At 33.3% G+C, this 60,948-nt stretch overlaps 7 protein-coding genes across 9 annotated transcripts; 4 read left to right on the plus strand and 3 right to left on the minus strand.

Annotated features, from left to right (window-relative positions):
• Positions 1–16,772: 16,772 nt before the first annotated feature.
• LOC123698056 lies at positions 16,773–25,634 on the minus strand. Its single transcript, XM_045644648.1, has 8 exons — positions 25,504–25,634; positions 25,019–25,183; positions 24,483–24,716; positions 23,958–24,047; positions 23,582–23,669; positions 22,659–22,792; positions 22,153–22,248; positions 16,773–17,043 (listed from the first exon to the last, which is right to left on the minus strand). Exons 1-8 carry the CDS (start codon positions 25,632–25,634, stop codon positions 16,971–16,973), a joined length of 1,011 nt encoding a protein of 336 aa, XP_045500604.1. The 3' UTR covers positions 16,773–16,970.
• Positions 25,635–28,312: 2,678 nt separating this feature from the next.
• Positions 28,313–31,319, plus strand: LOC123698155. Its single transcript, XM_045644755.1, has 4 exons — positions 28,313–28,533; positions 28,712–29,329; positions 29,454–29,618; positions 30,795–31,319. Exons 1-4 carry the CDS (start codon positions 28,500–28,502, stop codon positions 30,953–30,955), a joined length of 978 nt encoding a protein of 325 aa, XP_045500711.1. The 5' UTR covers positions 28,313–28,499; the 3' UTR covers positions 30,956–31,319.
• A 1,057-nt stretch (positions 31,320–32,376) lies between these two features.
• On the minus strand, positions 32,377–34,089 carry LOC123697955 (nucleoside diphosphate kinase 6-like). Its single transcript, XM_045644532.1, has 3 exons — positions 33,778–34,089; positions 33,360–33,520; positions 32,377–32,599 (listed from the first exon to the last, which is right to left on the minus strand). Exons 1-3 carry the CDS (start codon positions 34,002–34,004, stop codon positions 32,454–32,456), a joined length of 534 nt encoding a protein of 177 aa, XP_045500488.1. The 5' UTR covers positions 34,005–34,089; the 3' UTR covers positions 32,377–32,453.
• A 2,306-nt stretch (positions 34,090–36,395) lies between these two features.
• On the plus strand, positions 36,396–38,153 carry LOC123698168 (nucleoporin-like protein amo1). The gene is made up of 3 exons (XM_045644765.1): positions 36,396–36,665; positions 36,797–37,026; positions 37,258–38,153. The coding sequence occupies exons 1-3, from the start codon at positions 36,572–36,574 to the stop codon at positions 38,116–38,118; spliced, it is 1,185 nt and encodes a 394-aa protein (XP_045500721.1). The 5' UTR covers positions 36,396–36,571; the 3' UTR covers positions 38,119–38,153.
• Positions 38,154–38,849: 696 nt separating this feature from the next.
• Positions 38,850–42,284, minus strand: LOC123697887 (U5 small nuclear ribonucleoprotein 40 kDa protein). Its single transcript, XM_045644453.1, has 6 exons — positions 42,082–42,284; positions 41,817–41,943; positions 41,288–41,491; positions 40,102–40,344; positions 39,689–39,867; positions 38,850–39,049 (listed from the first exon to the last, which is right to left on the minus strand). Exons 1-6 carry the CDS (start codon positions 42,196–42,198, stop codon positions 38,870–38,872), a joined length of 1,050 nt encoding a protein of 349 aa, XP_045500409.1. The 5' UTR covers positions 42,199–42,284; the 3' UTR covers positions 38,850–38,869.
• Positions 42,285–43,044: 760 nt separating this feature from the next.
• Positions 43,045–52,898, plus strand: LOC123697970 (stimulator of interferon genes protein-like). 3 transcript variants are annotated; one of them, XR_006752324.1, is made up of 8 exons: positions 43,045–43,173; positions 43,841–43,891; positions 44,157–44,395; positions 44,731–44,991; positions 50,120–50,285; positions 51,357–51,470; positions 51,860–52,026; positions 52,066–52,898. XR_006752324.1 is itself a non-coding variant. In XM_045644544.1 (7 exons), exons 1-7 carry the CDS (start codon positions 43,104–43,106, stop codon positions 51,955–51,957), a joined length of 999 nt encoding a protein of 332 aa, XP_045500500.1. In that variant the 5' UTR covers positions 43,045–43,103; the 3' UTR covers positions 51,958–52,898. The 3 variants fall into 3 exon arrangements, 2 of the variants coding, with proteins under 2 accessions (XP_045500500.1, XP_045500501.1); XM_045644544.1 differs by having other exon boundaries at positions 51,860–52,898; XM_045644545.1 differs by lacking the exon at positions 43,841–43,891 and having other exon boundaries at positions 51,860–52,898.
• A 729-nt stretch (positions 52,899–53,627) lies between these two features.
• LOC123697915 lies at positions 53,628–60,371 on the plus strand. The gene is made up of 3 exons (XM_045644487.1): positions 53,628–53,911; positions 54,402–59,115; positions 59,344–60,371. The coding sequence occupies exons 1-3, from the start codon at positions 53,698–53,700 to the stop codon at positions 60,329–60,331; spliced, it is 5,916 nt and encodes a 1,971-aa protein (XP_045500443.1). The 5' UTR covers positions 53,628–53,697; the 3' UTR covers positions 60,332–60,371.
• The last annotated feature ends 577 nt before the right edge of the window (positions 60,372–60,948 follow it).

Consider the following 60,948-nt stretch of genomic DNA (forward strand, 5'->3'; position numbering starts at 1 on the left):
ACCGTAATTACACATGGACGTCTGTGTGGGCGGTTAAGTTATGACCGGGACACGTGGCCGCGACCCACGGGTACAGTCGAGTAGAGACACGGTTATTGGTTATTATTACTATATCTATACTAATATTATAAAGCTGAAGAGTTTGTTTGTTTGAACGTGCTAATCTCGGAAACTACTGTTACAGTTATTACTGTTAGATAGCCCATTTATTGAGGTAAAAAAAACATACAAACCCACATTAAACAATTATTCGTAAACTTACCACACAGCTAACTTTTGACTATTTCATTATTAATTAGAATTTATTCCCGATAATATTAAAATTTAAAATGATATTGACTCTTTTGACATAAATTCTATCAAGACTTTACCTTACAAAGAATTGATATAGAATAGTGTAGTTCAGTGGGTACAACATAATTTTTTATATTATAACTAAAAATTGTAGTATTACAAGATAAATTAAAAATCCAATTTCCTTAGCAAATCGATTCACCTATTTATATCGATTATAATATTTGAAATAACAGTTTTACCCGACGATACAAAACCGAGTTGGTCGGACGTGTCTATGAAAGTTTTTATAAAATATAAGATAAAATAAATAAGTCATACGTGATTTCGTCGGCTCCGGTCACGGTTTACGAAATAGCCGATTTATTTTCTACACACTTAACGTTGCATTGGTTTAACTGATGGTAATACAATAATAGCTGAGCTAATATTTTCAAGCTACAGACATATTGCATGTACTATCCATGCTTTTACGACATTTTTCGTTGATGTTATGGTTTTGGTCGAACTCAAAGAAACACAACAATAGACAAACATTTACTTATTCAACTACTCTTATATGTAGGGTTTTGAAAATTTTAAACTATTTATAATTATTGAATTATTTACGGTCGTAGCGTGTATATTAAGTCAGGTGAATATGTTACATTTCAAATTGAACTCTTCATTTACGCTTACAGATTTATCTCAACTGAAACAATATGTAAATTATTGTATTTTTCGAAAATTCTTACGTAATTTAAGTAGAAAAATAATTCCTCAGTGACCTATTATAGTAGAGGTATATTATTTGTAATACACAAGAACAAAATCACTAATTCTAATAAAGAAACGTTGGGATCAGAAACCATGTAATCTTACTAATGTCAAACCCAAAAATTACTTCAATAACAATATTGTTCGTTCAGAAAAGTTGTTGCTTACAAGCTAGGTAGTCCTAGTACATTTCCACTGAATTTAAACTTCAAATCGCCGAATATCTTGGCCCAATTGCGATCATTTCATGATCTAACTCAACGCTGTAAACAACTTTGCAAACATCTATTCTACTCGTATTAAGATAACAATCCATCAATACAAAGCACGAATGTGGCAACTATCCTTTGATCTTCAATGTTTACGAAATAACTAATACATAAAGAATTTTTTATTTACGCTCGGGAAAATATTTAGGCAAAGAAAATGAGAGCAGGTAGAAATTGGCCGAAAGTATTGGGGAAAATCGCTTTATATTTTTGTTTTTGGAGTGAAGTCCCGTTTGCATTACTGGAACGATATATTGATATAGTAGTTTAATATATTTTTTGAAGTTATACTTCTTTTGGCGCGATGGAGAAAAATGATGAGAGTGAATTTTTACGATGCGCGCGCACACCTAAATTTAACAGCATGAAGTTAGTTCTAGGTGGTATGAAAATTGATAACAATGTTCAAGTTGTATATTCTAGTATATTTTTTCCATACGCCAAAGAAGTATAACTTCTAACGCGTGTACATAAGTACACACACTCTTTTTTTATTAATATAGATTTTGAACAGCTTAAATACGTAGTATCTACTCGGATAAAAGCTCTACATTTTTTGTGCAGACTGTGTTTTAGTTCAGTGCCAAAATTTATTCATCGATTTTCGAATACATTCTACAACACTACAAACATGGATAGTTCACAAACATAATGTTAAAATATATTGGCTTTAAAGAGAAAACTAACAATTGTCAGCTTGTTAGTTTTTACTTTGTTACACAGGTAGTCATAACTTACTACAATTTTCACAAATTATTCATACTTGATAGTTGGTTAAGGTCCTAGGATATACTAGCGCCAGTACTATCCCAACACAAACACGCCTAATGAGGGGCTAGCAGGATAAAAGGGATGATTGGGGAAGTTTCCCCTTAAACTTTTTTGTCCTAAGTAATTTATATCGCGTTTTAACACTCGGGCCAGCTCACTAAATCATCTAAAGGATCTTAGTATTACAGTAACAAACTTTTTAATGGCAAAAAGATAATGTGCTCTTACCTTTTTATATATCTCTTTTCCAGTTCACTAGGTTTAAAATAATTTATTTATAAGATTTAATATATTTATAATATTCATCCTTTTTATTCTTCTGACTCGGCAAACGCTGTTCTACCAGGACACCCTTTTCACTTCGGGGTATAAAAATAGTTTACGACATATTCTGCGACCTACCAACACACAAAATAATTCATATAAATCAGCAAATCCGTTTCAAAGAAGTTATTTACAAACACACATAGGTATTTTATAATAACAACTTTGCTATCTCAAGTCCCATTTTATAGAAAATAGAGAAACATTTGAATTTATTGAAATGTCTGATCCTTTTAAGCAGCATTTACGTAATATAAATGTATATAATATTATAAAACAAAGTAGCTTTCCCTTCTTTGCCTATGTATGCTTAGATCTTTAAAACTACGCAACGGATTTTGATGCGGGTTTTGTAATAAATAAAGTGTTTAAATAGGAATGTTTATATGTATAGGGTTTCTAGTACCTACCGTACATTTTCAAAACATTAAAATTGCGAAAATATGATCTCTACAATAATCTCCATCATAGCCGCACCCAAAAAAATGACCAGTTTAATAAAATCGAATCTATTCGCAGTCAGTCAGCAAGATAAGTGCTTATTATAAGTGTCGACTTTCTTGGCGCCATCATTAGAAAGGCCGGCTGCTGGCTCCATTACTGCTGTATGTTATCTAAATGGACTCACTAGTTGTTACGCGTGGCTGCGTCCGAATTTTGATTATAAGTTTATGTGAATAGGTTTGCACACAACATTTATATGCAAACATGTGTAATAATATTGTATGTATAATGTGTTTATTAAACTTATTATATGCCTAATTTAATATTAAGTTTTATAGCATTCATATCCCTCCTAAAAATTCATTAGGTATATCAAGATGAAAATCTATCTGTGTACTTGGTATATTTTCATGGACGATTTCGATGAAATATGTATGTCAAACATAAGTTACCTAAATCATTTATTCAAAAATGATATCTTGAAAAGTTGAAATACGCATTACAATGACATGATAAAATTAAAAATAACGCCGTAGGTAAACGCATTATATAAGACGCAGTATAAATTATAAGGTAGGTATAGTAATTTCCTCTAATGGTATCAACCTTCTAAATTACATGGCGTGTGATGGAAAGCGTTTCAAATGAAAGTGGAGTTCACTTGTATTTACCCGAATAATACAATATGTATTAATACTAAGATTTGAATGCATTGTATGAAATGTAGAGCTGAAAATAACATATTGTGTCTAAGTTTCAGAAAAAAAGAACTATTCTGTTTGTATTCTGCATAGTTTTTATAACATAACTAGCTGCGCTCCGCGGCTTCACTCGCGTAGCTCCGCTCCTGTTGGTTTTAGCGTGATGATATATAGCCTATAGCCTTCCTCGATGAATGGGCTATCTTACAACGAAATAATTTTTCAAATCGGACCAGTAGTTGCTGAGATTGGCACGTTCAAACAAACAAACTCTTCAGCTTTATAATATTAGTATAGATATGTTTCAATGCGATATGTGCTGTTTCCTTTCATAATAAGAATAACTAACGGGTCTTATGTAGAAAAAAGCCAGTCAAGTCACGACCACACCTACAAATAAGGGATGTTCTAAATCAGCTTACACGCTAAGTTGGCGCGGAAGCCGCAGGAGAGTGCCCTTGAATAATACATCAACCCTTCCTTATCTTACCCCACAAGCACAACACCCTGTATAATCTGGGAACTTTGTAAATTCACTTGGACAATGTTTCGGCACACCCTGTTAATTGTGAAGCGAACGGTGTTTGCGCAACTCAATTTTGAATATAAAACGTTATTATACGTGTCAAAGTTTGGGTGTTGTTTTGTAAATTGCGCAAACAGCTGGGCGGGTGGAAAATTTTGTATTAAAGAGACTTTTTATTTTGACTCTTAGCAACGTGCGAAGTTGTTTGTATACTGAAAAACAGCTTAACTTAATACGTCCAATATATAACAATAAATAAATAAGTAAAATACAAGAAAGTCATGCAGTATAATAGAGAAATAGTATGTTATAGGTACTCAAAAAGAAAATTCTTATTTAATCACGGAAAAGCGTAACTTTTTAGACAATATTAAAAAAAAATACCTACTCTATATCACTTAATAGCATTTAAATGCGATATCATCTATACTTTATTAGTTTAAACGATAAAAGCATGATAATGTGTAAATTCACAACAAGTTTCTTCGATACAACAACAGTTATAATATATTTATGAGCAATTTAAATGGCGCCTTTTAAATAAAGGAGCAATGTTTACGTTCTCATCATTTGCATTAATATATTATATTACAGTTATATTAAATTTCCGGAATGGACAAATTTTGTATCGTCTCTAGAAAAGAATATTTCACAATTTTGATATACTTCTGATTATTCGTTACTTTAATAAATAAGTACTTTGATTATGTACAATTCTCCACATATATTTAAATACTCGTAACTATAATTTTTTTTCAAAAGGTTTAAAAAAGCTTTACGCTAATAACGTTGAACTGAAATATTATGTAAAGACTTCTTTCAAAAGAATCGTTTAAGGTACAAGTCCGAGACGGGCCGCAGACCGCAAACTGCAACAGCAAACTGCAAGCGACACCACTTGTTTCTATGAACATCAGCTATGAAATTGATTCCAAGCGCGGCAACACTGCTGCCTGCAGACGCAACGCGCAGCGTGCGGCCGCGGCGCGCAGCGACCGTAGACTGCAGTATGCAAATGCCAATTATTGCCATGGCAACTATTTGTTTATTTATATTTTAATTGGTGAATTCTTATGACTTTTGCGTTCTGTGCATTGTGCAGCCACGGCATGCAGCCGCAGTTGGAATAGCGACCGCAGGCAGCATTGCGGTAACCGCAGCCGGTAGCCACAGTGTCGCCTGCGGTTGCGGTCTGCGGCCCGTCTCGGACTTGTACCTTCAATTAAACTATATAGTAACGCATGAAAGTATTTTCATCAGAGGTTTTTCAAAACGGCTCAAAATTCAAGCATTTTATTTTATTTTTTAAACAGAATCAGTAAACTCATTTAGGGATTTTGCTCCAATGAAGCGAATAGTGGAAATAATTGAATTAACTTCGTCCGAGCACCGAATTTCCTCCCCTGTAAATGAACTATTCAGAATCTAGACCAATGCGCTTTCAAAACTAAATTGTGAATTTTTACTCTATTTTCTACTTGCTACCCTTGGTTGAATAAAATACGGAATACCTATTGGTTTATTTTTATTTATTGATACACAGCAAATGATCGTAGTTTATATAATTCACATTTATATACCTCTAAGTAGGTAGTCATAATTTTTCAAGTCTTTATATGAGGTACTAGCTTTCCGCCTGCAGCTTCGCCCGCGTTTTCAAAGAAAAACCCGCATAGTTCCCGTTCCCGTGGGATTTCCGGGATTAAACCTAGCCTATGTTACTCGTGGATAATGTAGCTTTCGAATGGTGAAAGAATTTTTAAAATCGGTCCAGTAGTTTATGAGCCTATTCATTACAATCAAACAAACAAACAAACAAACAAAGTTTTCCTCTTTATAATATTAGTGTAGATAAAAATAAACGAGTAATATTTAAATCAAACACAATATTTTTATATTCGGGAAACCACTTTTCATTCGACGGTTACAATACTTTCATCATCCGATATCTAGCAAATTGCTGAACCGATTTTGATGAAACATATCTACAGACCATTACCAGAAAACTAATTATCAAATAAAAAATTCACTCGTTTTAGAGTTACGATATTACACACATACAAACAGATCCAACTAAATTTACCATGCCACTCGTATTACAATTTAAAAGCCAAATTGTTTCATTATTACATAAGCGAAAGCTTTCCATCCCGTGACGTCACAGCGCGCAGCTTAGCAGTAACTAATCCCTCCCTTTCATTACTAAAGAAGAACACTTTTTGTATCAACGACAATATGAGACGACTTGACTCGCTGGGGATAAAAACTTGTAGAACAAAGGCGGAGCGGGCGAAGCGTGTTTCAACAAAAATGTGGTTCCGTATAGTTTCGTTATAATATATTTTATGTTATGTATGTAAAAGTAGACACTTTTACTTTTTTAGTGTCAAAGTGTCTTTTAAAACGATAACAGATTTTATCTGTAGACCAGTTTCGTGCGGTTTTTTTTATAAATTCAACTAGCTGTTGCCCGCAGCTCCGTCTGCGTGGAAAAGATAAATTTTCATGGTACAAACTTTCAAACCCCCATACAATATTATTAAATCAATTCTTAAATAATATTGTATGGGGGTTTGAAAGTTTGTACCATGAAAATGGGGATACCTAAGAATTTATTAAAATCCTTTCTTAGCGAATGCCTACGTCCTAACAACTACCTGCGTGCCAAATTTCAGCCCGATCCGTTCTGTTGTTTGGGCTGTGCATTGATAGATCACTATGTCAGTCAGTCGACTTATTTAGATATATGTATTTAGATAAACAAACATGCAGCTGTAAAAAAATTATATGCAAATTAAAATTAATTCATGAAATTAAAGGAAAATTCGATAATTATTATATGCCTTTATTTATTTCATTATTTCATTAATTAAATTACCATTCTTCCTTAAAGATTTCTCATCTTTTACCTGTACGTATCAAAATATTTTACATCAACACAATAAAAAATCACATATTTAATAACTTTACACATTACATTACTGACTTTTCCAAACAGCAGTCCTAAAAAAAATATCCTAGTCCAAAACTTACAAAGACATACGGAACTCTAGGCCAGTAAAAGCTTTATTACTTGGAAGCTCATTTGCGCCGGGAGCTTTCTTAGCGTCTATTTATTCCTGTACAAATAATATTAAAACTCCGAGCCGTTGTACCAAGTTTTTCTTTTTGAGATATTCGCGTTGTTTTAAAATTTGTTTAAGAGTTCCGAGTCGAGTTTATCGGATGAAATTCATGTTCTTTTTTAATGAAATTGGCTGAGATATTTTATTATGAGTTTCAAGGGCTCTTGGTTGTAACTACATGTCCAATATACTGAAATTTTTTAATCAGTATTTTGTGTAGATACTATGGTATTTGGTCTAACTGGAGGGTGCATAGTTTTAAGTTCTATTAAAGCAAATTAAGTAAAGATATGTAGGTAATAAATTAATTAATCAGGTTGTATTTTTCAATTTTATTACTCGATGGGTTGTAATAAGTTTTCGGAGCTTTCTTTTGAGTCTCAAAATAATAATTACATATCACATCTAAACATATAAAAATGAAACCCGTTTCGCGTTGTCACGGCAACACGTGTGAACGGGTGGACCGATTTCTATAATTCTTTTTTTATTATATTCCTTGAATTTTTACGTTTTCTCTTCATAAGAGCCATCCTCGTATGGCTCTTATGAAGAGAAAACGTAAAAATTTACGACGGGTGAAGCCGGGGCGGACCGCTAGTTTATTATAACACCTGAAATGAAAATTATGTATTACTTTCACCACAACATGTAATTTTGCGTGGCATCGTATAACGTAAATGAGTTTTATATACCGTTACAAAACTTCCGCCATAAAATTATATCTAAAGGAACAACAACGAACCCCAAAACATGAATTATTAATGACAATTTGTTTTGATGGAATATTTATAGGTAAATAATTAAAAATATAGATGGTCGAGTAACCGTGAAATTGATCTGACGTTTTCCTTTGCACATAAATCAAGTGGTTCGGGGTTCCGTGGGGAAATGAGCTTCTTGTAGATGTAGTCATTAAATATTATATTAAAGATATATATTTTACAGTATTTTCTTGTGATTGATGAGAGTCAGGAGTTTTTTGGTAGAAAGTGCAGCCTTGCTGACGAAGTTTCAATATATTATTTTATGCATAAAAGGTGTATTTTATTTATGTGAAAAGCGTTGAATGAATAAAGTTTATAACATGATATACCTGGCCATAGATTCCAGCTGCACCTCCAAAATCACGTACAAACGTAGACAATCAAATATACGATCTACAATAGATATCGAAATTGCCAGCCAAATCAAAACATAAGTAGTTTTAGTATGCACTATATCTATAGTGAAAGAATTCACTAACACAATCCCTCAAAAAATTCCTCCCATATTTCAGCAAATGTCTCGTAAAAAATACAATTTTAAGCAAAAGAACGTTCTTCATACGGAACCCTTATCTTTAAGTATTCTTCACCCTTATTGAGCACGGAAAACGTATTTATCTTACGTAAAACTGTTTTCACAAAGGGTGATACGATGTTGTTATAATATTCGGATGAGTTTTATAAAAACAGGCAAGAGACTCGTTAAAACGGATTAAAACGGAAGATGGAAAGATTTAAAATTTTGACCCACTTCAAGGCTGAGTATGGTTTCCATGGATATTATGGATTTAGTTGTTATACAGCGTGTCCCACTATCGGTATACTTAGCGCGAAGGGACGTGTAGTTTAGCATACACTGATCACGTAAAAAGTACTAAAACAAAAAAATTACGTCAAATTGTTTCCTTCTCTAGCTTCGCGCAGCCGGCATACCGCTTCGCTAATGTGAGCATTTTGTCTATGAAAACATAATATTAAACGATAGCTCACGTGCTAGGGGCAAAGTTGAGCGGAGCTTGTTAGGTGTGTACACATAGAGTTTTAAGAATTTATCTATTTGAAAAAAAATGCGTCTGGAATTTTATAAATATTTTTTACGTACTCAGCGTATGCATAACTATAACCTCCTTTGAGCTTAGTATACCAACGGTGGGACACCCTGTATTTAATACCCCTTTAGACGGAGTATAACAGGGAATAATCTTTCATTTGAGTTTTTAATGGATACTTCAGACTTGTTTTAGCAAATTAAACCGTACATCTATGTATGTATGTAAACACTACATCTATTATAAAAGTTATATACCTAATTCAAATTGTTGTCCTAAAAACAATAATACATTTATTTCACTAGTTTCTTTGTAATACCTAATTTCACATATTGTTAGAATTTAATACCTAGCAAGTTGTAGATACAATTCAATAAATTTAAATCAAGACTCTACAATTAGTTATAAACGCAAAAGTTAAATATAACATAACATAAAACGCTTTTTTGGAATTAATTTGTGTTGTTGTTAAATAATTAGGTAATGAATTAAAATCCTACTAATATTATAAATGCGAAAGTTTGTAAGGATGTGTGTGTGTGTTTGTTACTCTTTCGCACAAATACTATTGAACCGATTACAATGATATTTAGCATACATTTAGAGGGTAACTTGGATTAACCCATAGGATAGGTTTTATCCCGGAAATCCCACGGGAACGGGTTTGCGGGTTTTTCTTTGAAAACGCGGGCGAAGCCGCGGGCGGAAAGCTAGTACTAGGCAACATTGCTAAGGGAATACTAGGAACGTATTATGCTACAGCCGATGTGAATTAACATAAAACGCCAAAAGCTGCATAAAATTTTAATCCCATGAAAATAAATCAACCGTAATAATTAATCAACAGCGAATCTTATTTAGAACACAATAAGAAAGTTTGCGTGTTAAACATCAGTTTTGAGGGTAGTTTTAAATTATACGCCATTGGAACGCCATACACCCGCCTAGTTACCGCTAAGCACGGAAAGAGTCGTAAAATTCTTGTGTAAAGTTTGATTAAAACATTTATCGGCTCACTAATTTGAAATAAAAGCGAAAATCCATTTGGATTCATGCGTTTATGGCCACTTTGTATGGAATAACGTGTGGGACGTTTGGGAAGAAGTGTATTTTTTATGTTATAGCATTGAATATGTTAAATAATTATATGAAAGTCAATACATAATATATTTCCTTTGTTCTACATAGACAATAACATAAATATATGTGCCACTATGAATAGTATTAATTCAAGCTTAATAAGATACTCGGAAATTAAGCTATACACTTTTAATATGTACACCTTGACATGTTTCCATCCGTTCAAACCTTTAAAAAATTGAATGCAATATAAAACATGTACTTCTCTATATGTACCTATACTTATCCAATATCTTATAAGCAACCAACTTATTCATAACTGAACAATAGAACAGACTCGTAAAAACAGTTACATCATCGGGAGCAGTCTTTGTAATTCCAACATCTTTCTACAACCGTAAATTCAGAATAATATAAGGTTTTACGAGCATATTGCTGGGTAAGTCGGCAAAACTAGAAGCGTACCTACGAATATGCCTAGTTTTATAGCCAATACGTTTTACTGTTCTCATAAGTTGGCAAAGTGGCGCTAGCTGAGATGTGCGGCACCGATTTATCAAAATTGTTTTGTTGGGAGATGGAGCAAAATAGGTCGATATCTATAAAATATTGTCGTCTAATGCACGCTGCTTATGGTCCGTTTTATGTGGGATTCTTTTATGGTATATGTAATCCAGGGTGTGGTCTTTGTTTCAGTGTATTTTCACTGAGGGTTTGTCGTGAGAAGCAGATGTTTATAAAGACAATGTTTAGAGCTGAAAATTTACAAAGGAAGGATTGCTTTGTGAATTGTGGTTAACAATTAAACAATAAACATATTATCTTTTCGTTCTTATTTTCATTAATGTGTTTATTTTTGCATTAATAACTGGTTATATTTTCACAACGCCGTCATATATTTTTACTACATACAGCAGCTTACTAACCAATTATTCACTCAACCACATGTTCGAAAATACATTCTATTATAATGTTACCGAGAATTTTCCATCATGTCTGCCTATATCAAAATTCAACATAAAATGATTCGGATAACAGCCCATCCATTTAAATCAGCGTGGTAAACCTCAACCGAAATAAACAGCATTTGGAGTAATAAAATTGGATATCGGATATGTCCAATAACACTCGGAACGGGAATTTAATTAATTCTGTTTAATTAATTGATATCTCCCTTTGGCGCTATTCGTCAATGTCATTCGCTTTCAAATAATTCACTGAATGAGTAATTTGACGAGTGTAAATCTGATTTTCCCGCCCTCAATTATTCACTTTTCTAATCATTTGGGATTGGCTTACTCGGGATTCTGTTATACAGGTTGATTTTGAATATTAATCAAATGATTAATATTATTATAATTTTCAAATGAAAAGATCACCTTTTATATATTAATATTAGCTTTTCTTTTCATGCGTCAATTTTCCATCCCCTTCCTTACAATTTACGTAACAAAATGAAGCTTATATGCCTTATTCAATATTCTTTATTCTTATGTATTACTTATAATTCATCTATATCAGTTCAGTGGTTCAATAAATATGATAATTTAACACAAATACTATTATTAGCTGTTAACTGCGCGGCTTCACCCGCGTGTTCAAAGGATTTTGTAAAAAAAAAATACTATTAAGATTACCTACACTCATGACTCAAAAACTGTCCTTTTTCACATACATAAAAATACTCTTATCGCTCCCAATTAAATTGAAAACTTGCCACACCTATAAAGTAACCCTGAGCAAAAACAATATAATATTTCTCGCAGAGTAATTAAGGTAGAAAGGTCGTCCAGGGAGCCATTTTCGTAGCACGTATTTTACTGCTCGAGTTTGTGAATATGACCTTTAAAATGTGCTTTAATGTGTCATTATATTATGTTGAACCCTTTATGTTATGTCGCTTATATAGCTGTAGTGAAAACACCTAAGTTTGTCGCATAAATATAGTTTAATAGCGAAGGCATTGGGTTTTATTATGATGGAATAACTAAGCCCAAAGTTGTGCAGTTTACAGTTTTATTAATCAAGTTATAAATTACTTTTAACTTTACTAATATTTCTCTATGTAATTGCTCATATTTTTCAAATGCATGACGAATTTGAAACTGTATTTGAATACAAAATTAAAACTGCATTTATAAGAACGGAAATTATTTAAAATTGAATACGTGCTCCATCTTTGCACGAATATTAATTGATTGAAATGAAAGAAAGAAGATTCAATACAATATTTCTCTAGATCTTTTCCAGGTATATGCTGCGATATATGAATTATATTTCGTATTTAAACGTACATACCTACATTATTTGATTTAAAATACAATGTAAATTGTAATTTGTACCTATTACCTATTTATAAGTTTATAACCTTGTCTTCTGTAAATTACAATTACGAACTGTGGATCATATGATTATGCTGGAAAAACTGTACGCGTCTATATATTTTATGCATCGATACTGAAAACAATAGAGGTACTATATGCTATTACCACGGCCGCAGCATTACTAGATACTTCTTTCTCTAAATGCCGCATGAAGCCATAAATATCCTAAAACAAAACCGAATTATTCAAATAGAAGTATCTAAATTCTGAAATCTCAATACCGGCTTATCGGAAAATTCGCGCAAAATAGATTTTTACCCCGAGGTCCTGGCGATTCCCCCTCATTCCGATCCTGCCCTTTATCAATCTCAAACGTCCCTTTTTCACTAAAATTGCAGGCTTTTCCAAAGAATGTGAACTTACAAAAGCGTTTTCGTGTATAATGTCTTCATTTGGATCTTTACGGAACATACCAGCTGGGTCACTGCTAAGTTATTGGCGATTGCGCGTGTTTTGTAAGGTACCTACGATAGGGCATAACCTCAATTTCGTAAGTAGTCAAAATTCGTAATATCTTTTCGAAAAAAAATATTGTGTGGTTTTATGAAACCACGGTAAAAGTGAAACTTTTTTCACACTATAGACATTTAACTAAAAATTATCGTATTTGTACGATAATTATCGTACGTATTGTGCGTCACGCGTCATGCGCTACACAGACCAAAAAGTTTGAGACGATGTAATAAAAGTTTCACTTTAAAAGTACGACATGTAACACCTTCCCTATGTAAGACTGAAAAGTAATGAAGGTTGGTCTATTTTTTTTTTGTTATTTTTATTGAAGCAGATTAATAAAATCGTGGAAATACCTGCACTGAACCTACATCTGCAGCTTCTTTAGATATAAAAAAAAAATAATATGTTATAAGTTATTTGGAAAATCTAAAACTTCAACATCGTTATTGCCAAATATCAAACTAATATTTACTAACATCAAACATGGAACATAATAAACGTAGAATATATTTGAAAAAATATGTTATCAATATAACACAAAGGGATGGAAAAAAACAATTTAATAATTTCGTATTATTAACTGATAAAACGTCTTCATTCTTTTCAACCCTTATTTTTCCCGCGCTCCGTTCCACTTCCACAGATAACATTTATTTCGTTTGGAAAACGTCAATATACCTCGTAGTTCTTTTTTATGGAGCGACTGTAACAAATTACTTATATATTAATCGAGTTTCTATTATTTGTCTGTTTCACTAGCCTAGTAACCTTTGATGAGGTTGTTTTTTTAGTTATCGACTTTAGATAATGTTATGGTATAAATTTCTGAATTTTTTGATTAATGTTTTATGGTAAATCTGAAAGCATATTATAAATACCTTTTCTTACTGAATACTATCTAGTAGTATCTCTAGTATCTCCTTTTTCTGAAAACTGTTAAAATGTTGTTAAAATACACAATCCATTTACGCAGTTACGAAATAAAGTGTCGGTCTGTCAATGACAAACCCGCTATTATGGCGCGAACTTTTTCATATATCCGCCAAAGTGCTCATACATAAACTAGCGGATGTTTTTTCGGTAAAAACAATATTTGTTCGCGTCAAACACCTCGGCTAGGATATGTAAAGATCGCTCATATCCCTGGCACGTGGGTTAGCAATCCGCATTTTAGTGCAGGGTTAGTAGGGTGGGCTGGCGGTGTAAGCTTTAGAGGTATTTAGGTTGAAAATTTCCTAAGTAAGTATATAAAGATTATCTTTTTTTACACCGGATGGACTGTGTTGTTATATTTATTGGGATTTTGATCTATAGAACTTATATGCGGAAAAGAAAAAAACAAATATAATATAGATCTTGATAGATGTTAATGCTGTTTCATCTGTCAAATTATCGAAAAGCTTTGAATGCTCAATATAAATGACGCGTTTGGAAAATTTCCATTACATATACCTACCTAGAGATTTGGTCCTCCTGTTAATAAAATAAAATTAATGACTATTTTAAGACACAATGATTAGAGTCTACTGCAATCATAATAACCATTTTACTACTCATTCTTTGAATACAAAAATGTTCTTTATATTAATATGTTTTTATCTCTATGCTAATACCTATTGAGCAGTCTGGAACTTTCCATTGTCTATGGTCACAGCAGCCATTTTAAACTCGGGATGACGTCACGTCGGTTCACCATCGTCCTGCTACGTGACGGGGCGCGGGACGCGCGTCACGTTGCCTGTGTACTGGTCTAAACTAAACGATGAAGGATTGAACGCATTTGTCACGGATATGGAGGGAAATATATCTAATAATATGTTAGGAGATTTGAGATAGAGCTTTGTCAAGGTTTCTTTTGCTTCAGAAATAACAATATCGTTTTAATCGGAATCGGAAATTATATAAGACCTTTATGACAAATTTACTTTCCAAATTTTCAATAAGAACCTACCGAGATTAGCTCATGCAAGAGACAATAAAATTATCGTTGAAACAAAAATTGGCTTTGAGGCGTGATGTTGCGTCTCTATGTGTATTTTATCGCATTTACAACGGTGAGTATTCTAAGGAACTATTTGCATTGATACCACCTGTACCACAAACAAAAATATCATCGTCACCATCTCGATGCATGGCGTTCGACAACTGTGCGTTTTGCACGGCATTTCTTGCCTAGAACCACACTCTTGTGGAACAAACTACCACCTTCCGTGTTCCCCAACCAATATGACATGGGAACCTTCAAGAAAAAAGCCTACACCCACCTCAAAAGCCTTCTTCCACCTCAAAACCGGCAATACGTTCCCTTATTCCTTAATGTTGTTAACTGTCATGGGCGGCGACCATCACCTACCTACCACCAAGTGGGTCGCCTACTCCATTGCCGGGGTTGCAATAAAAAAAATTCCAATGTTACCTGATTTGTGATAAAACGTTTGCAAATCATATCTATTATTAATTAAATTTCAAGCCACCTCAGAAACTATTGCTAACAGTACCGAGTCGATATAAAAAAACGCAATATCACTTGGGAAATTATTCGTGCGCCATAAAATTATAATAATCTACTTTATTGGTGTTCTGTTATGCGCATAATTATGTAAATGCGAGTCGCGGTGCCATCGACGTTTCATATTTTACTCGCTTTACTGCCGCCGCTCAAAAGATGAACCTGTTTTTTATGTTGCAATAATTTGGAGCTAATTTTAAAGATTTAAAGACTACGACATTTTTCCATTGTTTTGATAAGGTTTTAATGATGTTTACACAAAGGCATTTATTGCTATTTACTTACCATAATATTATGAACGTTTCAATTTATTCATGCAATTTGATATTTCATTAATCATTTCACCACCACTACTTTGTGAAAACGCTGAAGGAAACGTACCAAACGAACGTCCAAGAACAAAAAAAAATTGACGGCATGTGAAAAAAAAGGTCGTGAAGTCATTATAGTTAAGTACAATCTTTGATTAAACTAGGATAATATATTTAGGAAATTTATTAAAAATGGTTTTATGTTAAAATAAAACAAAATTATATAATTTAGAAATTTATTCAAAGAAAAATGATGCATAACTACGTGAATTGGTAAAATTTCCATAATTGTTAAAATAAAGTTTTATGGTATTTCCACGGAGTAAAATAAAATTCACACAAAATCAATATCAATTAAACATATACCACCATCTACATAGGTAGGTACACATTTCATTCAAACATAACCAAAAAACTTGATTCATAAAATATAAGAAAAGCCAAAAGGTTTTATATGTATAGTAGAGCCATTTTAATAGGCAACATTTGACAGTTCAACAAAATTCAACAACGTAACCTAGTAACGACGACGTAGAATAACATGATATTTCGTTTTGTTAGAACTGCACGTTTGCTTAACTTTTTTAAATTACGATTACATATTTATAATAATATTGACCAATACAAGTAATTTTAAGATTTCATTTTACTGATAAACCATTCTAAACATGATAAACAATTTCTGAATTGAAGAACTGACGTCGCTACAATTTTGTGTCAATAAACCTTTTTTCTTTTTAAATACCAGAGATGTTACTCTAAAAATCGAAATCTGACATCTAGAATCGAATGCATTGATTACTTGTGAATAAAAATCATCATAAATTAATAAATTCGATTGACAAATGTTTCAAATCCGTATCGATTAATTCACTTTAATCGATGTTTTTATGCAAGTTACATCTCTTCGAAGATAAAATTGATAGACGTCAAATGTTGCCTATTAAAATGGCTCTACTATAACAACATGATTTTATACAACTGATCATTTCAATTATCAATAGTTTAAAAATAAACAAAATTGAGACACAATCGATAACAACATAAAAAAATATCGTAATAATTATTACACATACATTACAGAATTCTAGGAAAAACAATACTTTTTAATATATCTACCTTCTCAAACACAATTTCCTGGAAAAGACTACAAAAAAAACGTTAAAAAAATCCCAATATTTTATTACAATCATATCATAGCATACTACTTCCGTTTCACGGTTTCCCCCGGGGGCGTGTCAATCTTCTCTGATGTTATTTCGTATTGCGTGTCCAACCTACAAAATGTTCAATTATAAAATTGTCTATATTTCCTTTTTAATCCTTGATAAATTTAGTAAAAAAATAGGCAATTTTCATAAAAATTATGAGAAGTATGTGTTTTACTGAAGCTTAAAGTACAAACATTTTATTCATGCAATTATAGCGCTATTGAATCGTCATAATATTATATCTACAATTATTATGTTCCTCAAAACAATATTACCTATACATTATGTATAATATATATGTTTGTTACTTTATTATTTTAAAAAGATAATACGAACGACAAATCTCAATCCAATCGATCTCAATACTTCACATGTCTTACAAACATTTTTAACGTCTTAAAAATGTTTGTACCTCTAGCACGATCACTTAATTATTATGTCTTATGTAAAGCTATAAGTATGTCTTCTTTACATGCCTTGAAAAGCTACCATAAAACACAATTGTTTCAGAAAGGAGCAGTCCTTCCAGGAAATACATAAACAAACAATGTAATTTATTAGACAAACAACGTACCATGTTCTGTAATTTAATTAATTAAGGGAACGAGGACAAAATAATGAGAACACACAAGAATATCTCTACAACGAAACGTACAAAGCAATCTATGGAAAACTCGAGAAAATGTGTATTTGAAGACCATAAAAAAGCGGAAACGTTCCAAGCTATGAAACAGGAAAGTGTAAAAAACAATATGAATACAGAACATTTATAATCAAACGCCAACGGCCAACCATGTAATAGTTCCTAACGTAGCAACCTGGGGGCATCCACACCGACTATTGACCAGTAAATTTGAAGGTTAAATGTTAAAATATACGCTCGTACCGACATATTGACAAACTCTGAATGGATTATCCGAACGTCATCTAATATTTATAGATAGAAACCGATTCTTGTACACAATACTCGGAAAGAGATATTAATGTTGGAAACTCGTTGGCAACTTATCTAACTTTGAAATTGCTTATATTAGGGGTGTTTGTACAAGAATAGTCACTTTTCATTATAGGCTAGACGTAATTGCTTTTCAGAAAACTTCAAGTTATAATAAAGACAGTATTATTATTGGGTTTCTACCTAGCTACGGTACAATACAAGAGTCGTTATTTTTTTCAGAGTTTTATCGAATTGAAGAATTCATTCTGGAAAGTTTTATACTAAGACCACTAACGAAACCACTTTTAATATCAGCGAAGCTCAGCAAGCAAGACGTCACTTTGTAGGTACCCTACAATAAATTTCAGACTTCACAACCCTATGATATCGACGCTTACCAGGAAAAATCCAACATTCGTGCCGCGTTAGCAGCAATATCCACCTTTTTATTAACATAAGCATATTTACATAAACATATTTTCAAAAGAATCCGAAGAAATTGTAAAAGTCAAAAGGACACATTTGTGATTCAACCGTATAAAAATGTCCGACTGCTGACTTCAGAATTTTCTTTAATGCCTCTTTAATGGATGCCCACTTATCGCCGTATAATGGGCTTAAAATTATACAGGTCGGGAATCGAACTGGGGACTTAGAGGTGAAAGGGCGATATCCTGGTGGCATTGGCTGGACACTTCTAGAGCCGTGACGTCATCGATGGCGATGGACTGGTAATTCGGACATAATACAATGTAAGTCGGATCAGAGTAATGTAATCCGAGCATTGTAAACGAGCGATTAGAGACTTAGAATTACTTACTCATACATTTACTGCAGCAAAGTGTTATATTTATAGATTGATCTGTACTGAACTAGCACGCAGGCTTTTTTTAATTTATCGATTCCGGTAGAGAAAAAAATCAGGCGGACATGATTTAATTCCGGCATAACAGCGAACGATGTCGCGGACAGCAGCTAGTCATAAATAATGCTCGCAACATTAAATAATAACTATTTGTTTGTGATAAATGCATTGTTTTGTATGACCGAGGGCTTCTATGTACATAGTTTTTCTATATTTTCATCAGCAAAATCGGTGGCATTGACTTTTCTCATCTAGTCATGAAACCTAAAAAATAGTTTGTAAAAGTGTTCTGTATTAATGATGCCAACAGGGCGGTAGCTGTCCTACATAATTTGTTAAATTATACAAATCCCAAGTGTCTACACTAGTTGATAAAATAAATGTGCAAGTACATTTGAAAACATTGCGATAGCTAAATTAATATCACCATGCAAATATTAGGTATATTTCAATAAAACGAACTAAACATTAAACAAATCGTCAACTGAATTTCAAAAAAATAAAAAATATACCGGCCGAATTGATAACCATATTATCCTTTTTTTTGAAGTCGGTTAAAAACAATTGTGAATTGAATTTCCACCATCTCATATTTCATACACAAAATGATGGCCAAACAAAATGCCCTAAGCCTGATTGTACTTAATTATCCCCAGTCATTCATCACAGGCTACGAACAAAACCTTTTAACAGTACAAAGGACACAGGCCACCCTTTTATCGTACCATGTACGACACTACACCGGTTTGCTGTCATACTTGTTACAGAAAAACGTGTATTTTTCCTAGCTGTAGTGAATTTTATTAAGTAGCAATGGCTTTGAACGCATTGTTACAGAAGAGACAGGTTTGAGGTATGGTATCACCTTTCAGTAAATGTCCTTTTACAGACAGACTTTGCGAAGTTAATGTCAAAACGGTTGATTGATCGTGATTTATCATGGTAGATTATGTATCCACATATATCCAGGTAGGTACCATATAATTCACGCAGTAGGTGCCCGTACAACACGCATTAGTAACATGGATAGAATAACATAATAATTAATTTCAGTAATATGTACCTATCTAATGAAAATATAATATTGGTACCTATTACTTAATATTGAACAAAATGACTATCTTTTAAAACTTATCAAAACTGTACTATAGGGATAAACAATAAACATGTTTCCATAAACTTTGGGAAACCATTTTACTATTCGCTAGGGACTGGAACGCACTTCCTGAATCTGTGTTCCCCGACGAGTACAATATGGGGGTCTTCAAGCGAAGAGTGAACCGGTACCTACTAGGGAAGCGCGTAGGTACCATCTTAGACCGCATCTTAGCTTTCCATCAGGCGAGATTGTGGTCAAGCGCTTCCCTATCTTGAATAAAAAAAAAATACTATTACACCGAGGATGTAATAAGCACACGACACAGGATGAAATATATACCTGCACTCACCGGCAGTAGACATCATGTGTATAGGGAACCATTCCAAATAATAGAAATCACTTCAGATGATAAAGTTTCAATTATAAAATATCTATTTCTATCATAAACTCCACCTACTTAGTTACTTCAGTTTCTACGACTATTCCACATTATATACTGCCCCATTATCCAACATAATCTAGCCGAGCCAGAATGAATTGAAATGTCATACAATCATACAATTGAGGTTTTTAAGGGCCCCGTATTATAGAGGAATAAAAGATGAAGACAAGGAAGATTGTTCAATGCACTGCAGTTAAGCGCATTGAATAGCTGAATAGATGATGGGTACCCGGGCTCGGTTGTTGACCTTACACACCTGGACACTCAACCTAGGCCAGGGTTGACAATTTTAATTGAAATAATAATAAATAATTAGATCGATTTATTGTGAACAATATGTGATAACACCACACGAAGAAGACTTTTTCTTACTCTTTGATATGCAAAAGCTGTAAAGACAATGGATATACTATTGGATCGCCTAATTCATATTTTATTCATAATTTATAGGGAAAGGAATGATCATTATTCAAGTTTTTAATAACTTTAAAACTTGATTGAATTCCTGAACAGTCTTAGCAAGTCATTAGATACGCGAAAGAAAGGCCCAATTGCAAAGACAAGAAATTAAGACTAAAAATTGTAACAGCCAATATTAATCCAGACAACATTTACTCCAAATAAAAGTTACTATCCTATAATTATCCACAATAAAAACGGGAAAACTTATTTTAACTTATAGGGTATTCGTTATATGGCAACTGGCAACTGGCAAGTAGCTAGTCTTAAAAATATCCGCTATGATAGTCACGAAATTTTAGCATCATAAGTCTAGTCTTGGTCAATCTTGGTCATCTTGGTCAAGCAGCAGGAGTAGCGTAGAACAGAGTAAAAAAATATGTACAGGACCGGTTGAAGGAAATTTTTGCGAATGTCACATAGATTCCCAAAAACAAAAAAGGGAAAGAAACTTTAAGTTCCAAGTATTAGTTCCAAGTTTCGGATACGACACCAAAAAACTTTTCTCCAGCAACCCTGAATCAAATTCACAAGTGTTCGCATTATACACCACATTACTCGGAATATTGATAATTCTTTTTATACCCAACAATATATTTCAGTCTGGGGTCACTGCACATGTAAATACGAAATGAGGGGGTCACTGTATTGGTGTGCCGGCATTTTGCACGTGGCGCGAGTTGCCATGGCAACCGGTTTCATCAAAGGGTTACGTTTAGAAACGCTGATTGGATCATTATCTTGACAGTTGGGGTGAATAGGGCTTTAATAATGTATGCTGATATGGCTAAGTTTGAGATCCTTAGGTGGGACTCATATTAATACGTGAAATATACATGAACTGACAGCTATGCTAGATACTGTAACAATGGGTGATTTTGTAAGAAAACAAAAGTATAAAAAAATATACTGGCTGCATTAAGAATCTCCTTTTCTGTCCGTTAAAAAGCGAAACGGTTCACGATTTATGCACGTGTTATCACAAAATTGTTCAATAAGTTCTTCGAAACATAGCAGACAACAACCATTTCTAAGATACCTATCGTATATTTTTTATTAATTAATAAGGCAATTAACCATCTTGAATTTCTAAGAAATATTTTATAATAAGAATAAATAAGTGAAGTATCTTGTCGGTAAATTTCTGTATAAATTGCCTATTGAAAAGGTACCTGATTCTTGCATAATTTCACGATTCAAGAGCGCATGAAAAAGGCCTTTTGAAAGAAACCTAATTGCCTGAATAAATGTTTGTGTAATCTATGAAACAAATAATATAAAATATATCTCACATTTAAGGATATAACAGAGTAATTAAATATAACAATTGATAATAAAATAATTGATGTTATTTTAAAGTAGTAATAACTTACCGTAAGTTCCTCAAACGACAGTCGGAAATAATACTGATTCGGGAACGGGAATCTCCATCCAGGGGTGGAAGAGTGGCTTTTGATCTTCCAATCATGCTGTAAGAGATATTTTTTAATTTATTAAAGTAAGTTACGTATAAAATGTTATTTCGGAACTTATGAAAATATTTAATGACCGAGAATACCAAAATCTAAAGAAATTTTCGATCAGTTTATATTCTTGAACACAATGAAGCCGGCTAGTACCTAATCGGATTTGCAAATAAATAATTCTAGCTAAGACATATTTACTGACCTTAAATGTTAAATACATTGTTTATTTAATATTTTAATAGAATTGTTTATTTTTTATATTGTTTCGAATATATTAAGGGTGTAATAATCCTTTTACCTTTTACTGAGACATGCCTATTTCAATGAGGTATAGATATTTTTGTTTATTGTTTCATATAATTCATCTTCAATTGACGCATTGATCCCTTAATAACAAAGTACATAGATATAACCTAGGTCTGCTAAACAGTTTGCTCTTCTCAGTGAGTTTCCGCTTGGGTCGCAGACGGTCCACGATCGAATCGCCAGCGCCATGCAACGATCCATCCACGGGTGTGGTTGTTTTTAACGCACTGTATGTTGACTCCTGGATGAAGAAACCTCGTCAAGAATTGCAGATATTGTTTTTCAACAAAAAGTAGATTATGAAAAGACTAAAGGCTTAAAAAGTATGAACTATCAGTAAGCTCATTCATCGATGTATGTTCAATCGATTGGAGCTTGGCGCTGATGTAAAATATTGAAAATTAAATAGGAAAATATTCAATAATAATTTGAATGATTGTCACACAATTTATATGAAATTTAGTTAAAAGATAAGTAAAACTGGATTTATATGTGTTTTCCAAAGAGAATCCAATATCATGAAGTGGTAGTTAGTTATTATTTTTATGTTCATTTTATTTTTATTGAAAACTATACATTGTTTAAACTACATACTCGTGTCTCATGGTGAAGTTAGTTGACTTATATAAATAGTTGAATAGGTATATATAGAATATATTGTAATCCTCTAAACAACTTTATTTCAAGATCTATAATAATTGAGAAAATACGATTAGAAGAAATACTTTGAACTCATTACATTATGTAAGGTAAACATAAACAGATAAATACAAAGTGAAGTGGGCAACATTCCCGGATTATTTTACTCGCAAGTTCCAAAACAAAACAAAAATAATTCCCCAAACTCTTGAACCGATATTTACGGAAGTCTACATCATAATGACGTCATTAATAATAAGCTACGAAAGAATTGAATTGCCTGTAACAAAATTGAAAATTACGTTTAACGCAAGCTTTCTATAAAAAGTTAATTCCTACATTACTAGGTACATAAATATGTTTAGATCCTAAAACATTTTAATGCTAATACCTTATGCGATATTTCCTCAGTGCTGTAGTCGGTGATCTTCTGCAATATTTCGCTCTCTGCACAAATATTCGGTTCGCTTGTTACGCTGCTCGAATCCTTTGATACAAACTAAACTTTAGCATAAATAATATGATCCCATATGATAGGAAAAGGAAATGGCAAATGTGTCGCAAATTATTAAATAATATTATGCTTCGTTACATAAAGTGTAATAATCGTGAAATTTTTTAAAGAAAAAAAACTTTTGGCGCCAACACGCGCATTTTTATGCAGTTTTTGCAATAAGACGAATCAGGTAGGCAAGGCATCCTTCTATCATCATCATCATTTCATCTAACCTAACCTTCTGACTAAAATATAAAAAAATACTATGTACTTATTAATTAATGACTTCATGCTTACATAACTGAGAGTTTTATATTTATCCGTCTCACTTTCGAATGGTAGATTGACTTTACCTGGAAAGCTGTGAAAAATTATAATCATTTTAAATTTTTTATCATGAAGAATGTAGGTTTTCTACGGTTTATAACGTCTCTGGTTGGACCCCAAAAATTGTATTTTTTTTTCTCTCAATATTACTTTAGTAAGTCAGAAACATCCAAAACGTGCAATAGTTTGATTCTAGTAGTTACTAACGACTCGATTGACGAAAATGAGTTATCTATATTTATATAGCTTTGCCCGAGGTGCCGCTCGAACATTTCTATTTTCCATTAATATTCAATTAACGAGAACTATATTCAAATCTCGTTCAATGATAGGTGATAAAACGGAAACAGCTTACAAATTAAACAATTTTTTTTTTCACTGAGCATGCAAAATAAATATAGATAATAGAATATCTTGTGAGTGAGTGAGCGAATGAATGAATGATTCGAAACATATTAGTAAATTTCACCAGCAATCAGACGGTATATCATCAACTATTGGATAATCTATAGAAGAGCTGCTGGGCCACTTCTTAATGCCCTCCTCTTGTGTATCTTCTAGCACCATCAGGTCATGCTGGCACCAAGTGTCCTTGGGGCAAGGGTCTGGTGGAGTGTCCGGGGTCCACGACTCTCGTCGCTTGGGGATGTAGCAGGGGGGATACGCGCTCGGCTCCTCTCCCGGGTCGTGGCGGTAGAAGTACCTGTATACGTATATTGGCTAGATCCGGCTCGAAGGACCGATCAATGTACGAACCATTTATAGTGTATTTGAATTGTTATTTGTTATAGAAATAGACGGTGACGTACTTCATTATGAAGTCGAACGTTAATAGTTAAGATATGCAAACATCTACAAAAAAAATTCATGAAATCGTTTCAGATAATATATCTTGAGTAAGTATATAGTTTAAGTAACAAACATCTGCCTTACTTTCATTCATTTTCTTTTTTTCTTTTTATTCACATTTTATTTATATATTTGGATAGATAAATAAATAAATACCAGTCAATCAACTTGAGCCACGCTTTAGCAGCACAGTGTGCTGTAAACAAGGCGTTTTGCCGCTCCATATATTTCTCATAGCAGATCTTCATAGCTTCTTCGATTATCTCTTCCCGAATATCGAGTATCATCAAATCGTCTTCTTCCTTTTGGAGTATTTCTGCCCTAAATGTAACTTTCTATTATAACGTTGCGAAAGTAATTCTGTCGGTCTGTCTGTTCTTCTTCACATCAACCACTGAACCGATTTCAATGAAATTTGGTACAGAGATAGCTTGAGACCTGAGAGAGGACATAGGAACTATGCGGGTTTCTTCCTTTGACTACGCATTACTTGCTCAGTGGACTACGCGGACGAAACCGCGAATGCTAGTACATTAAAAATCTTCAAAATATGCATATAACCATACCTACCTATTATTATTTTATCGATAACAGCTTAAAATCTGCGCTACTAATTTTATATTAAAACAATATGTTTTTACCATGTCCTTTCTGGAACATCTTTGGGCAAAGCCATTAATGTTCTTTGGTCGTCTGCCAACATAAGCTTTTTCCCTCGTCGAGAAATTTTATATTTGCCCTTGTCGGGCGAGGTTTTGCCAGCACTACTCATCATGATGAAAATATCTTATTTTAAACGATAACAACAAAAATTGTTTACATTAGTTTAGACAATTCCGCAAAAACTGAAAGGAGAATATTTCATAAAAAAATTTTAATGTCTATGGAAAGCACTCGTGTACCTAAACGACAAAAGTAGGTTTTAACTTGGTTTTAAGGCTTAGGTATAGGTATTATGAAATTTATTTCCTAGCATCTCCTAGCATTGAGCAGATCAGTCAGAAAAAGTTGTCAATTTCTTCTAGGGTAGATTTTAATAACGCAAAAATGTTTTAGTTCCCGCATTAGACAATATTTTTATAGGGCTTATATCTATCATTATCTAAGTTCTAGTTGAATGATTTACCTAATAACAAGATAACGTTCTGTAGGTGTAGTGTATAGTCGTCAGGTTTTTTGTTATTCTGTTCTGATAATAGATAACTTTATTACGCCTTTAGTACACCGACGCGTTCGCGTGCGGCAGCGAAACATCGAAAAATCTGTCAGTACTATGGCAGGATTTCGCATATGATATGTCTCACTCTAGCACATAGATAGATGAAATAGTTGCGTCCTTGTCAGTATAGTTTCGCAAGGAACTGCGAAATGGCCATTACACAGACGCATTGCGAAACAGTTGCGAAAACATTGCTGTGTACTACGCCTTTTTGGTACACCGACGCATTCGCGAGCGGCAGCGAAAAAACGAAAAATCTGTCAGTAGTATGGAAGGTTTTCGCATATGATATGTCTCACTCTAGCACATAGATAGATGAAATAGTTGCGTCCTTGTCAGTATTGTTTCGTAAGGAACTGCGAAATGGCCATTACACAGACGCATGTTTCGCTAGTGAAGTTTCGCGTGAGTTTCGCATCGCATAGCGTCCGCTCGCATTCTGTCGGTGAGGACAGATTTTCGCGTCCATGGACAATGATATTATATAGAAGTGATATAGAAATAATATATACTAGCTTCCGCCCGCGACTCCGTCCGCGCGGATGTCGGTCTTCGCGTGGATGGTTTATTTATCCATTTTGAATACCTCTGACAATAACATCTTATAAATATCTATTGGACCCAATTCCCAAATACGGCTAGGCCTATAATAATACGCAACGTGCGTTCGCGGTTCTACGGAACAACGTCTATGGATAAAACTGAAAAATGAAGATTATTTTTTTTCTACGTATTTTTCCAGGATAAAAAGTATCCTATTTTACGCCCAGGATAATAAGGTATAATTATACCAAGTTTCATCGAAATCGAACCGCTAGTTTTCACGTGATGCCTTCACATACAGACAGACAGACAGACAAAAATTTTTTTAATCACATATTTGGGTTTGGTATCGATCCAGTAACACCCCCTGCTATTTATTTTTTCAATATTTTCAATGTACAGAATTGACCCTTCTACAGATTTATTATATGTATAGATATAGACAAGAGGTACCTAGATACGCCACCAACGTGCCAAAATGCCAATTGCCATGGCAACTATTTGTTTATTTATATATTATATTGTGATTTGTGAGTATTATAATAACGTATCTATACATAAAATATCATTGGCCATGGATGCCGAAAATACTGAATTATTTTTGCATTCTATTCGAGATTACAAATTGTGATCGAACATTAAGCGCTGCTAAGTCTGCCCTATGTCTATTGGCATGCATTGGTACGAATGCTCCTAAAGTGTCCGAAAATTGTTTATTTTCGTATGTGTATACTGCAGCTTTAATAATTTTAATAGTATTATTCAAATCTGTTTCAAAGGGCCTCAAGAATATTCTAAATTTTTGTGCTAAAATGCCAAACGCACATTTTACTACTACTCGTGCCCTACTTAATGATTTATTAAATCTTTTTTTATCATTGTCATTCATTGCTGCGTCTCTTGTCTCATTAGAAAGGTTTCTAATTTAAATCTTCAATGAATACATGTGGTGTAGTCTGTTTGAAACCTGGCAAAGGTTTTGGAGCTGGCAAATTCAGATACCGTCCACTTTTTAAAAGCTGATAAAATGATGAGTTCTCAAATATTGTAGTATCGGAATCTTTACCATAATTATGATCCTACATCTATGTAAGTAAATTTGTAATGTGGATCAACTATTGCCAATAACACAGTAGAAAATCGTTTTTTATAGCAATAGAACAGTGAGCCGCTGTTAGGTGGAAATTTAATAACAATATGCTTGCCGTCAATACTCCCGAGGCAATTAGGAAAACCCCATTATTATTTCCAATCATGTTTAAGTAGAAGGAACCGGGATGTACTCTGGCTGTAGTATTTTCCAAATTTGTTCGCATACTTGAGTTACTATCTTTGAAACGGTGCATTCACCCAAACGATAAGAAAAATATATTGTTGTATATGTGTCACCAGTTGCTAAAAATGACATTGACTGAGATGACATTCTGAAATTACGTCTGCACCTGCAGTCGTCAAAAATGACAATGGCATATCAATGCGAAAAAGTTGCGAAACATTGCTGTGTACTAACGTTTCGCTGATATTTCGCTACGCTGTAGTTTCGCAGAGATTCGCTGCCGCACGCGAACGCGTCGGTGTACTAAAGGCGTTAACGAAATAAATAATAAAAATAATTATTTTAACTCTAATTTGAACATTATGTGGCCAGAAACAAAACCAAAAACATTATTGTCTATGAAGTAAACGGTTGACATATGTTTGAAAATAAAAGTGACAAAAACCGAATGCATATTGCTAGATTTTCGAAATATTAATCTTCAGTTATTTGTTTTGCAAAATGAAAGGAAATTACATTTATAGTGTATAATTTGTGTGTAAAGAACTCTAAATGATGAGTGTATATTTTCTGATATTAATTTCTGTTTTTTGAGGACAATGTACACTTTAAAAGGAATTTTTCCAGAACCCAGTAAGTACCTACCTATCGTTTTTATATGAAATTACTACACTGAATTTTACTTATTCAACTCATAGCCATCCTAATTTAAATTACAAGTCAGTTTCGCTGACAAAGTTATAATGTACTTAACTGTATTTATTGGTAAATTATCAAATACATCATCTAATTTTTTGTTTGTTGTTTACAGAAAAGGAGCAAAAAAAGAACTTCATAAGAGAAAACATGAAACAATTAAAGTTTATACAAGGCAAATCACCTAAAGAACCAAAGTATACATTAAAAAGCGGACATCCTCCACGCTTTTCGAGTTCCCTTGCGGCTTCGAACACGTTAGGTCAAGTTAAGTCATCTCCATCTAGTAAGAGTGGGAAGGTGATACTCAATATTGGAAAAAATTGTGCCTTGGGTGGCCGTAAAAAGCTCCCAGATGTAAGAATAAAGAAAGGCGATATGGCGGAATTTTTAAAGCGAAAAGAGCAAAGACAATCTAATGTACCAGAAGACCAATCAGATGATGAGGTGAAATCAACTGAATCATCAGGAAGGTTGCGGGATATAGGCTGTCAGACAATTGAAAGCAATCTCTCGCAACGGCTCGAAAGTGCCAAACTAACTATGTTGTACAATAGGGAAGAAGACAGTGAAACTAAAATAAAGGCGAGCGGAGACTCTGGACGTCACAAAAGTTCATCACCAGTGACACACACACCCAGGCGGGCTGGTGATGATTTAATGGAAGAAAGAAATAGGAGTAGATTGAATTCTATTTTGGAAAGGAAAGATAAAGACCCATATTTGCCTTCAGGTTGATATTTTTTATGTTTTTAGAACTAGAATTATTCTAATAGAAATAATGGAAACTTAATACCAGTATCCTCAAAACATGTGCATTAAATAAAAAAAAAATCTGATTTAAATTAAAATTCCAGGATACCAAAAAGGAGTACTACCTCGTTATCTCCGAGAACGCAAAGAGCAAGAAGCCAAGGAGCTGGAGGGAGCGAAAGCAGACGACGATCACATTGTATGTCCTCCGGGACATGTTACACTGCCAGATAGTGAGAAGCGAGAGACTTTGCGAATGCTGCGGAATAGTGAGTATTTTCATGTTCAGAGATAAGTATTTGACGGCGCCACCTACTGGGGTCATTCGTTTGTCGACCATTGCACAGTGCACATCTATCACAAGCTTACTATAATTTATTTCTGATAGTTATAGTAATTATAGTTATTTTTAATAATTATAATTAGTGATGCAACGAATACTACTTTTACGAATATGAATATCAAACCTACTATTCGGCGAATACGAATATCTCGCCTTGGTAATAAAAGACTTATTTATTTAATGAATGTTTACTCTTCTAATAATTAAAATTTACAATAGGCAATTTTTTAATTAAAAAACATACAATTCGTAGATTTTCGGGTTTTAGGCGATTTTTTTTCAGTCTGGATGTTTCCAGCCGTTGAAAAAAGTCTTTCCGAAGCGACTGTACATGGCTTCAGTGAAAAATATTTTTGGGCGAGTTTTTTCTGACTTGGAAAATGGACATCTTCTCGCCAAAAGGCCAGTGGATCAACAGTCTCTGCACACGTCATATTTTACGCGCGATTTTTAAATCTGTAGTAAATAGAGTTGCGTACAAAAATATTCGTATTTAAATATTCGTATATTCGCCGAATACGAATATTCGGTAAATGTCTACTATTCGGCGAATACGAATATTCGTATTCGTATTCGTTGCATCACTTATTATAATTATTAATAATTGTAATAGTCCAAGTGATTATTTGAAGACCTTTTTTTTTTAAAATCTCAGAGCCTGACGCCTACATAATATTGTTTAAATTAGTTTCACTGTTTATATCTTTTTAATATGTGTAATAGTTTATATTTAGATACATAAAAATACTTACATATTATAATTAGTATTAAATATTATTTAGCATTGAATAAAATACTATTTTATAAATTTTAATCTACTGGTGAGCTAAAAAGGCAGTGTTATTCTTACATAACAATCTTATGCTCACAAAAAAATTTTCAATTCATCTATATATTTATAAAAATGAAACCCGTTTCGCGTTGTCACGGCATCACGTGTGAACGGCTGAACCGTTATCGATAATTCTTTTTTATTATATTCCTTGAAGTACGTAAGTTATGTAGAGAAAACGTAATTATATGTACCACAGGCGAAGCCAGGACAGACGGATTTATATATAAAACTCAATATATTATGTATAATAATATAAATATTCCACAGGTTTTGCGGAACTGGTGAGTGAGTTAAACAAAATGCCGGTCAAAACAGATACGTTGAGGATGAGAAATCGAAAGATGGAACTGGAGAAGCAACTAGCGAAACTCGAGGAAGGCATCAAGGTGTTCTCTCGGCCCAAAGTGTTTGTCAAAATTGGAGAATAACTTGTAGTTCTTATAAACAGTATTGATGATTGGCGATTTGTTAAACTTTGTCTGGTTGATAAATTTTTGTAATGTTACTGCAACATAAAAAAAATTAATGTCAAGAGAAGATTGTAACATAAATATTATGGTGAAGAATGTTTTAGATTATAATGATGACAAATGCCTAGAATGCATACACATATTTCTGATCATAATTTACTGTTAGTAATTTATGTATGTAATTGGATTTTCAATATTTCTTTAAACTTGATGTAAAAAAGGCTAGCTAATTTTTTTATCACTTGGTTAATTTTTACCACTTAGATAGAGTTAAACTCTGATTGTAGACCTACAAATCTTGCCTTTTATATTTTGTATCTGTAAATTTTTTTAAATTATATAAACTTCCTGTTAAATGAAATTAATATTTTGAAATAACTGTAAAATGTCTAAATTTTATGTGAATTGTATCATAGATTTTTAATTAATATCACAAATGTTTCCTAAATAGTACCGTCCAGTATTTAAAATTGCTTGTTATAAATAAGAGAAGTAGTCAAATTATTTGTTGCTATGTAGTGTCGTAATTATTGTATTTTAGTTTTAATTAATTAATGTATGTTATGTTCATGTAACTAATATAATGACGCGAATTAATGTTTGTATGATTTACAGTGTCTATAACTTTGGAAATTTAATATATATCTGTTTCCAAAATGATTTTTTATCAATGTCATCTAAACAAGCCTGTGCATCGTAATCCTTCCTAAAAAATTTTTCAACATCTGGAGTTATATATAATAATATAGACAACGATAGCAACATTGAGAAGTTATATACAATAACTAGCTATCCGCGCGCGGCTTCGCCCGCGTGATCAAAGAATAACCTGCATAGTTGCCGTTTTCGTGGGATTTCCGGGATAAAACCTATCCTGTGTGATAATCCAAGTTACCAGCTGTATGTGCGCTAAATTTCATTGTAATCGGTTCAGTAGTGTTTGCGTGAGTAACAAACATACACATCCATCCTCACAAACTTTCGCATATTAGGAGGATAGGATAGGATTTTATACACTCTGATACATTTGAGAACTACCTACCTAAATGATTGTATAGACCACAGATAATATAATACTATACCTAGGTATAGACTATTCATTTTTTACTACTTACTAACTTAATGTGAAAGCTGTTTCTCAAACATAAGAGAATCCTAAAGCAAATATAAATTTAATTGATTTGATGAAATATTGGTATGTTAAATCATCACTATGGTAAAGAAAGACGTGGGTTCGAGTTCCGCCACTATGTTCCTGCTCTTCTATCTTACGAATATTCAATTATTTATAAATTATATTGAATGCTTTATCAAGATACTAAAAATAAAAAATCAGTTGACGTTCTTCCACATTAAATATCAATAAATAATATGCCATATTTAAAACAAAGACTATAATTCAATATGAACAAAATTAAACAAACATTATACTAATTATATTAGTACATAACAAAGTTTACAGTTTTCTAACATGCTGAAACAAATGCCTATTAAATATAATGGGCCCTTTTCTATAGAACTCTTCTTTGTTTGTGTGCCATTCGTAGAAGGAGAATTCGGGAAAGAAAAATTTGATTTCCCTCTCTGCTGATGTTGGCGAGTCTGGAATAATAAGGTTTGTTATCATTAAAATATTAAAAAAAAATGTGTGCGTGTACTAGTGTACACACGTAATAAGTGAAACTTCTTTATGGCCTTATTATTTAAAAAATAATTTACTATATGCCAAAGAGAATACAAATACTGCTTTAAGCAACTTTACAGAAATATGTCGAATCACGCGTGGTAGGGATAAGAAATAGATGGCGCGTAACGGAAAATAGTCACGCGTAACGAAAAAAATGTTACACTAAATTTTTTTCCAACTCCGATAAAGAAGTTTCAATTCAAAAAATATTTATTTGGGCAAAATGCATTTTACTATGTCTTTCAATGTTAAGAAAATCTACATTAATATTATAGAGGAAATATTCCTTGTTTGTTTGTATTGATTAGGCTCCAAAAGTACTGACAGATTTTAATGATTTTTTCAGTAATAGGAAGCTACATTATCAACAAGTAACATAGGCTATATTTTAAATTGCTTTTAACCTGGGCTAGCCGGAACACCAATTAATGTCTATTTCTTATTTATATCTGGCAATAATAAAAACTATTTTTTTAAAGATAAGGAAAATACTTTGGTTTATGACTACTAATAAAGGAGTAGGTAAGTATTTAAAGTTATTAAAAAGTATATATGCCTGTACTAATACCAGCTACACTTCTTGTTACATAGGTATTGTTAAAAGTATAAATATACAATTTTAATATATATATATATATATACAGTAACTCATATAAAATAATAAATTATTTATACCTGAGCCATGAGCAACATTCCTAGTATCAGATATCCCAAACATGCCTCGCAAAGAAGTTGGATCTTCAAATTGCGCTTTGTAAACTTTGGTTGGACCTAGCATCTTCCTCCACAGTTCTATTGCATTTGTATGCCCAATTATGTGTAAATCTATATACCCACTGAAATTATTACAATTTATGATTATGTATTAGCATTAAGAGATCATTAGATACAATATAATATTAGTTACAACTTAGCCTAAATTAAAAATTTTCAACAACACATGAATATACAAAAAATAGTTACATTATCTTCATGTAGGTGGTTCAAATTTGGTAATATTTATTAGTCGAATAAAGAATAATCAGTAATTTGATAAGCATCCGAAATATTAAGATTTTCTGCTAGGGTGTAATTTTTTACAATAAAACATTACCTAGACATGAAAGTTACAAGCCGGTTGAAGAAGAACTTTCCCGCATGCTCTATGTAGAAATTACCGGCAGTTTCTTGATCCAGGAAAACTCTTTTCGTTTCAATCACAACAAATTTATTTTTTATAACGTTTCTTATGTATGAGAGGGCGACTGGATTTTTTACTGCATGAGGCTTGATAATAGCCAATGATAGCTGTAATTTCGACATTATGTTATGAGTACACATTTTCTCTAAATTCCATGTTTTCTAATTATTTTAAAAATTATTTGAGAGTATTGTTTTGAAAATTTGATCATAATATCTTGACACTTGACAGTTGGCAACTTGACATTGACATTTGAAATATTTTTTTAGTTTTGTATTTTTTTTTTTACACAATGCAAGGCATTCACATACTGACATACTTATTTTCGATTAAAAATACTAGCAGCGCTCCGCGGTTTCACCCGCGTGACTCACCAGTGCAAACTTAGCACCCCATCTATGGAATTTTGGGTCGAAAATGACCTTGATCGTTAGGTCCCCGTTAGGTCCTTTAAGGTCCCACAATTTTTTCGTTAGGTCCCCTTTAGTTTTTTTTTAATAATTTTTTAAATTTTAGGTATAAAAAAAGTGCACTTTAGCACCCCATCCATAGAATTTTGGGTCAAAAATGACCATAATCGATAGGTCTCCGTTAGGTCCTATAAGGTCCCACAATTTTTTCGTTAGGTCCCCTTTAGTTTTTTTTTTTAATATATTTTTTTTAATTTTAGGTATAAAAAAGTTACACTTTAGCACCCCATCCATAGCAAAATTGGCGAATTTTATCAAAATCGTATTCTTTACCGTTAGGTCCGTAGAGGCCCATCATTGAAATTGTTAAATTATTCTATTAAAATTTATATGTATATATATATATGTATAAGAAAGTCGTGTTAGTTACTCCACTTATAACTCAAGAACGGCTGAACCGATTTAGCTGAAAATTGGCAGGGAGGTAGTTTAGAGCCAGGAGAAGGATATAGGATACTAAATACGTACCACGGGCGAATCCGGGGCGGACCACTAGTTATAAAATAATTGAAACCTGCGCATACGCCTTAGAGCATTAAGGCAGGCGCACATCATACATAAACAGTGCGAAATTTAAATTGGTATCGTTTCATTTATTAAATTTAATCAATAAATAAATCAAGCAAAATAATAATATAAAACAAATCATACGGTCTACTTATAATAATGTGCAATGCAATCAAGATGAAAAGCATCAAAATATCAAGTCACACTTAACAATGCATTGAGATATTTCTCGTAAACACTCTTGTTTTTCCTTGAAAACTACATCTCTTTCAAATTGTTTCATTTTAAATTTATTAATCATAGTTTAAAGTTTTCGTCATGTTTTCAACTCAGTTTTCAAAAATAATTTTTTTTTGAAATCACTAAAATCCTAAGCTAAAATCGCAGAAAAAAAGATCATTTTGACAAGCTTTGACACATCAACAACTCAGGTTTTAATGACAGTTAACTGACCTGACTGACTGACAGACCATTAAATTTTTGAAATAAAAAGCCAGTTTCATCTTTCGAACCAGACGTGACTAGTATAGATTTATTTATTGATTTAATTGAATAAATGAAACGATACCAATTTAAATTTCGCACTGTTTATGTATGATGTGCGCATGCCTTAATGCTCTAAGGCGCATGCGCAGGTTTCAATTATTTTATAACTAGTGGTCCGCCCCGGCTTCGCCCGTGGTACGTATTTAGTATCCTATATCCTTCTCCTGGCTCTAAACTACCTCCCTGCCAATTTTCAGCTAAATCGGTTCAGCCGTTCTTGAGTTATAAGTGGAGTAACTAACACGACTTTCTTATACATATATATATATACATATAAATTTTAATAGAATAATTTAACAATTTCAAAGATGGGCCTCTACGGACCTAACGGTAAAGAATACGATTTTGATAAAATTCGCCAATTTTGCTATGGATGGGGTGCTAAAGTGTAACTTTTTTATACCTAAAATTAAAAAAAAAAATTATTAAAAAAAAACTAAAGGGGACCTAACGAAAAAATTGTGGGACCTTATAGGACCTAACGGAGACCTATCGATTAAGGTCATTTTTGACCCAAAATTCTATGGATGGGGTGCTAAAGTGCACTTTTTTTATACCTAAAATTTAAAAAATTATTTAAAAAAAAACTAAAGGGGACCTAACGAAAAAATTGTGGGACCTTAAAGGACCTAACGGGGACCTAACGATCAAGGTCATTTTCGACCCAAAATTCCATAGATGGGGTGCTAAGTTTGCACTGGTGCGTGACTCTGCTTCTGTTGGTCTTAGCGTGATGTCTATAGCCTTCCTCGATAAATGGGCTATCTAACACCGAAAGAATTTTTCAAATCGGACCAGTAGTTCCCGAGATAAGCGCGTTCAAACAAACAAGCAAACTCTTCAGTTTTATAATTTTAGTATAGATATTATTTTTATGAGTATTTTTACACGACAAAAATGTGTATACAATCCTCAATCCTGACAGCTGTGAGTTGTCAAATAAGATGACATTATTTGACTTTTGACTTTGAGGTTTCCTTATTATATTACTCTATGGGTTTCCTCCAGTTTCCTAATTCCTGATTCCTCGTCGGTTTTTAAAATTAAAACTACAATTAAGTATTGCAATTTTCAAATACATATTGTGATTTTTTTTATTTTGATACACATCAGTACCCTGATGTAATACGGGAAATCATAGAAATGATGTAAATATTTAAGAAGAACAAATACAATCGAGGAAAATGGTTATTTGTAAATATTTTCAACAAGGCTGTTGTCGTTATGGACAAAATTGCAGATATGAACATGTTTATAGTTCGAAATACACCTACCATGGTGAGTAAACATTACTCTTACATTATTACTAACTATCTTGGGAAAAACATTAGTATTACCCGAATTATTACCGTGAGATTTGGATATCTCTTAGTTAAAACTCGAGTTAATATTTTATTTTTAACTTATAGCAGGCTCAAACCAGCAACAAGCACCAGCAAGCAATACAATAACAGATGAACAGTTAATCAATCAAGTACACCAAGATATACAAGCGGCACTTAAGGGAGGACAGTGGATATCGAGTTGTTATTCACCATATAAAGAAAAAGCATGCTTTCCCGGTATTGCGGACTTGTCACAGGAAGAGGCTAGATTGATTATATATGAAGCTAAAGCTAATAATACCTTGGATCAAGCGGTGAGTGAACTTATAACAATAAGTTGAATTTATTTCCATTAACATTTAATTCTTGTTGTAAACGTAACTTATAAGGTAAAATCTTTGTTTGTGGAAAAATCTAAATAACAAATAGGTCAGATGTTACTTTGATAATCCTACAAACTAATATCAAATCCTTCAATACTATTTTCACACACAGATGCATTAGTTACTGTGTAAATAAATAATGTTTAATAATTTCATTTACAGGTCACATACATGAACAATTTATTTAAAGAAACCAGACAGAAGTATGAACAATTAGTACAACCGTCGGCTCAAATAATTAAGATTTTAAGAAGCTTGTACAATGGAGACGCAGTATCATCTCCTTTTGGATCTGGTAATCAAGGTTTTGGATCCAACGCTACTTCAATATTTCGCAGTGCAGTACAACAAGATCCCTTTAAAAACCAACAAGCTGGTGTGTTCAGCAATAATGCAAATCAAAGCACATTCAGTCAACAAACCACGAATCCGCAGTCAATTTTTGCTCAAGCACGTCAGAACATATTTGGCCCTTCACAACCGTCAAATATATTCCAAACGCAACCACAAGAAAGTACAACAGCAAAATCGATTTTCGCACAAGCCACTCAAAACAGTTTTAGACAGCCACAGCAACAACAACAAAGTGTTTTTGCAACGAATCAACCACAACAAAATGTTTTCGCGACAAATCAACAACAGAATGTATTTGCAACAAACCCACAGAGTGTTTTTGCAACAAATCAACAACAAAATGTATTTTCGAATAATCAACAACAGAATGTATTTGCAACAAATCCACAGAACGTGTTTGCAATCAACCAATCACAACAAAATGTGTTTTCGAACAATCAACAACAGAATCCATTTGGTGTACAACAAAATCAAACTTCAAATGTATTTCAACAAAATGATGTGTTTGGTGTTTCGAAGAATGCTTTTCAGCAACAGCCTGTTGATGATAGCAACGTTTATAGCAAAATTGAAGACTTGTCTCAGAGTGATTTAGACGCTTTTAACAGTGCGGAGTTCAAATTAGGTTTCATACCAGAATTACCTCCACCTCATAGTTTATATGTTTAAATAGGATGATTAAATAAAAGTAAATTAATAATTAATTTTGTCTTTGACTGGTCCACTATCCACTCAATCTATACATATAATAAATCTGTAGAAAGGTCAATTCTGTACATTGAAAATATTGAAAAAATAAATACCAGGGGGTGTTACTGGATCGATACCAAAATGTGATTAAAAAAATTTTTGTCTGTCTGTCTGTCTGTATGTGAAGGCATCACGTGAAAACTAACGGTTCGATTTCGATGAAACTTGGTATAATTATACCTTATTATCCTGGGCGTAAAATAGGATACTTTTTATCCAGAAAAAATATGCAGAAAAAAATTAATCTTAAATTTTCAGTTTTATCCATAGACGTTGTTCTGTAGAACCGCGAACACACGTTGCGTATTATTATAGGCTTAGCAGTATTTGGGTCCAATCAAGGGCCAATAGATATTTATAAGATGTCATTGTCAGAGTTACTCAAAATTGAAAAATAAACCATCCACGCGAAGACCGACATCCGCGCGGACGGAGTCGCGGGCGGAAGCTAGTAATTTAATATTCTTCATGTTTGAACTTGCTTTTCAAAATATCTTCTGATTTCACCTAATCTCTACTTTCAAATTTTTTTTTCTGGAAATAGCAGTAGTTTCAAAAAAAAAAAGGTATGTTGAAATTTTATAATAAAGTTATCCAAATTTAACCAATTTCGAAAAATCATTCACCAGATCCAAAAAATGAAAAGCAAATTAAGAAATATACATTTATTCTAATTATCGATTTCTCCCAAATATATCTGTTTATCACTAGACGCAGACAGGACAATGGGCTCATTTCTGTGGAAGTTGACATCGTTGACCGCACCATTGTGACCGGGCAGTTTGTACAACACCCGTCGCGATGTTGTGTCCCAAATGTATAGGAATCTGTCTGCTGAACCCGCTGCCACCTGGAATAAAAAAAAATTTAATATTGGAATAGATTTATCTATACTAATATTATAAAGCTGAAGAGTTTGTTTGTTTGAACGCGCTTATCTCGGGAACTAGTGGTCCGATTTGAAAAATAGTATAGCTAGTCCTACTAATATTATAAATGCGAATTTGTGAGGATGTGTGTGTGTGTTTGTTACTCTTTCACACGCAAATTCTACTGAACCGATTACAAGGAAATTTAGCACACATATAGATTAGGTAACTTGGATTAACACATAGGATAGGTTCATCCCGGAAATCCCACGGGATCGGGAACTATGCGGGTTTTCCTTTGAAAACGCGGGCGAAGCCGCGGGCGGAAATCTAGTGTATCATAAATTCAAGTCAACAAACCAATTTTTTGCCTCTTTTTACTTCTTCAAGTAATAAAGACGTAAATATTTAAAGCATTTCAAGCATTCATAACTCATAAACTAGTGATCAGATTTGTATAATTCATTTCAAGCCGTAATCGTTTATAAGCCGCGCTTAATTTCACGTATAAAACAGATTACTTCGCGGTCGTCCACACGAGTCAGGCAATTACCTGACTTTATACCATTATAATTTTAATTTTTTTTAACACTACACCAATAAATAGCACAAAAAATAACCTTAGAACCATCAGGAGACCAGGCACACCGCAGAAGGTTCTTTTCAAAGTTATGCTGGTGTCCCGACATGAGTTTCACACATCTCTCCGAAGGTGCAAACGGTCTGACATCCCATATCCTTAATGTGTTGTCCATTGAGTTGGATAGTAGGTACGAACCGTCGTATGATAGCGCCATACCTGTAAATAAATAAAATTTAATGTTTATCTATTAAACTAAACTTCCTTTAAAAGTGCTTTTGCATAGTCAGAATAGTGAAAAATATATTGTATTGATTAAAAAAAATTTAAATGTCAAACAAAATCCTCCTAATTTTTTTGCATCTGCAACACGAAACAGTCAACAGGAGTGGTTGATTGTCATTTACCAAATTTTTTTACTCAGAGTAAAACATTACCGCTAAACTTACTCACCTGTAACTGTATCCGTGTGTCCTTTAATCTTATAAGATACTGACTTAGTTCTAATATCCCACACTTTAATAACATTATCAAGTCCTCCAGATATGATTTTCTCGGCTGTGTCATTGAATAAAACTGATGTAACTGGGTAGGAACTATCAAGTGACGCGATGGGGTTGCGTTTTCTTGCATCCCACAATTTTATTGTATTGTCATCTGAAGCTGACACTAGAAGTTCTGGTCCTCTTCTTGCTCCTAAAATTAATAAAAAAATTAAGCTTAAGAGGAGGCTCCCTTTCTCATTTCTGGCACTGAGAGACCGGTTACGTTACTAGACGATAATTCAGCCGTAATAAAGTTGAATATCGCGTGCGCTCGTTGATCACGTTCGAGCTCGAAAAGTAAGTCTCAATTCTTATTTCGTTTACAACTAAAGTAATAATTGATCTAGGGAAAAAATATCTTGGGATTCGATAGTAAACTCTATTTTCTTACTGTTAACATTTATTTTAGACATAAAAGTCCAAGTAAATTTAAAAAAAAATGTAATAATCCTTAAAAAAGGCATAATTTTTGAATAAAAAATGAATCGAGGGAAAGTGTTACAATTACGTAACTGTAATACAATAAATCATATAATAAAGTTCCATTTTGATTGTATGTGTGCCTGTTTCAGTATATTAATGCAAATTCACATAAAATTTTAACTACGTGAGCTCCATTTGTTGATATATGTTATTTAGTCTGTCAGTTATTCATTTAAAGTTTAAACTAAAAACAATAGGGATATAAAGGTTTTACCTTTATCGTTTTTATATGACTGCCTAACTTTGTAACATAAACAGGCTGGATTATGCAATGTATGTAATTACATTTAAACACAATTTCAAAACAATTTATGACAATTTTATACTTCTCAAGACAAATTTTATAAATAAACTAGCTGCTCCGCGCGGTTTAACCGCTAGTGTGATGATATATAGCCTATAGCCTACCTCAATAAATGAGCTATCTAACACCGAAAGAATTTTTCAAATTGGACCAGTAGTTCCCGCGATTAGCGCGTTCATACAAGCAAACAAACTCTTCAGCTTTATAATATTAGTATAGGTTTACAATGCAAAACTAAATCTAGTTTCTTAATCTAGTTGCTTTCTTTATTGGCTTTGTATCTGTACTTTAACTATTTGAAACAAACCTGAAACAGAGTTAACAAAGTTCGCATGTCCCTTGAGCTTTTTGATCCTCGTCCCCGTGGGAACATCCCACACGGCTACAGTGTTGTCCGTCGCACACGTGTGCATGTGGGCGCCATCTGGAGAGAAGCACAGCTCCATGATCGCGCCCGTGTGCCCCTTCATCACCATCACATTCTCACACTGGCCGTAAACATTCCATAGAACTGAAATTGTATACAAATAGATTATACATATAATCTCTTACTAATAAAATGTTACCCATTCGCTTTGAACGGATTAGTTACTGCAATAACCTGCCTTGTTTTTATGATTGACGTTTCATGTGAGCAAGAGCAGGACACAGTTATGGTAGAAATTTATCCATTGTTTAACTTTTTATTAGTAAGGCCGTTAGTTTACTAGATTTTTGGCAAATTGTAATTAAAGCAGTTAAATAATCATACAATTTATAAGTGCAAGATGGAGAATATTGTAGGTAGCTTTAATCTTACTCAGTCATATAGTTGCTTAGAGAACTGTGTTACTTACAGATTTGTCTGTCAAATCCTGCAGAGGCGAGATGCTTGCCCTCTGGATGGAATTTAGCAGTGAATATCTCACCCTGATGACCTTCTAGTAACATAATCGGTGCGTACAGATTAGATGTTCGTGGAACCTAAAAAGGATAAAAAATATGGACAGTTACAAATGTTTAGCGACTCTTTTAATAAAGACATCTAAATAAAGAGGTTGCTGATTGTGTTTTGTAATCATGAGAAACATTAAAGACTTTAAAATACCAAAATCAAATTACCGTCGCTGTAACCACAGCTTTTTCTCTAGTACCGGCAACAGATATTTCATGGCGTGTCTTTTTTGCTGGCACAACGGAATATTCATCAGCTTTTCGTTTTATTTCTAACTCTGGCATTTTTAAATATATTGAATGTAGTTATTGTTTTTAAACAAATACACCGCAAATCACAATTCCAAAACCAACACCACAGTCCACAGAGTACAGAACTACAGAGCTACAGAGTACAGACCACAAAATTCTGTCAAGTGTCAACTGTCAGATCACATCTACCATAGACAAGGACCATCTATGAACTTATAATTAAGAATCTACCACAGATTATGTACTTTCTATTTTGAACAGTTCCTATGTGGTTCACAACTTGATACGGTCGCGTCGTGATGTAATATGCATTGATATTTCTCGTTTTATTTTTTAAAATTTATTACGGCCATTTTACTCATTAGGTTAAGTACTTTCGATATCAGTTTAAAGTTCTTTTGTTATCTGTAATAGTTACGGAAAAATCGCCTGTGCACACTTAACGATTACACCCTGTATAATATTCGTGCACGAGCGATGAAGATTGAAGGAAGATTGCGTAAATATTGTAGTGAGACTTTTTTATATGTGCGTTAAGTTGATTTTGGTATTTTTGAATCTTGATATAGAAGTTACACTTCTGAGATACATGCTCTTTTTTATATATTCGGTCGTGTTATTTAAATTGAATTAATAAAAATATTGTATAGTGATTGTATACTATGGAAAAATTTCAACCGCTCCAAGCAACAAGCAACACTTACAAAGATCTGTCAAGTGTCAACATCAAATGACGTTTAACGGCCAAAATGACGGCGATGCATCATGCAACTGCAACGTTGTTTACAAATTTGGCCACCTACCTACTGTGGCCACCAACTAATTACTAAATGTTGAATCCTCTAAGTTTGAATCAGGAAGAAGTACCATAGCATATAACCAATAGAAGTAGTAAATTACTTACTCTTTTGCTATGGCATTTAGAACTAAATGAAAAAATGGTCCAGGGAGATGGTAGAAATCACATTTTCGTTGTGGAAATTATATTTGCGTTAGGATTATTTATTGGTAAGTTGAGAAACATAATATTTTTTAAATAAATGTGGGGTATCTTGAAAGCTTTTATATAAGACTAATAGGTCATTTTTCTCAGATATGATATTACCGTTAACTATTAGAAAATACGCAGTACTATTATATACTTAAAAATGATTCATAATATTATTAGGAACGTATGTTTATAACCTATTCTCCATTATACCAGTTGGTGTGTTTACATAAGCTTTCTCAGAATATTTTAAATAAAACTATAACAGGAAGTGTAATGGAGCCTTTACTTATATTAGTTTTATAAACAATGAAACCCTTTGATAAGAACAGCCAGTATATTGTTATTGTACAAATGAAATAGTGCTTTAAAAACATTAAACATTGAGATGTATATCTGTTAAGGCAGCCATCCACAATGCTTGATCTAATTCTGCTTTGCAAGACTTAGTTTAATATTCCGATAAAACGTTGGATGTAGTCTGCCTATCCTAAATTTGAGAGAAAAGTTTAAAAGAGGGAATGTTTCTTTATTTTCATACACATTTGAATGGTATGAGAATAATTATATTGAAAACTCTGTTCTGTTCCTCGAGCTAACAAGAATGTTGGCTTAGTAATATCAACATGCCATTTATGAATTATCATGAAATGATTAAATATAGTGCTACTCTTATATTTTGTATAGGTTCAAGCAGTTTTGATACTGATAATAATATTAAATTGGCAGTCACAATTGGTGAGTGATATATATTTTATGATATTATTGTTTGAACCAAATTGATTGTATCATTTAAAATATAGTATCATGTTAATTTATATATAGGATCATTTATAAATATGAACAATTTGGAAATGTAAGAATATTTTGATTTACTGTGTAAAAAAATATTATTGATTTTATTTGAGGCAATGATTTCTACATTTTAAACTATCCACCAATATACCAATAATACCATAGTCCTAAGTTAATTCAAACAATTTATTTTAATTATTTATTTCAGGTCGATACATTGTGTATCTTTTGACAATTAAAGCTTTTCACAAAATTTGTTCAGTGGGTTTTAATGTTATTTACCGTAAATACAAATTTGAATATGATAAAATATTAGAAAAATACAAGAACGACTTGACAGTACTAGTGGTTGCTGCTGGCTTATTGATTTATCAGAAGGAGAAGGTGTTAGAACAAGACTTTGTTCTTTTATACATTGCATTCTTAATCACAAAGTACACTCAAATGGTAATTGCATTATTTTTATTTTATATCTGCCCCAGCAGAGGTTTTTCTTCTCCATTGCTTTTTTTCGTATTTTGTAAGAAAGAAGAACCTTATTTCCATAAGAATCTTCCTTCTGAATTAACAAAAACGATAAAAATATAGCCGAATTGGTGAAGCTATTCTCAAGTGCTTGGCAACACATTTGGTGATTTATTTTTATTATATTATAAAATATCTCATAAACCACATTCAAAATGCTAATACAATTTAGTAGTTGTTATTGGAAAAGAATGCGAATTTTCAAATAATGTTATCAATGTAGTAATGTGTATTTTATGATAATGTTGATGTTCCAGGAGGAAAAACAAAAGTCCATAAATTATGGTATCGGAATGGCGTGTAGTTTCTTCGAGGGTTATCTGGCTCATATTATACCAAGTGATGGAGCTTCATTTGTTGGTTTTGAGGAGAATATAAACATTTATGAGGCAAGGCACAATGTAGTGTTTCCAGTTAAAAAATTGTTTATTATTATAACCAAGTCACTGTATTGCCCTCCGGATTTAAAGCATTTCAATAAGACGGATAAAAACTTACCATACTTGGAAGCATGTCAGGTTAGTATGTATTTGATTTTTTTTTTCATAGCTACTAGTCTAAACCTACCCTTATAAAAATCTACCTTTACGAATTATATATAGATTTTGTTGTCATAACTTTATTTACATACAAAACGATTTTACTCGAAAGCTACTCGACCAATAAATAATATTACCTATTTATCTGGTGTCAATCCAAGAAAATTTTATATCCATAAAAATGCGAGTATAAATAATAAATAAAAAACACTTTATTGTACAATGCACAGATATAAAAATACAACGATAAACAAAATGAATCTTCACCGTACAAATTGGCGGCCTTATCGCTTTAAAGCGATTTCTTCCAGGCAACCTTGGGATATAGGAAAATGAAAAGATTGAAAAAGGTAGATAGTGCATATACAAGGAGTGAATACAAATAAATATAATAGATATAAGTAAGGTATAAAATTACATATAACATAAGAAAGAAAGAAAAACGTGCAGAAGAGGATATAAAAAATTTCAAGTAGAGAAATAGGTAAAACAGAACAGATACAGAATGACTATGAGGACAAATAATATTTTTTAATTGCAGCTTTAAAACTATTCAAAGTTTGCGCTTGCTTTATTGCGGTTGGTAGGGAGTTCCACAATCTTACGGCTTGCACGGTAAAAGATGAATCATAAAATTTGGAGAAGTGAGCAGGCATACAAAGCGTAAGATTGTTAGAGGAGCGCAAATTACGTTCATGAGACGAGCCCATGAATATAAATCTCTTTTTTAAGTAGGAAGGAGTTCTGGGATCGAAAAGGATTGAGTATAGGAGGGACAGGAGATGCGTATTCCGGCGAAGGCGGATAGGAAGCCATCTGAGTTGTGAGCGGAAGTCTGAGATATGGTCGAACTTGCGAAGACCAAAGATAAATCTTATCGCAAAATTTTGAAGGCGTTCTAATTTGTTTAACTGCTCCTCAGTAAGGTCTAAGTAGCTTGCATCAGCATAGTCGAGGATAGGAAGAAGCAAAGATTGTGCAAGCAAAATTTTCGTGGATATGGGCAAAAAATTGCGCAAACGTCTTAGCATTGCAGCAACACCAAAAATCTTACGACTAACAAGATTAATTTGCTCTGTCCAGGACAGGGTTTGGTCGAGAGTAATACCAAGGTTCTTTACAGTAGAACTGTATGCTATTTGAACTCCCTCAATTGAAATCTTAGGTAGATCTGCAACAGAAACTCTGGAGATGTAATAAGGGCTACCTATTACGATTGCTTGGGTTTTATTTGGATTTATATTCAGTCCATATTTATGAGTCCAGCTTACAATAGTCCTAAGATCTTCATTTACACATCTTATTTCTTGTTCTAGACTGTCTATAGTAGAATGCCTATAAATCTGAAGATCGTCTGCATATAGATGGTAGAGAGAAGATATATTAGAAGTTATGGAATTGATAAAAATACTGAAAAGGAGGGGTGACAACACGCCGCCTTGCGGAACGCCAGCAGTAACATCACACCAAGAGGAATACGTATTATCAACACGGATACACTGCCGACGTCCTTGCAAGTAGCTACGAAACCAATCCAACACTGCAGGAGATATATTAAGAGAACTAAGCACAGCTAACAAAATATCAAAATCAACAGTGTTGAAAGCATTAGAAAAATCTAAAAGAGTGAGAATTGTTAGCTGCTTATTATCCATTGCTAGGCGAATATCATCTGTAACCTTGACAAGAGCAGTGACCGTGCTATGTCCAGCTCGGAAACCGGATTGTAGAGGATCTAGGAGGGAGTTTCTCGTTAGAAAAGAGCAAAGCTGCTGCTGCACCATTTTTTCGAGAATTTTAGAAAGAAAGGGGAGAATGGATATTGGGCGGTATTCGGAAAAACAGGAAGGATTGTTCTTTTTAGGGAGTGGGATAATATGAGCATCCTTCCATGCTTGAGGGAAACTAGCGGATGATATAGAGAAATTAAGGATGTGTGATATGATAGGAGTGACTATGTCAAGGATAGGTAAAATCATAGCCCGGCCAATACTGTCACAGCCCATAGCATTCGAAGCAATGGACAATATGTTCTTCTTAATATCACTGTCAGTGAATGGTACGAAATTGAACGGTGGAAAGTTGGGAGTTGGCAGAGAGGAAAGAAAGTTAATAGTATCACGTTTGGTGTTACTATCTAAAGGAGCAACGGAAGAAGTGAAATGTTTATTTAATAGATTAATGTTAGTGCTAAGAGGAACAGAATTATTACATGACTTACCGACCCCAAGAGATTTAAGAAATTTCCAGGTATTTGCTGTGTTGCCGTTCTCAACAGATTTATGAATGTAGCGTCGTTGTGCATCTCTACACATCATATTGCAGCGATTGCGGAGCTTTTTGTACTTCTCTCGATTGATGTCAGAGTTGTTACTTTTGAACCTGGCTTTGGCAAGGTTTTTCTTATGAACTATAGATTTCAGTTCATCAGTAAGCCAGGGAGCTGGAGCATGTTTAATTTTGATAGGTCTAATGGGTGCATGTATATCAAATAACTTTATTATAGCTGAGTTAAACACTTGAACTTTGGAGTCAGCTGTGTCAGATGAAAATACAGAAGACCAATCTATTTTCCTGGCATCTTCAAGAAGACGCTCGACATCCATCCCACGAAAATTACGCTGCAGCAGAACCTTGTGCTTCTTTTTAGGAGGACGTAGGAGGTATGAAAGGAAGATAAGATCATGAAAGGAGAAGGCATCAGCGGAGCATTGTCCGTGTTTTGAAACATGGTCAGTGGAAGAAACAATGATTAAGTCTAGGAGGGAGGGATTACAGCCAGGAGCAAAGTGGGTAGGATTAAGAGGAAGTAAATTTAAGTCACAAGAGGATACAACAGACGATAGTTTTTTACTGCGTGTGTCATTTTTCAAAAGGCATGTATTGAAATCGCCCATAATTAACACATGGTCATAGAGAGGACGTAGGTTTTCTAAGGTTTTCTCAAAAGTAGGGAAATAGTTGAAAAGGAGAGAAGGAACGTAGAATACACCTAACAGGATTTTGACATTGGATAGGATGATTTCAAGTAGGATGTACTCGGCCGCATCATCTGGCGGTGGCTGGGGGGATGTGCTTATGATGGAGAATGGTATGTTATCACGTAAGTAAATAGCAACTCCACCTCCGCCACGGCCGATGCGGTCGTTACGTATTAAGTTGAAGCCAGGAAGAGAATAGCTAGTGGAAGAAAGACAGGGTTTGAGCCATGTTTCGGAGATGAGGAGGGCGTGGATAGGAGTATTGGTAAATGATGCAAGTAAATCATTGAAATGAGCCGGAATACTTTGGGAATTTAAATGGATAACATTGAAATTTTTTGATACATTGGAGAATACCGCGGCAAGCGATTTATCTAGAGCAACATAATCTGTGCTGAGGAAACTATCATTCAAGCTATTACTCGAACTATTTATACTATAAAAGGAATCACTGCATTCGCTATCACTAATTGAAGCTATAGTTGAATTAATTAAATATAATTTTATAACTAAACAAAAAGTACAATAGTTATAAATAAAATAAAGAAATTATATATTTAAGCAAATAAATAATAAATACGTGTATTATAAATATATTAATAAAATATATATTAAAAAAGTTTTCCTATAACCGCCAGCAGCGCTTGGAGTATTATTTGTGTAAATCACATTATAAAACATACAACGGAACGGATCATATTAATTAATTATTATTATTCAAAATGGCAACATTGACAACCATGATTGACAGTAAAACTGAGTTTGACAGTTCACAATCAAAACAAAACAAAACATTGAAATGACAATTGACATATTATGAATTATTAAGATTGAAAATATCAAAGTCAAGAGTGAACAAAAATACAAAAAATACATGTGAATAGAGGGTAAAAAATAAGGAGCAATAATACCACAGCTTAAATAGAATTTTGTGAAGTGAATGAAATAAACAGATAAACTAGAGTACCTAACAAGAATGAAATAAAAGGAAATGTTATAGTACAGGTGCAGTGGTATAACCTCACAGATTTGAATCACCTTAAATTTCACTTTTTAACACGCTTGGGACGTGAGCCGGCTGTAGCTTTGGTGTCTTTAGCGTTATTGGATGCAGCAGTAGATTCCTCCGAGCTATCACAAGCGATTAAGTCAAGATCTTCGGATGAAACCACTCGGTGGCGGACTCCATCGGAGGTCCGGATGATAATACTCCCCTCAAGCGTCCAACATCTTGGAATACCAAACTTTTTGCGTGCAGCCATAAAAGTGTCATGCCTGGCCTTTGTGAGATACTCCGAGACAGTAATACCAGTGTTCTTGAAACAAGTTTTAGAGAACCAAACATGATCCCTCATTGGCAAACTTCTAAATTTGACTACAATAGGCCGGGGCTTATCCGTATTGCCACGACCCAAACGATGACAGCGACTAAAGCTTTCGGGTACAACATCAGGCTTTTGAAGCCGGTCAGCGAGCACTTTAGCGACCAGTGCAGCGGTATCTTCTTTTCTCTCCTCAGTAACTCCATGCACAAGTAGCATTTTGCGGCGAGATCGAGTTTCCTGCTGGTCGGATATTTTAAAAAGTAACTCAACTTGTGCGTGCAAGGTCTTCAGTGAGGTCATCACAAAAGAGCGGAATTCATAAAATTCAGAAGACACAACATTTGAATTAGGTGAAGTTGGTGCTGTTCCATGTAGGGTTTTTTCAAACTCTGCCATCTTTGAGGTGAATAATTCAGTCATCTCTGTCAGTGATTGCTTGATAGAGTCCATAGTGACTTAGTGGTTGATCAATATTTGAAAGTTGTAAATAGTTTTATAAAATAACTTAAGGAAATACGTTGCTGGTAGGTACAGATCTTACTCAGCCATAAATTCACACTTGTTAAACACTTTAAATATTAAATATACAATTATTTTTGAGAGCACAGAAAAATACGTTAATCTAGGCACACACCTACCCTCAAAAAAGGTATGTACAATGTACATCACAGTCAACCAAAAGTTGAAATGTTTTGGTCAAGTCGAGCTATGTCACTGCACGAGTTGGATAGCAATTGCTTATACCATATACCGTACCGTTTACAAATATGTGGTATCTAAGTCTAACCAAATGTTGGCCAGTCGCTAGAGGCCATAGAGAAGGATGTGGCCGCGGTGAAGAACCGCAGGTACCGGAACAGCGCATACAAGATACACCGAGCAGCCCCGCCCCTGTATCTCGCGGTCGAGTGCGCTACCCCACTGCACACGTTGCATAGAGTGCTAGAGAAGCGGGCCCTGTGTGAGGGTGAGGTTCTTGCCTATTATCTATACTAATCACTACATAGTATAAAACAAAGTCGCCTTCTCTGTCCCTAGGTCCCTATGTCCCTTTGTATGCTTAAATCTTTAAAACTACGCAACGGATTTTGATGCGGTTTTTTTGACGTGACAACGTCTTATAATTCGATAAAGCCGGCTGCACGCACGAAAAAACATGACTCATGCGGCGTTACCTCGCTCTGACTCATCTGAGGCGTTCCATGTAAGGCTTGAAGTGTGAGCGAGAGCGCGGAACTAGCGACAAAGAAGCACAATCGGACGTTGTCACGTTCAACTATCGTCAGTAAACCGACTTTACAGACAACCAATTTTTTAAATAGATAGAGTGATTCAAGAGGAAGGTTTTAGTATATAATTTATTAGGTTTTAGACAAAGCAGGCGAAGCCGCCGGCGGTAAGCTAGTATATTGTAATAAATAAATATTTTATGACTATTTTCACACACGGCACCATCTGATCCCATACTAAGCTTTTGCTTGTGTTATAGAAACCAGATGGCGGATGAACATACATAATATATACATTTAAATAAATACTTAAATTATATAATTATGAAGCTGAAGAGTTTGTTTGTTTGAACGTGCCAATCTCAGGAACTACTGGTCCTATTTGAAAAATTTTATTATATAGCCCATTCATCGAGGAAGGCTATTGGCTATATATAATTACGCTAAGACCAACAGGAGCGGAGCCACGCGGGTAAAATCGCGAAGCGCAGCTAGTGTTTAATAAAAAAGAGCATGTGTGCTGAGTACACGTGGCTGAAGTGAAACTTCTTTGGCACGATTCAAAGATACCAAAATTGCCGCCTTACTTAATGACGTGACGGTATTACCCTGACGCGGCCTTGAAATTTTATTCTCAACGCGCCTTAAAAAGTTTCGCTTATTTTTTTTTCATATTTTTCTGAACCTAAAAATTTGATTAAGAAATAAATAACTTTCATTTTCAACACACAAAAAATGTAATGTGCAAATATTCAGTATATACATATCTGTATAACTAATAAGCTTAATTTACTTTAATTTGTTTTCAGAACTCGGCACAGTAAATGTGAAGGAAGTTGTCGACGACTTTTGTAGAACGCTCGGAACGCTTATCGAGAAAAGCCCCGACTGCCGCGGGAAGTGTGTGCTCGTGCACTTTGATGGTGAATTTCCAGTCAATCCATTATCTATATAAAAAATTAATAAAACAAACATAAAAAGACCGTGTATGTCGAGCACACGTGGCAGAAGTGAAACTTCTTTGGCAAGGTTCAAAGATAACAAAATCGTCGCCTTAGTCCGTGAGGTAACGGTATTTCCATAACGCGACCTTAAAATTTTACTCTCAACGCGCTTAAAGAAGTTTCACTTCAATAATCTATATTAAAAAAAATTCTGCTCCTGTTCAGTGGACATTTTATTATATTGTTTGTGTAGTTAATTTTTAATGTAGTTTTTTGCGACATGTACGTAACACAAATTATGTATTTGCGACATGTACATAACACATAATATTATGTATTTATAATAATTATTAAGTGTTCATTTTCAGATAAAGATCCAAACCAGAATCTCGCAGACGTGCTTATAGAAAAAATACGTGAATTGGAGCCAAAGTTTGAAAGTATGATTAAGCAAGACAGGTTTTAACCTCTCTTTCTATCACTTAGAGATATCTTTTATTGAATCAAGAAAGCATATTTTTGTTATTAGAGTAAGAGTTATTTCTTGTCATTTTTATTCGCTCAGTCTAATGTTATATTTGTAAGTTATAGAAAGGGACAGGTATAGATTCTATAGACAAACAAGACTTAAAATATAGACTATAAGTCAAATTTTTATGTTTTTTTTTTTTTTTATAATGGCAAGAAGATATGACTATTTCCCAGTGTCAAGTAAATTTTTATGTTAAATTTAATCATAGGATATTTTTTTTATAAAGTTTTTTTTATTTTTATTACCTAACTATTGTTTTTAAGCGTTTTTGATAAATCTTATAAATTAAATACGCTTACAACGCATACGAGTACATACGAGTACAACATGTATAAATGTTAACAGTGAATTACTTTGGCCAATAAACCTGTTACATTGTTAGTTATTATACATTTGCTGTCTTTAAATGTAAATATTCAATTTTCTAAATAGTAGTTACCTATATGAAGATGGTGTTGAATGCTAAGTCACTAGCCAACAGATAGCCAGTATATACCTTATATTATATATTTTTGTCTAAATTAGTATTAAGAAAAATGTTCTGAATTTTAATGAATAGCATAAGAACTATTTTTTACATTTTTTAAACGGAAGGCCTCAATGTATAGTTTTTTAAGTGCATAGGCACCATAGTTTCATAACTAACTGCTAAATAACGAAATATTTTATAACCTGTTTAGATTTACGAAAGTTAATAGAATATAATATTTTATTAGAGGGTCGTCATTAATTCAATGGCTGTACCTTAAATATGTGAGTCCTGCTATTTTATAAGTTTAAATACTAAATATTTAATGTGCTCGGCGCGAATATAAGAATTTTATTAATTTTGAAATTATCTTAATATTTTGATACGAGTTATTATTAAATGATGACAATTATTTTACCTAGTTTTATTTACCACCCTATAAAAAAACCCGAGATCCAACCTGTGCAAAGGGGGGCTAACTCCCCCTATAAATTTATAAAGAATAGAAAAAATTCGATCATGAGGTGGACTCGGACCCGCATCCTTTCGCGACAAACCGGGGCGAAAGGATGCGGGTTCGAGTCCCGCCTCGTGGTCGAATTTTTTCTATTCTTTATAAATTTATAAAGCATTTGAATGCCATTAAACCAAAAATATCAAATTCAACAAAAAAAGGTCGTGTTCCATCGTTACAATATTGTTAGCCAGTAGGTACTTAAAATAAATTTACCATGACGAATATATTCTAGTAACAGGTGGTTTTCATAATAATTATAACATATTGTTCTGTGATTCTAGTATACATCAACTACTGGAATCACAGACATGAGGAAGAGTCACAGGAAGAGTGATATTCAGTTTATCACTCAAGACTACTCAAAACATCTTTCTCACCAACAGTACTGTTTTATCGCCTATACATTTTTAAACAATTAATGTTTGTAAAAAAGATGGTATCAGTACCAAAATTAGTCTTCTTTCTATATAAGAAGAATATATAAATCCATGAGTCCGATAATTTTATATTTATTATCTGTCTTTTTTGACATTTTAAATTTGTCTTTGACATAGAAATTTGACATGATATTGTAAATTGTCATTGTCAATTGTCACAACAAACGCACATGTTATTATTATAGCAGAACATTATTTATAATATTTAATGTCGTAATTATAGATAATTGTTACAGTGAAATATTTAAAATATGGGGAAAAGAAAATACAACGATGATTCCGAAGAATCTGTCAAAAGAAGCAAAAAACCTAGTGCCTCTGAAGACGACAATGAACAAAATGAAGATGCACAACCTCAAAGTGAAATTAATGCTGAGAATGAAAATAAAAAGACGAAAAAGCACCTTAATTTTGATATTAAACACTTCCGAAAAGAGTTAGCGGAAAAACAGGGACAGACAATGGGTGAGGCTATTAATCTAATATCTAATATTCTAATATCTAATATATATAATATAAAGGCGAAAGTTTGTAAGTATGGATGTATGGATGTTTGTTACTCTTTCACGTAAAAACTACTGAACCGATTACAATGAAATTTAGCACACATATAGAGGGTAACTTGGATTAACACATAGGATAGTTTTTATCCCGGAAATCCCACGGGATCGGGAACTATGCGGGTTTTCCTTTGCAAACGCGGACGAAGCCGCGGGCGGAAATCTAAAACTAAAAGTTTTCAACTAGATTCATAACTTCCTATAATTTCAATAACAAAGTATATACTGTTAAAAATTATTAAGATTCCGCTTTTTGTATTATTCACTATTTATATAAAATAATAAACTGGTTATTATTGATATTTCTAACCTCAAGTCACAAATTTAACACTACATTGTTTTGATACTTATTATAATAAGGTTATATATATAATTAAAACATCGATGTATTTCAGCTCTCACACAATTTCTTCAAGTGTGCCTGAACCCAGACAGTGACATAGACTACTTAGCAGAGTACCTTAGAGTGGGAGGCAATTCACATGAAATTTTGCGTCAAATATCAACAGACAACAAAAAGAATCTATCTCTCGCCACACCTACGTTTCATATTTTTCACTTAATCATTCTTAAGGTACAATCATCAATGCCACAAATGATTATGATAACCGAAGAGGCTTGTCGCTACTTCTTAAACACCTTTATACCTACCGTTGAGATCATGATTAGTGAGAACTCAGGGCCTCGGCACAGAAAGATTATACTCAACTTACTAACCTCAATGGTCACAATGAGCTCTGATTTAGGTGTCGAAGTACTAAATCAGCTACCGTTAACACCTAAACATTTACAATATATTGTTGAGAAACCAAATTACAAAGAGAAAGACAATGTGAGGACAGCTTTTGTACATTTCATGACTTCATTCCTTGTTGACGGTCACTTACCGCTAATTAAAGCATTGCTGGAAAAGCAAGGATTACTTCCATTAGTAATACCTGGTTTAATACAGGATGAAGCAGAGGCTGTTGTTATGTTTCTCAATATTTTGGAGAAGAATGTTATCAATAATACATTAATATCGAAAACTCTGAAACTCAAAACATTCAGTCATCAGGTGCTCCACAATTTGTTTAAAGTGTTTAATTGGAAGGGACCTCCGGAATTAAATAATGATGTACGAAATGAGTCGCGCCCAGAAATTCTAATTTTATTGTCAAAAATAATAAAAACATTGTTCACATCTCACAAACTTGGATTGTATTTTGTTGATCCATATCTTGGTACGGGCGAGACGAACAAGAATCAAAATTTATACAAGGCTTTGCTCAGCTTAAAAAGGCCCTGGGAGAATAATTATGAGTGTGACACAGTTCTTGAGATTGTATTTAAATGTCCTGACTTACACAGAGCAGTTATTCATGTGATTGAACAAAGTTTTCAACCACAACATTCACCGATCTGGGAAAAAGCGACGGAATTTACGATTGCACTCGTTAATAAATTGCAACCGGAAGACATGGTACCTCGTTTACAGAACTTGAACTCAATGCAAACAGTGAATTTTATAAGATTTGTGACGTTACCTGTACCATTACTGAAGTTAATGCAAGCAAGTATAGGAACAGATCAACAAATATCATTATACAGTATAAAAGTGCTAGTAAAGATGTTGCAATCACTTAAACGTTTTATGGCCTTGCTGGAGTTGGAAGATTCCAATATAAAATTGATGGAATTAAGAAGTAAACTTGAGTATTTTATTCCGAAGCATGTGCCGGCGCCAAACGTCATTGTTTCATTAATAAATGATATAACAAGTGGTAATGAAAAGGATGAAGTCTCTCAAGATTATAAGCTACCAAAATTGAATACAGCAGATTCTCTTTTATCACTTATAGATTTATTATTGCTCTACAATTACACACATCCTGCATTCTTTGAATCTCTTGAAAGTAGTATTGACATGAAAACTATTTTGGATTTTACGAAGACATTAACGTCAGGTCAGATTTCCCTTTTGAAGTTTAAAGTCGTGTCCTTGTGGTTGATTTTGGATGAAACAGCTATATCTCTTAAAAATCCAATGTTTAAGGATCTATTTCTTATCATGCTGGAAGTTTTTACGAGTGATGAAGAGGACACATGGATAGAAGCGAAAGAAACATTACACAATTTTTTCAAGAACACTGAAATTTTCGAAACCGATGAAAACGAAATACATTTGATGTTGTATTCTTTACGCAATGCACAAGTTAACCCTATATCCATTGTTGCTGATGTAGTAGAATATGTTTTAAAGAATAAAAACGATTTGACTGAATATATTAAAAATCAAATGGTTAATTTCGAGATATCCGATGAGAGTAATGAAGCTAATTTGGATAAATTGTTTAATGATCTAATGAATAATAAAAACACAGAAGATAGTATGTTTTTGGAAAATAAATTGCCTTCTCCATTCATTATTGGATGCATACAGTATATTCAAGGGAACAAAGAGGCCAAAAAGAGTTTAAAAGGATTCTTATCGTTGTTTATAGCTAATTTATTGCATTGCAATTACTCTCCAGAGTTATCGGAAGTTTTAATTGGAGACTCGAAATTAGATGTCAGAAGCTATGTGGCTGATTGGACTACAAAGCCTGTTTCTTTACCGGATACATTAGTAAAAGATGAAATTTTGCTTAAAATATCGAACTCAATCATCAACGACGAAGACAATAATATAACTGACATATTTCCAATATTAATTAGTTCTGAAGATGATTACGACTTTGCACTAGATAGTTTATTTTATAAAATACCTCTACAAAAATCAGACAGCACTCAACTATTTATTTGGGCGAAATATTTAATGTTCTGTGCAGTCGGATTATCCAAAACTGATGAACTAACCGCTGAGAAACAGAAGAAAATCCTAACATATTTCCAAGTAATAATTGCGATTGGAAAAAAACATCACTTCATAAGTACCGTCAGGAATATAATTTTAAATTTATTCAAAAATAATCACTTCCTCAAAATATTTAAGGCATTGGATGTCAGTAAGAAATCGTATATTCTCGTAACTGATTTCTTGTTACAAATTATTACACAGAACAGAGAAATAATTGACTACTTGGACAGAAAACATTTCGTTTTGCGTTCATTCCAACATAAAACTTACACGGAAATTGTAAAGGCATTTATAAAAATAAATAAACGAAAAAATGTAAACAGTGATCATACAATAAAAGTACTAGATATTGTTGGACTCTCGAAAGAAAATGATACCCAAGTATTTGATCTAATTTTTAATACAGAATTAGAGTCTTGTATTAAAGATGATAAAGAACCCAGTGTGGTTATGGAAATATTAAGAGTTTTAATTGAGAAATATTCAAAATCTATTGACTTGGAACTATCAGCGGAAATTGTAACGAAATCCATGAAGTTATACACGGACCTAATAACAAACAAAGATTTTACAATTAATTTAACAGGTTTAGAAAATGCATTAACAGATTATTTTGAAAATAAACCACACCAAGTTGTGCATGTCACAGATGAAGAGTTTAAGAAATTTTTCCATGCAAATACAATACGAAAGTCTACATCCAATCTTGCTTTAGTTTTACTTAAATTCAATAATAAATTCTGTATTGTATACAAAGATGAAATAAATAGACCAGAAATATTAAGTCAAAGAGAACTAACACTGCCACTTGGAAACGCTATTGTGAATCATGGTCAATTTCTCGCAAATAATAAAGAAATCTTGGAAAAACTATATGATGAATATAAGTCCAATATCAATAAATATTTAGAGAAGCCCCATAAAGCGGGACAGGTTTACATAGCTAGTTGGAAGTTGCTGAAGAAACTTATGACGGAATGTATGACGATACCCGATTGTAAAAAAATATTCTCCAAGATCCACAAATTCGAAGTCTTGGATTTAAGTCATGTAAAATTACTCCAAGTTATTTTATACAAAATTTATCTTGACGCTGAAGAAAATAAAATTGAATATTTTATTAATTACATTTCGGCAGTGCTCAATGTAGTGTTGAATTGTTTGAAAGATGAAAAAATTAATGATTTAGATGAAACAATATCATATGTCTATAGTACAACACAAATCTGTAAGATAAAACAATTGGTTGACAATAAAGATGAATTCAAAAAAGTAATAGATGGCGCGACTTGGAAGAATTTTTGCAAAGCGGTTCTAAAAAGTGCTCTGAAAGTAAAAACAGCGGATCAAGATAATAACTTAGGACCGAAACTTCTATCATTACTTACGGTATTAGTCAAGTATTTTTATCCTTTTGATCATGAAGATGTTGCTGTCCTATTCGACATGGTGACATCGCATTCCGAATTCTTAAATGTCATGCTCAGTTATCACAGTCTGGAGATAAAATCTAGGTTGCTCCAATTTCTATATAGCCTTATTACTTTGAACAAATCAATTATGAAATCACAGCAAATACCGGTGTATTTGAGTGCATATCATGCCACGAAGAACCCTTGTGATAGGTTGATATTATCGATTTTACAATACTACGAAAGTAATGGATTACCTGTAAATGAGTACAAACCTTATCTCTGGGGAGATTCAGCCGCTAACTATTACGCTGTTAGGAAGAAGCGTACTGCCTCTCTATGGAGCCATCCTACACCGAATCAAGTACTAAACTTATTTGACAGAGAGATTATCGCGAAAACAGTACGTAACTTCCCAGTTGAGCAAAGATTAGACTACTATTTCGAGCTGCCTGAAACTTGCGAGTCACTAAAAGATGTTACGATTAAGATGTATTTGGAAAATGAACATGTGCAAAAAGCGAAGCTTGCCAAATGTGAGGCCGTACAAGACAATGAGTCAGTAATAAAGGGTTTGTTAAAAAAAGAAGAATACAGTACAATTGTGAATAAATATAAGGAGAGTGATGTGTTATCTGTGTCGCATTTCAATGAAGACGACGAGATATACGATCCAGCTTTTCTGTTTCCCCTCTTAAGTCATTTATTAGCTCCTGGGTCTATGGCGTCGTGTTTCAAGCTGCTCAGAACTGGTCTATTATCGGTCACGGTGGTGGCACTAGGTTCACACTGCCCAATGATGAGGGCTGCTGCTTACCATGTGCTGCATAGATTCTGCATGCTATTGGAGTTGGAAACGTAAGTATTACTTTTTGATTGCATACATTTTTCATTTTTCTAAACGTAACAGTATTTTTTTTGTAACTTTAGTTTTTATAGTTGAATGTTATATTTTCTTGTGTTTGATTCGAATGTTACTAGATTAGTTATTTGATTTTTCTTTTTCTAGTTCAAGTCTATTTTAGATTACCTATTTCTAGTTTATTTTTTCCAATATAGTTAAAATATTTATCAAATTTATTGCAGGAGACACAAAAATGACAAGCTGCTGTTAACAGATTTCGTCACGACGCTGCGCCAGAGTTTAACAAAAGCAATGAAAGATGCAGGCAAAGAAGATAGTATTTTCGGTGACTTGAAGAACCCAAAATTACCAGCGATTGGCGTGTTATATTTAGCCAAGGCATTAACAGTTTGTACTGCGCCCTCCGAGCCTCTCTACAAACCAGTTAATAACTTCTTAATAGCAAAACAATTTGTGGATCTATCTATTGTCCCAGACTTTCTTAGTCTTTTCCATGATAATGAAGTGGAAAGCCTCGAAAGACGACTCTGGATACTAGACGTGATGACGAATGGCATCAAAACAATGATTGACGTTGTTGTTGTATTCAAAAGCATGTGTTTAAAGATGCTCATGGATTTCTACACGACGGTGCTCTGCGACAAACGGACTAAAGTTAAAATTATCAGAGTCATAAATTCAATAGTCGCTATACCAAAAGCCTTTGAAATATTACTCGAAGGGCACGGCCTTATGGCGTGGTTACATTCTATTGTCTGGTACATCGCTAAAGACGATAAGGTAGTCGTTGAAAAGATTATTGTTTTAATAAAAACTATTATCGAGAGTATGAACATAAATACTTTCCACAAACAAATGAGACTCAAAGTTTCTGATGTTAAAGTTAAAAGCGACGTGGAATACGAAATATTAAGTTTTATTTACGAAATATTGAATCATGTGGATTGTTATGACGTTGACGATGTTATTTCTTACGTTAATCTTTATAATTTAATATCTAAAAGGACTATTAAGTTTTTGACAAAGAAACAGGTAATAAATGTTGTACAAAAATGTAGTAAAAAAATCAAAGGCTCGGAGAGCGTTAAGATTATAAGTCAAGCTTTAGTTTTGAAAAATCCTAGTATGTTAAGGAGCAAAATTGTTAAAAATGACGGTAGTAGATTGGTAAGAGAATTAGACATGCTTGTTGATGCTTATATTTCATAGATATAAGATAATAATTTAAATAAATACTATTGTATTATAACAAGTTTTTTTATTTATTTGCCCAGTTAAATATGTTTTATGCCTATTGCAACTTGATAATAATTAGATATTGTTTGCGTTTATTACCATCGTTATTTGCCTGTTTTTCATTATCTTCCACTGCTGAAATACTAATTTGTAAACGCAATCCATGTGGGTCGAAATTGTTATCTTAATCAACCATCATGACAAGTTCCCACACACACATACCTCATTACTTTTGGATTTCTAAGCTCGATCAATCTTGTACAATGTTTGTAGGTTTTCACAGAACGCAGAAATATATTTTTCATGTTCAAATTTCTGCGTACATACCTATCTATCTTTCTTATTAGAAACATAGGTACATTTGAACGTTATTCGTCTTGTTGTAATCAGAGCCAAGAAATGGTGAAACTTGTTAACTCTGCGATGTAATGTTATCTTGCGGATATGTCGATAGGTGTCGATAGATAGTGATAGCGATAGCTACAATTACACTGTCCCTTCTCTAGCTATAAATTTTAAGCAAATAGGTACCTAATAGATTTAAGGAAAGTCTACACTAATTGTCAACCGTAGCGCAAACTGCATATTTT

The sequence above is a fragment of the Colias croceus genome, chromosome 15, assembly GCF_905220415.1.
Source record: "Colias croceus chromosome 15, ilColCroc2.1".
In the NCBI taxonomy this organism is placed as follows: domain Eukaryota; kingdom Metazoa; phylum Arthropoda; class Insecta; order Lepidoptera; family Pieridae; genus Colias; species Colias croceus.

Bases quoted from the DNA above. Each gene is read 5' to 3' on its own strand.
- LOC123698056 (XM_045644648.1), bottom strand. From the start codon at position 25,634: ATGAGTAGTGCTGGCAAAACCTCGCCCGACAAGGGCAAATATAAAATT. The intron at 25,184-25,503 runs GTAAAAACATAT...AGTTACATTTAG, and splicing joins GATGTTCCAGAAAGGACATG to GGCAGAAATACTCCAAAAGG. The intron at 23,670-23,957 runs GTACATAGTATT...AAAGGATTCGAG, and splicing joins ATGAAGTCATTAATTAATAA to CAGCGTAACAAGCGAACCGA.
- LOC123698155 (XM_045644755.1), top strand. From the start codon at position 28,500: ATGTACACTTTAAAAGGAATTTTTCCAGAACCCA. The intron at 28,534-28,711 runs GTAAGTACCTAC...TGTTGTTTACAG, and splicing joins AGGAATTTTTCCAGAACCCA to AAAAGGAGCAAAAAAAGAAC. The intron at 29,330-29,453 runs GTTGATATTTTT...TTAAAATTCCAG, and splicing joins AGACCCATATTTGCCTTCAG to GATACCAAAAAGGAGTACTA.
- LOC123697970 (XM_045644544.1), top strand. From the start codon at position 43,104: ATGGTCCAGGGAGATGGTAGAAATCACATTTTCGTTGTGGAAATTATA. The intron at 44,992-50,119 runs GTTAGTATGTAT...AATGTTGGCCAG, and splicing joins CATACTTGGAAGCATGTCAG to TCGCTAGAGGCCATAGAGAA. The intron at 51,471-51,859 runs GTGAATTTCCAG...GTTCATTTTCAG, and splicing joins TGTGCTCGTGCACTTTGATG to ATAAAGATCCAAACCAGAAT.
- LOC123697955 (XM_045644532.1), bottom strand. From the start codon at position 34,004: ATGTGTACTCATAACATAATGTCGAAATTACAGCTATCATTGGCTATT. The intron at 33,521-33,777 runs GTAATGTTTTAT...TAATAATTTCAG, and splicing joins CTTGTAACTTTCATGTCTAG to TGGGTATATAGATTTACACA. The intron at 32,600-33,359 runs GTATAAATAATT...TTATTATTCCAG, and splicing joins GAATGTTGCTCATGGCTCAG to ACTCGCCAACATCAGCAGAG.
- LOC123698168 (XM_045644765.1), top strand. From the start codon at position 36,572: ATGGTTATTTGTAAATATTTTCAACAAGGCTGTTGTCGTTATGGACAA. The intron at 36,666-36,796 runs GTGAGTAAACAT...TTTAACTTATAG, and splicing joins TTCGAAATACACCTACCATG to CAGGCTCAAACCAGCAACAA. The intron at 37,027-37,257 runs GTGAGTGAACTT...TTTCATTTACAG, and splicing joins ATAATACCTTGGATCAAGCG to GTCACATACATGAACAATTT.
- LOC123697915 (XM_045644487.1), top strand. From the start codon at position 53,698: ATGGGGAAAAGAAAATACAACGATGATTCCGAAGAATCTGTCAAAAGA. The intron at 53,912-54,401 runs GTGAGGCTATTA...GATGTATTTCAG, and splicing joins AAAACAGGGACAGACAATGG to CTCTCACACAATTTCTTCAA. The intron at 59,116-59,343 runs GTAAGTATTACT...AATTTATTGCAG, and splicing joins ATGCTATTGGAGTTGGAAAC to GAGACACAAAAATGACAAGC.
- LOC123697887 (XM_045644453.1), bottom strand. From the start codon at position 42,198: ATGCCAGAGTTAGAAATAAAACGAAAAGCTGATGAATATTCCGTTGTG. The intron at 41,944-42,081 runs GTAATTTGATTT...TATCCTTTTTAG, and splicing joins AAGCTGTGGTTACAGCGACG to GTTCCACGAACATCTAATCT. The intron at 40,345-41,287 runs GTTTGTTTCAAA...TATTAATTTTAG, and splicing joins CTTTGTTAACTCTGTTTCAG to GAGCAAGAAGAGGACCAGAA.